General features: G+C 47.0%; 2 protein-coding genes across 2 annotated transcripts; both read left to right on the top strand.

The window, feature by feature from the left end:
- Positions 1-2,478: 2,478 nt before the first annotated feature.
- On the top strand, positions 2,479-34,011 carry LOC134757268 (serine/arginine repetitive matrix protein 2-like). Its single transcript, XM_063698734.1, has 3 exons — positions 2,479-2,901; positions 3,000-3,513; positions 33,875-34,011. The coding sequence occupies exons 1-3, from the start codon at positions 2,479-2,481 to the stop codon at positions 33,955-33,957; spliced, it is 1,020 nt and encodes a 339-aa protein (XP_063554804.1). The 3' UTR covers positions 33,958-34,011.
- Positions 34,012-50,282: 16,271 nt separating this feature from the next.
- LOC101149363 (golgin subfamily A member 8B-like) lies at positions 50,283-61,596 on the top strand. Its single transcript, XM_055363245.2, is given in 17 exon segments — positions 50,283-51,073; positions 52,751-52,870; positions 53,955-54,071; positions 54,923-54,961; positions 55,227-55,274; positions 55,363-55,447; positions 55,543-55,652; positions 56,647-56,733; positions 56,841-56,902; positions 56,904-56,946; positions 57,157-57,244; positions 57,633-57,868; positions 58,136-58,279; positions 58,414-58,514; positions 58,597-58,697; positions 58,804-58,959; positions 59,047-61,596. Coding segments are annotated over 17 exon segments (1,788 nt in total). The 5' UTR covers positions 50,283-51,025; the 3' UTR covers positions 59,250-61,596.
- Positions 61,597-69,321: the final 7,725 nt, after the last annotated feature.

Here is a 69,321-nt window from a genome sequence, read left to right as displayed (position 1 = left end):
TTGGTGTGCTGCACCTATTAACTCGTCATTTACATTAGGTATATCTCCTAATGTTATCCCTCCCCCTCCCCCCACCCCATGACAGGCCCCGGTGTGTGATGTTCCCCACCCTGTGTCCAAGTGTTCTCATTGTTCAATTCCCATCTATGAGTGAGAACATGTGGTGTTTGGTTTTCTGTCCTTGAGATAGTTTGCTCAGAATGATGGTTTCCAGCTTCATCCATGTCCCTACAAAGGACATGAACTTATCCTTTTTTATTGCTGCCTTTTTTATAGTATTCCATGGTATATATGTGCCACATTTTCTTAATCCAGTCTATCATTGATGGACATTTGGGTTGGTTCCAAGTCTTTGCTATTGTGAATAGTGTCGCAATAAACATACGTGTGCATGTGTCTTTATAGCAGCATGATTTATAATGCTTTGGGTATATACTCAGTAATGAGATCGCTGGGTCAAATGGAATTTCTAGTTCTAGATCCTTGAGGAATCACCACACTGTCTTCCACAATGGTTGAACTAGTTTACAGTCCCACCAACAGTGTACAAGCGTTCCTATTTCTCCACATCCTCTCCAGCACCTGTTGTTTCCTGACTTTTTAATGATCACCATTCTAACTGGTGTGAGATGGTATGTCATTGTGGTTTTGATTTTCATTTCTCTGATGGCCAGAGATGATGAGCATTTTTTCATGTGTCTGTTGGCTGCATAAATGTCTTCTTTTGAGAAGTGTCTGTTCACATCCTTCGCCCGCTTTTTGATGGGGTTGTATGATTTTTTTCTTGTAAATGTATTTATTTGTAGATTCTGGAATATTAGCCCTTTGTTAGATGGGTAGATTGCAAAAATTTCCTCCCATTCTGTAAGTTACCTGTTCACTCTGACGGTAGTTTCTTTTGCTGTGCAGAAGCTCTTTAGTTTAATTAGATCCCATTTGCTTATTTTGGCTTTTGTTGCCATTGCTTTTGGTGTTTTAGTCATGAAGTCCTTGCCCGTGCCTATGTCCTGAATGGTATTGCCTAGGTTTTCTTCTAGGCTTTTTATGGTTTTAGGTCTAACATTTAAGTCTTTAATCCATCTTGAATTAATTTTTGTACAAGGTATAAGGAAGGGATCCAGTTTCAGCTTTGTACATATGGCTAGCCAGTTTTCCCAGAACCATTTATTAAATAGGCGTTCTCTCCTTTCGTATCTAAAGGAGTTTTATGGACAGGCTGATGGTGGTTATGTGCATGTGGGGAGAGCTTAGAGTGGGAGCCAGTCATTACACTGGTGGACCTTTAAATGCCACGGTAGGGAGGCTTCCTCCAGAGGACCGACAACTACACTAGCAGCACCCACTCTCACCAGGCAGTGTACACAACTCTCTTTGGAGAGAATCTCTGATTTTTTTCTTTGGGGTAAGTGACTGGCTGCATCCATGATTTGGGGGGGAGGGGCATTAATTGTCCATGCTGGATCTTCATTTATTCTACCTGTTCCAGTCCCATTTCTACTTTGCCCTCTGTGATACCTGCACTGCACTGGAGCCTGGAGGCTCCCTGAGGTTCTCACAGGCGGACGGGTCAGCCACCCCCCGCCCCCCGGCTCCAGACCCTCTTCGTATGTTCTGGGCTTGTGCCCTCGAATCTATCCCATAGATCTCTAAATCCTCTTCATCTTCCAGATGAAATCATTCATCTGCTAACGACTTCCTTCTGCCCTCTTTGTTATGTGGCTTAGACTTTTAAAAACACTGATCCATTAGTTGAATGGAAGAAGAGGATATAAATGTGATTTATCAGACCCCATCTTGAATCCCATTCATTTCACAGCTGCTGTCCTAACTCAGGCTCAGGGTGTGCAGAGGCCAAGTCCACACTGTATCTAACCCTAGTGCAGCTCAGGATTTGGTTTTCCCCAGCCCGTTCTCCTCAGGGTCTCAGGTCAGGCCCTCAGGGCAGCAGGAAGATGGGCTCTCCTCACCCCCCAGGCCCCCTGTCCTTCTGTGCTCCCCCCACCCCCGTCTTCAGAACTTCCCATGCCACAGCTTCGCCTAGTCCAGCCACAAGGAGAAAAGAAAACGAGGGCAAATCACCAGGATTTGGGGGAGCGAGGCAGCTGAGGTCCCGCTCTGCACAGACTAGGCACCTTGTGCCTCTCCCACGGCTTACCACATCTGCCTGGGACTCAATGAAAGGGCCAGAGGGCCGAAGGTGACACCGGAGTCTCCAGCACGACCTTCGCCGAGGGCCTCCAGGGGATTTCGATTTCTCGCGCTGTGGGGGCGGAAGACTGGCTCTCCTGGGGATGTGTGTGTGTCTGGGAGTGTGTGCTCCCCAGGGCCCCGCGGAGGTCAGGGTCCTCTCCATTCAGGACAGCAAGGAGAGAAAGGCCTGGAGTGAGGCCCTGGGGCTGGGGGCTAAAGCAGCAGAGTATCAGAAATGGGGTGCTAGGGTGGTTACTGGGGACCAGCAGGGAAGACTTGGAGTCCAGCATGCGCCTAGGGGTGCTGCGGTGGGGAGGCAGCAGGGGGCCTCCCCTGCCCGATAGGGCTTTCGGAGGCCGCGATCCCCGAGGGTTCCTAGCTCTAAGGTCCCCGCTTACAGCTGCGCGGGGCAGAGCGAGCAGGGCGCAGCGCCGCGGCCGGGGCAGGATGCGGAGCCTCGCGTTCACCGGCTTTACCCGCGAGACCAGACCCCTGCAACTCCCCAGCCAGCAAGGCCGGGACGTGCTTCGGGCATCTGTGTGCTCCCCAGGGCCCGGGACGTTCGGGGCGCTGAGCCGTCCAACGTCTGGGTTCCAGCCCCGGTCCCGTAGATCCTCCCGGCTGGACCCGGGTCCTGGGTGCACCCGCCCGCCCTGCCGATGTCCCAGTGCCGGGGCCAGGGGTCGCAGGGCCTCGCGAACGCCCGGCACGGTCGCATCTTTTTCTTCCCTGTCTTCCCCGCGCGCGGTGTCGCCGGGAACCGTTTCCTGGCCCCAGTGATCCAAGAGCCGGTGAGGTAAATAAAGCAGCACGGACCGGGGCGCGGGCTCGGCAGCCGCAGCTCAGTGCGCGTGCGCCAGGTAGCGGCAGCCCTGCGTGCTTTCCGTACTCCGCTTGCGGTATGTACCCGCCGCTATTCAGCTTCCGCGCTAATTAGCAGTCGCGGTGTGCCGCTACGTGCGGACTCTCAAGGAGCTCAGCCTCCCGGACGGAGCCGGCGGCAGCGGGGCGAGGACGGCGGCGCGGCGAGGACGGCGGCGCGGCGAGGACGGCGGCGCGGCGAGGACGGCGGCGCGGCGAGGACGGCGGCGCGGCGAGGACGGCGGCGCGGCGAGGACGGCGGCGCGGCGAGGACGGCGGCGCGGCGAGGACGGCGGCGCGGCGAGGACGGCGGCGCGGCGAGGACGGCGGCGCGGCGAGGACGGCGGCGCGGCGAGGACGGCGGCGCGGCGAGGACGGCGGCGCGGCGAGGACGGCGGCGCGGCGAGGACGGCGGCGCGGCGAGGACGGCGGCGGACCGGGGCAGCCCCGCGCCCTGGCCAGGTACGCTGGGGAACCTTGGCTGCCTGACTCCCTGGCGGCGGCAACCTGGGGCCGCCCGCGGCGCCGCGGGGACCCGGACGCGTGGGGGGCGGCGCGGAAGCTGCAGGCCAAGAGCTCCCGAGCGCTGCCCCCCGGACTCGGCGGGGCTGCGGGGAGGCCGCCGCTGGGATCTAGGGGTGCAGCCCGGCGGCCCTACGCGTCTCGGACCGGACCATCCTCCTCCCACGACGGGCGGGCGGGTGCGGCGGGGACCAGGCAATGCTCTCGCATCCCGGGAGGGGCTCACTGCGGCGAGGGGCCACTCTCGGCGCGGGCAAGTGGCGCTGTCTGCCGGGGCCGCCCGCTCGTATCTCGCTGGGCTGGCCAGGCCGCTGGTGCGTTCCGCTGCCCCGCTTGACTTCGGCATCAAGTCCCCGTGCTGGGCGGCAACTACTGAGTTTGGGGTCGCCTCTGGGTTCGCTTCCCCGGGAGAACCCGAGCCCGGATATTCGCCCCTTCCCTTTCCCTGTATAATAAGGCCCAGAGGGAAAAACTTCTCAATTAAAAACCCCACACCTTGTTGCCCCAGGGCTGCAGGCGCCGGGTTGGAGGCACGCCGCGGACCTGCCCCTCGGCAGGACCCCTTCTCCACGCCAGGCACTGCCTGGCAAGGCTGCTGGAGGGAGATCTGGCCGCAGATGGTGAAGGAGAACATCGAGGCCCCCAGTCCCCAAGCAGGGCTCCATGGGTCGGGCGGCGGGCCTTGGTAAGCCTAAGCGAGGGGTGAACTTCCTTTCCCCGGGGCCGACGCGGAGGGAGGGTGCGGGGAACGCCCGCTGAGGGGCCTGTCCTGCGGTACCCCAGTGGAGAGCAGAGCCTTAGAGGGGCCTGCTAGTCTTAGTATTTATTGGCAGAAGAAAGGCTTATTTTTTCAGATCTCTTGAGATACGACCTGGCAGGCACCAGACGTAAATCTGTGGTTGAGTGCAGTCAGCTCTTAAACGGGCATGCGGTGGATGAAGCGCCCCAAACTTGGCATCTTGTGTCTGGCACTTTGTTTTTGGGCTAAACTGCCTCTGGCCTCTTCAACCTCCTGTGCCTCTTTCTGTTTTTGTTTGTTTGTTTCTATTTTCTTCCTCGTTGAGAAAGGACAGTGGTTTTAGAAATAATGATCTGAGAGCTTTGCAGGTTGAAGTGGGACAAGTTTTCCTAAGGTTCAGGTTGGCAGTTGCCAGGAGCCTGCAGGTGGCTTTTTCTCAGGCCTCTGGGTCAGGGTCCCTCCAGTGAGGTGAGGCAGGGGTTTCTCCCCTCCCAGAGGTGTGGCCACTACGCAGGGGGACAGGAACTGGGTTTCCCAGTCCGGGGAGTCCAGGATGCCCTGCACTCTGCGCTGATTCTTGGGTGACCGTGGGGGCTGCCTTCCCCTGCAGCCTGGGCTAGAGAGGGTCTCCTGAGCTTAGGAACTGCGGGGCAGGAGGGCTGGGGTGATAAGGACACGTGGAACTTGCTGGGGCTCCGGGCAGTGTCCAGGGCGTGAGTAGATAAAGCTGGACCTTGCAACTGTGTGCCGGCAACCCTCGGTGGGCTCTAGCAGTACTGTCGGGGGGCCCTTGGAGTGGGCTCCCTGGCTGGGCTGGGACTGGGTGATGGCAGTAGCAATGGGGCACCAAGTCTTCCCTCTCATTTGTTAGGAAGTGCGGTCTGTGCCCGTCCCCACTGTCTGGCTCTTGGGCTGGGAGAAGCTGCAGGCTGAGTCCCACGGGGTGTGAGTGTGTGTGAGCAGGAGTGGGTGCTGGAAGGAGGTAAAGCTGGTGACCATCAGCTCCTCATTCTCTTCCACCTTGCATGTTTTCTCTGACACCCCAGACCCAAGTTGTGGCCTGCTAGTTAACTTGTTTACATAACCTTCTTAAGTAGCTCTAACCTTTAAAAAAAAAAAAAATCAAAATGTTAGTTTCACAGGAATAATTGGTGGGGATGGATTGTGAAATGGAGCTGCATAAATATCCAGTTTGCCAACTGAGCTAAGAAATTCTGGATAAAAGTAAAAGGTAATTGTAAAAGACACTGATCACACCCCTGGAAGCTTAGAGATGGGATAAGACACCTTGATTTTTCCCAGAGAAAACTGAGGAAGTCAGAGGAAAAACAGTTGATGGTGAGGTTGGCATCAGCCTGGGCTTTGTTTGGATTGGGCGGCGGTGGCTGTGGTGAGGGCTGTTGGAGTGGGGAGAGTGGGGGTTGAGACTGGCTGAAGAGGCCCCCTCCAGGCCTCAGCTCCTCTCTGGCACTCCTCGCTGTCCTCTGCCACGCATACCTGCCCCGGTGACTTAACAGGTGTGGGCCTCAGGTGACACCATGGTCTGAAGCCTTGGAGAAACCTTTACTGTCCAGGGGTGGAGAGGACTGGCGGTTGGTGGGGATCGAGACCCTGCACACATCGCTGGGTGGCTTGAATGTCTTCGGCAGAGATTACATGCCCTGCCTTGCAGCCTGGTCCTTAGAGAAACGGAGAGAGCTCTGGGCCTGGGCGGCGGCCCTGGCTGTACCACTGACAGGCTGTGTGCCCTCCGCGCAGTCTCAGTTCCTCACCCTTGCCAGGTGGCCATGAGGACTGGGAACATGGAGGCACAGGTAGGGTGTAAGGTAGCCACTGATGACCAGGCAGGCCTCCACAGTGTAGGTCAAGTTTGAGATGGTTGCTCACCAGGAGGCAGCCTGTGTGCCTGGCAGGGGCTGGGGATGCTCATTGTTCCCTTGGATGGTGGTTGGCCTGAGCGCCTACAGAGAGGCTTCTCTGGCTCCTTCCTTTCCCAGAGTTCCTCCCCACCCCTCTGCCGCCCACCGCCTGGGTTGGGTCCAGCTCGTGTCTCAGAGCAGCCTGCTGGCACAGGCTGAGTCAGCTGTCATGGGCACTGTCTTTTCTCATCTCTCCTGAAGCCAATCCTCCCCTCTATCTCCCTGTCCAGACACACAAGGGAGGCCCGGGAGTTAGGTGACCTCAAGGTCATGCAGCCAGGCTCTCTCTGTGGAACCCTGCGTACTGGTGGGGTGCCATTGCTGTGTGCATTATGATTTCTGTGCCGGCTGTGAGGTTTCCCAGGTTGGGCTGTGCAAGTTGGCCCAGGTCAGGTGTGTCACCATTGCCCAGGCCTTCAGTGGCTTTCCAGTGCTCCCTCCACATCCATGTTTCTCGGCCTGATTTTTCTCAAGTTCCCCCGCTCGCTCCCAAGAATGGTCCCTTCAGGCTCTCCTGGCTCCAGGCAGACAGGCTCATTGCCCAGATCTGCCCTGGGTTGTCCCCACCCCATCCCCACCTGTCATCTTGGCCCACGTCCATCCCGGAGATCCTAACTGAATGTAGGCTCTTTCGTCTTATTCCTTGGTCCTCAGATTTGCCAGGCCACTCTTGCCTCCAGGCCTTTGCACATGCTATTCCCACCCCCTTGCCATCAGCCACCCCCAGATGCCCACCTGGCCGGCCCCTCACCTATTGCCGGCTCCCTGACAGCCCTACATAAATTAGCATTACTTCCCCTTCTCTTGTTAACCTTGCTTTGTGTTTCTCCTTAACCTTGCTTTGTGTTTCTCCTTAGTACTCAACATTCAGTGTGTTATTTATGTACTTGTTTGTTTATTGTCAGTCTCTTATCACTCAAATGTAAAAGACTTTGTTCACCTCTGGATCCCCAGTAGCTAGAAAAGTGCCTGGCACACAGCAGAGCCTTAGTGCTGTTGTTGGATGAGTGAGTGAATGAAACACGGGAGCAGTAGTCTCCTTGCAGCACATGTCCTGCTCCCTGTGCCTCCTTTTCCCGAGTCCCAGAGCTGGAACCCAGCTGTGTTCACCTTTGGATCCTCCTAGAATGTAGCACAGACCCTTACTCAGTGGGCAGTCAGGAAAGAGCTGCAGAGTTGTACTGTGCAACGTCAGTTTCACATAGGCCAGAGGAGAACGTGTTTGGGAAGGTAACCAGCCCAAAGAATGAGCTTTCTTATTGTGCACTGAGATTCCTTTTTGGATTTTCAGTTGTTTGGGTTCTCTGCACCCAGGTGGTCCCTGCTGCCAAAGTCAGCGCTGCGTCTCCCTGCAGTCACCTCGGATGCGGATGCACTTTGGAAGGAGGCACCCCCACGCCCAGATTCACTTCCCACTCCATCTGGATCTTTCCAAACTTGTCTTGTACCTAATGTCAGACTCTGTCCCAGGGCTCTCAGCCACTCTGCTTTCCCTTCCAGAAGCCTCCTCCTGCTTGACTCTCTCCTGCGTGTGTCCTGGCCTGGTTGGAGAAGATGCTTTGGTTTTATCAGAAAGGGACTGGGAGGTCGGAAAAGAGAATGGGATTTGGAGTAACAGGAGCTCAGTTCCAGCCTGGCCCTGCCACTAATCCCTGGGGCCCAGGGCCAGTCTTCTGGCTTGAGAGTCTTTCTCAGCATCTGCAATGCGCGCATGAGGCCTCTTGCCTGTGGTTGTTTTGAGGCACAGACGAGATGCGATATTGAACTGATGCGAGATATTTTATGACAGCAAGGACTCCATGGTGTGGCTTCTCTTATTGTCCTGGGAGTTTTAAGGGTCAGGTTTGTGAGTTACAGCTACGGCCTAGTGAGAGAATGCAGAGGAGGCCTGTCATAAACTCTAAAGGGCTGTTTTAATGTAAGGTGGTGCATCTGTTGGTTTGTGTTTCAAGGATCAAAATTAAGAGAAAAAATATGTGGTTGAGATACCTGCGTTGAGTGACTGTGGAAATATTTTCATCTCCAGTTTTCTGGAAACGGAAACACTCCAACATTTAAAGATGGTTTTGATGGCGAAACCACTGGAATGAAACACACATCATCGGGCAATTCTGTGTGTTGAGTTCCATCCCTCTTTGTTTGTCATTTTAAATAATTTCCCGACAAATCCAGAAGGCAGGTCTTGTCTTAACTTCGCGACAAGGAGGCTGGGGACAGGTAGCTGAGCTATGGGTTGCCTAAGAGCACTCTGCTGTGACGGGGCAGTGCTGGCCTTTGAGCCTGAGCTGGAGAGAGTGTGAGGCCCATGTTTTCTCTCTGTCTCCTGCTGGGGCCCATTTTGTGTCAGATTTGTTTTTAACGGGGTGGGCATGACTAGGACTTATGACCACTGGTGGGCAAGTACATGGGCTAATTTTCAACACGTGCTGAGAGACTGATGGCTGGCATCGGAGAGTTATGGAAATGCCACAGATGACGTGAGCCCTTCACAGCGATGGGGAAAGGGCGTGGGAGCTTGCCCTCCAGGAAGGTGGCTGACATGGTTGCTGGGACACTAAGGTGTTTTCCATTTTGCACTTGAAGACAACATGGATTCTTAGCACTTCTTGTCCCTAGAATCAACTGTGCAGAGAGATGCTTGGTTCTGAAACTCTCAGGCAAAGACAGTTATGAGGAAACTCTTATTAGTAAATAGTGAGTCAGAGAACACTACTGACATTTAGGATTTTCAGTTGAGATACATATGTACTGTCATGCGTCACATGACATTGTTTTGGTGAATGATAGCATATATGACAGAGGTCCCATAAGAATATCATGGGGCTCAAAAATTCCTATTGCCTAGTGACATTGTCGTAAAGTTGTCGTGCAGTTACTTTATTTTTTTAAAAAATGTAGCCTAACTGTACAATGTTTATAAAGTCTGCACTAGTGTACAGACTGACTCACCGGAGCAACTTCCATTCATGGAAGGTCCATTCATGGAAAGTGCCCTAGACAGGGGCACCATGTTTTATCTTTTATAGCATATTTTTACTTTGTGCCTTTTCTATGTTTAGATACACACCTTCAGCACAGTAACATGCTGCCTAGGTTTGCAGCCTAGGAGCAGTAGGCTGTACCCTATAACCTAGTGTGTTGTAGTAGGTCTGTATAATGTATGCTCTATGATGTTCTCATAATGATGAAATTGCCTGATGATAAATTTCTCAGAATACATCCCTGTCATTAAGTGACGCATCAGAGTGTGTGTGTGTGTGTGTGTGTGTGTGTGTGTACGATATATAATTTTTTTCATTTGGTCGGTTTGGCATTCCTGGAATTGATTCTCCAGCAAGGCAGCTCTAAATATGAATTCCTCTGAACTGTTGTATGTGTTGTTAATTTAATAAACAAGTATCGTTTATGGTTTCCCGCAGTTGGTTTGATTATCAACTGTCTTGGAAAAACCCATTGTTTCAAAAATAGTAAAGCCACTAGTTGAGTAACCGCATGCATTTAGGGATGATGGATTTCTCAGGTCTCTCTGGAAGCAAGTGTGTGCATTGTGCAATTAAAACATAGTTTCTGTTTCTCAGTCTTGGTGTAATAAGTGAGCCATGTGCTCAAGCATCTGTCTGAATTATCCGGAGCTGGTGGCAGCTGCCACGGGTGTGGTGCAGTGGGGCCAGGCGTGTGTTAGGAACTGGAAGCTCTGGGAAGCCAGGCTCTGCCTCCACGTGTGAGCCAGCTGTAGAGCGTCACTGCTCAGAGTTTGTCTTGACTCATCCCGAGAAGGGCACGTGGAGGTCTGTGTCCCATTCCTCACCAGCCACTGAGTTACTATGGATGGAGGAGATGAGATGTGTGCAACTGTTCTGCTACAGTAAAGCACTCAGTCAGTGTAGTCACCAGGGTTAGGATGTGTGAGTGTTTTACCAACCTGCCTGCTGGGTGTCAGACACCTGGCACTACCTCCAGCTTCTAACTGATTCTGGCTAGTACGTGTGAAAGCTGTCAGCTGAGTGATGAATGGACCGATTTTGGCCACAGGTCCCTGCACTTCCCACCTGGCCTGACTGCTAGATTCTGAGCCCCTGAGGCAGGACTGAATGGGTCATATTGATGGCTGATTCTCTCAGGAATGGCATTGGGTGAAATCGAGGTTTTCCTGACCCACAGCTCCTACTAGAAGTGCCTTTCTTTTGTGCATGTATTGTGAAGATTCTGCCTGTGAACTTTCTCTACCCTTTGAGTCCTAAGGTTCAGGTACCTGGAGAGGAGCGGGTCATCGTTTTGGAGGTTGGATGTGTGGTTGTTGGGGAAGACGTCTTTGTGCTGTGTTGGGTTGGAAGCTTTGAGAGCAGAAGCCCCTCCAGACCAAGAACTCCTGATTGTGTCTTTCCCTTGGGCTTTCGCAGTTTTCAGCTTCTAAATTAACTGCATTTTATTAAGTAATGGTTTTCTTCTTGATCACAGGCGTGCCTGTGCTTAATCAGCACTGAGGACTGGTGCTACTTCAGTTGATTTGATACACCTAGAGGCAGCCTCATCTCCAACTTGTCTTGACTTCATTTGGGGAGCTGCCGTGGGGGACCCCTGGACTGGCAGCATTCCCACCCCTCACTTTGGCAACGCTGGCCTAACTCCTTGTATGTGTTGCTCCTTTTATCCGTCACATAGGGTGGCTTAATCTAATAGTGGAAACAAAGGGGTGCGGGACACTAACATGGTAGGTCTCACCTTGCCCGTCATTCACCTCTCAGTCCTTTGACACTCAGGGACTCTGCAGTGGTACAACCGGGAGCAGGTACCCTTCAGTTTTCTTACCCCCGAGTCCCTTTGCCTGGAGCACTGTCCATCTATCCACCCATGCACTCAGTAGGTATTTTCCAAGCAGCTACTATATTCCAGCTTTCTTGTTCCCAGTTTAGAGCTGGGTGGGATCAGGAGGGAGGGCATGGAAGGGGTTGCTGGAGAATGTGCAATGGCATCAGAGCCCCATTCTGGCTCTGGGTCCAAGGCCCTCCTAGAGAGGCACAGTCTGGAAGATATGAGAGCCCCACGGTAGGTTGGGGTGGATCATGGACCCTATCCTAGAAGAGTGGGTGGGTTTGCCCCTTCAGAGCCCAGGCCAGAAGAGCCCTCTAGGCAGAAGGGCCAGCCTGGAGTGTGGCACCCTGGGCATAGGGAGGGCCAGGTTTTTGGCAGCAGGATTATGTAGTTTGTGTAGGTCAGAGCTGGAGATGGGGGTTGGGGGGCAGTTCCTGACCATTAGGGGCTTGGTAGCCCTGGAGAGCCTTTGCTGTGGGTTGGGAGCAAAGTAGATGGGCCAATAACAACACATATTTTAGCAAGCGAATTCTAGGAGAGTGATTTCTGCAGCTGGCTTCCCTAGTGGACAGTTCAGAGCATGGGAGGAAGACGCGGTCAGGGGCGTGTTGAGGGGTGCATCCAGAGGCGAGGGGAGGGTGTGGGGAGGTATGAGCAGAAGATGTGACATGGGGTGGGGAGGGGTGCAGTGAGGACGCAGGAGGGTGGCGGGGGCAGGTGTCTGGCCGAGGCACCGCCAGCGTCATGTGGAGGCTCTGGAGCCCACTCCCCACTGGCTTCTATAGGAGGTGGCAGCTGATGCCAAGTCCCAGCCTTGCTAGTGCGGACGTTTTATTTTACCCTTCTTTTTTTTTTTTTTTTTTTTTTACAAGGATTTATAGGATTTCTAGATTAAATTGCCCCTATTCTCCAAGAAGGAGCAGGAACAGCAGCGATGCAGGGTGATGGGCTGCAGAGGCCTCTGCAGCAGGATGGGGTCTGGGGAGACATTTGGGTGCCTCCTGTCCACGGCCTCGATAGGCCAGGGCGCCTGCAGCTTGGGCCCTCTTCCCCTTTCAGGTGGAGGGAGCTGTTCATCCTCTGGGGGCTGCTGGGCAAGAAACATTTCTTACTGATAATGTGAAGCGTCAGAGGTCCCTGTTTTATGGGTAAGTTGCTGTATGTTTTGGAGCTGCAGTCAGTCTGTTTTTCTCACTAGTATGGTGTGGAGGTGGGGGACAGTATTCCCTCCCGTGAGGCCCATGCCCGCTTCATTATCCCTGTCTGCTGGGACTGCGCTGGTTGCTGGCTGAGGCTACCTTTGTTACTTCCATGCGCTGTAACTGGAAAGACCTGCTGCTTGTTAGGCTCCTTAGAAATCTGATTTGAAGGCTGGGCACAGTGGTTCATGCTGTAATCCCAGCACTTTGTGAGGCTGAGGAGGGAGGATCACTTACGCCCAGGAGTTTGACATCAGCCTGGGCAACACAGGGAGACCTCACCTCTACAGAAAAATAGAAAAATTAGCCAGATGTGGTGGCTCACGGGTGTGGTCCTAGCTACTTGGGAGGCTGAGGTGGGAGGATCGCTTAAGCCCAGGAGGTTGAGGCTGCAGTGAGTTGTGAGGGTGCCACTGCCCTCCCCTGGGTGACAGAGCGAGAACTTCTCTCTCTCAAAAAAAAAAAAGTCTGATTTGAAGGAGAGAAAGCTCTATTTGATGTGGGGGTTGGGGGTGGAGAGCACCTCTGCGGTTAGACCTTTGTATCATCTTGATGATTTTAATCAGACATCTAATATTATGCTGTAGTTCATGTCAACTGATTTCCCAAACCTGAATTTCAGAGACTTCCCATGACACACCGGGCAGTGGGTGTGGGGATGGTGAGAGACTGTTAGTTATTCCAGGAACAGAGGCCTTTTCTGATTGTCCTGCTCACCAGCACACTGATGGGCTGGGGAGTAGAGCCCTGGCTTATTTATGTGCAGTTGTTCCTTTTGAACATGTCTTGTTTTGCTGGTGATTTGGCAAATAGGTTGAAACCAAGCCCTCCCCCAGTTCCTCAACCACCTAGGACTCCACAGGTGCCTGGGAGTCCGATGGCTGGCAGGCTGCCTTTTGAAGCTTGGCCTAGTGTCCCGCAGCTGTTGGTTGTCCTAGGAATCCAAGGAAAAGCTGCTGAATTCTGTGGCCCCAGGAGGATCTTTGTCCTCCTTTTGCAGAGCAGTAGGTGGATTTGCTCTGTTGAGCTGGAAGGAAGAATTTTTAGATTTCCTCTGGCTGAAGAAGTTAAAATGGAACCATCTACATCAATTCCCCACAATTGGACTTTAAAGCAAGTTTTCAGAAAAACGGACTCGATTATTTTCTATGTGTGGAAGCAAATTCCTTGGGAACTTCTGGTGAAATTTTTTTTTTTTGAAACGGAGTCTCACTCTGTCACCCAGGCTGGAGTGCAGTGGCACAATCTCGGCTTACTGTAAGCTCCACCTCCTGGGTTCACGCCATTCACCTTCCTCAGCCTCCCGAGTAGCTGGGACTACAGGCACCCGCCACCACTCGCAGCTAACCTTTGTATTTTTAGTACAGACGGGATTTCACCGTGTTAGCCAGGATGGTCTTGATCTCCTGATCTCATGATCTGCCTGCTTCAGCCTCCCAAAGTGCTGCGATTACAGGCGTGAGCCACCGTGCCCGGCCTAACTTCTGGTGAATTTTAAAGTGCTTGTCTATTTTGTTTTATTCTCCAATACTGAGAAGTCTTTAACAACTAGAGGCTGCTTGGGTAGGTCAAGGTTTGGGGGGCAGTGCTCCCCACCAGAGCTAATCATTAAATAGATCTGCCATCTGTAGTTTTTGTTTTGCATTTTGAGTTGGAGGTGTTGCTATGTTGTCTCTAGGCTGGACTTGAACTCCTGGGCTCAGGCAATCCTCCCGCCTCAGTCTCCTGAGTAGCTGGGACTACAGGTACATGCCACTGTACCTGGCTTGATGTCTCTGTTTTAAAAAATTTTGCCTTCTCGCAATTATCTTGTATCTCTGGAGAAGAAAGGTGCCATTTTTCTGGCAGTGGAATTTGGAGTTGAGAAGGACCCTGGCTCCATCAATGGGGCTGGCGCCTAACATATGATAGATCTATAACATAGATCTTGAGATCCTTTAAATATCTGTTTCTGGTTATGAAATTCAAATGTACTAATTATAAAGATTAGAACTTTACAGAAATGCATCATGTAGCATAGAAAATGAAAGCTTCCCCCTAACTTCACCACTGCCCCATTCAGTGCCCACAAAGATAATCATTGTTCACAGTTTGGTGGCGATTCCTCCCATTTTCTTTTCTGTCTGTGAACATATTTTACTTGTCTTTTAAATACATACATATTTTAAAAGTATTTTTCAACAAAGTGGGATCCTATTGTAAATAAGATTTGCAGTTCGATCCCCTCACCAGCTGTGTGTCTTAGAGATGGTCCCTTGTCCTTTGCACAAGCAGCGTTATTCTGACACTTGCATAATATGTGACTGTTTACTTATTGAACTTTTGGGTTCCGTTTTTCACACTCACGGAGAATGCTGACAGGTGGAGTCTCGTACATTAAACCCTTGCATCTGCGTGGGGTTGTTTTCGTAGCATAGATTCCTAGAAGTGGACTTGGGGGGCTGAATGGTTTGGGCATTCAGAGTGTCAACAGATATTGCCAAATTGCTCTCTTGACAGGTGGTGATCATTCTAAATGATGCTAGTGTGTGGGGCAGCGGTGTCCCCACTGACACTCTCTGGACATGATCAGTCTTTGTGTTTCATTCAGTCATGTGGGTGTAAAGTGATAGCTTATTTCATTTTGTATTTGTAAAAATTGTGAATGACAACAAACTGCTCCTCTTGTGCTTACTACTAATTTGAATTTCTCTTTCTAATTCTCTTTTTCATCCTTGCCTGTTTTTCTCTTGATTTGTGTAGCTTTTCCTTGTTGATTTATAGGTGTTCTTGGTACACAGGGTTATTCCTCATTTTCTATATATATTGCGGATATTTTCTCTCAGATGCCACTTGTCCTTTGAATTTGTTTAAAGACATCTCTGGCAATGTAAAAATTTGGAATTTTTACATTGTTAAAACTATCAAGCTTGCTTTAATTACTCCTTAATTTTGTATCTTACTTAGAGAATGGGTTTATGTACCCTAATGTGTATAATCACCCTCCTGCATATTCTGCTAATACTTGATAGTCTCAATTTTTTTACATTTACATCTCTTCTTTGATTTAAAATGTATTTTAGATACAGTGTGATTTGGGGATGTAGTTTTTTTTTTATATAGGATTCCAACCTAATTTCCTAGTCAGCCACTTTGACCTCTCTGTTTTGGCAGGTTTGTCATGGGTTAAGTAGCTGCTGTGTTCTGAGTGTTTCTCCTGTGTTTCTGGATTCTCCATTCTAATTTACTGCTTTATTCTTGTGCCACTACCTACCGTGTAAGTTATGGTGGCTTTTGGTAAGACTTAGTTATCTTAAAGGGCCATTACCTCTTCATTCCTCTTCTTTTTTCATTTTCCGCCAACCTTTCTCCTATATTCCTTTGAATAGATAAGCTTTATTTTATTTAATTAATTAATTTTTTGAGACTGTCTTACTTTGTCACCCAGGCTGGATTGCAGCAGTGCAAACACGGCTCATTGCAGCCTTGACTTCCTGGTCTCAAGTGATCCTCCCACCTCAGCCTCCCAAGTAGCAGGGTCCACCACGCCTGGCTAATTTTTGTGTTTTTTGTAGAGGTGGGGTTTTTCCAAGTTTCCCAGGCTGGTCTTGAACTGCTGAGCTTAAGTGATCCTCTTGCCTTGGCCTCCCAAAGTTCTGGGATTACAGGCATGAGCCACCCTACCCGGCCGCTAGATAAACTTTAGAATAAACTGAATTCATCCCATATTCTGATTGGGATTTTGATTAAGGTTGCTCTGTGGGTTTTATGGTGGGGGTTGGGGTTGGGGAGAGGAGAGAGCTTTTGTATTTTCTTCTCATCCAGATTTTGATTTATGTAAAAAGTCGTTTGCCTCCATCACTGGAGCTTCATTGCTTTATTCATGCATGTTTGTGCGTCTCTCACTTCTGCTGTTGTCACTGGGATCATCCCCTCCTCTTGCCTTGTTTTCTAGCTGATCATGGCTGGTCTGTAGAAAAGTTGTTGCCTTTTAAATTTGTGGACTGCCTGCCCACCTTGCTTCAGTCTCTCTGTTGATGTAAATGGTTTGTCATTCTTCCTCTTGTATTTTTTTACTGGAGAATCATTTGCCATTGTCGACCTTTCTTTTTTGTTATTTATGCCTTTTGTTATGGGGTCCATTGTGGAGGGGTGTTTGATACTAGTCCACTCTGCGATCCCTGGGGCCCTCCTCAGGAGGGCCTTTCTGCTTCATGGTCAGTGGGTTGGCTCTTTGACTGGGGGTCCCTGTAGCTCAGCAGTCCCCAGGGCAGCCGCTGTGTCACAGAGTGGAAGCAGGCCGGTGGATGGTTTAAGTGAGTTTTTTTCCCTGTGTGGCTGGGCAAGCTGGAGGAGAGGGGTCTTAGGGAGTGGTTTCTCCAGGCAAGGGCAGTGGTTTGGCGGGGGCTGTCACATGGGTGCTCACCCATGGGGGCCTTAGAGGATGTGGCTTTCTCTGCTGCTTGGCCTCAGGCAGGGGGCTCAGAGGGTCTCCTCAGGTGCTATCAGTGGCTGTGGTGGTGGCAACGTCTGGGACCCATACCAGCAAGCTGGCAGCCACTGGTAGCCTCTGCTGCTTCCTCCAAACGTGAGGACCCCCAGGCAGTGGTGGTGGCCCCCTGGGTGCACAGGCAGATGAGGGGGTAGGGAGAAGAGGGTAGGGTACAGCCCTGGTTCTCAAAGCAGGTGGTGGGGCCAGCATGTGTGACTCAGTGGCCAAAGGGTCCATGGAGGTGGACCAAACTGGTTGAGGGGAGCCCCCACCCTGACTGTGCCAGGAGATGCTGCCCGTACCACCAAATTTCCACTGGGACCCATGGCCCTAGGGGAGGCTCTGGAATCTGTGAAGCTCAGGGTCATCGTCAGTTGTTCCCTGTCATTTATGTTCTAGCCTTGACCTTGGAGTGTCCACCCTGCAGGAGCTGCCAGTTGTTGTGAGTTCCTCGTGCTTCCTTGTGACAAGTGGTAGGGAGTGGCTACTGCTAGGTTAGATTTTGTTATTTTGCACATCATAGACTTTTTACACTAGTTTCCATCATTTTCATTTAGTCTTTGTTCAGGGTGTTAACAGCTATCAATACCAGCTAACGATGTGTTTGTGGGCATCATTTTCTCATCTTATGAGATAAACCAGCCAACCTAGTGCCTTTTGCATGAAGGTACTGATGCTCGGGGACTTGGGACTGATGGGTGGTGGGTGTTGCCAGGAATTCAGCCTCTTCCAACAGGAGCTGCAGGGTGGCGTGATGTGGCCCCATGTTGCCCTGTGGTGGTAGGGCAGGGGAGTGGCGCCCAGAGGCATGGGGGTGGTCAGCTTTCCAGGAAGGTGATCCAGGCCCAGGAAGGTCTGAAGTGTGATGGAGGGGAGAGGGAGAGGAGAGGGAGCCTACCGGGAGGTGTGGGTCCAAGGCCTGGGTGTGTGTTAGTTTGTCGTCATCCCATCTGCTAGGCATCCATTCTCTGTTGCGGTCCCCAAATGCCCCATTTCTGGCTTCATTCAGACGCAGTTCCTCTGCTCAGTGGAAGTGGAAGAGGTGGAACAGTTGTCTGTGCTGTCTTCAGAGCAGGTGGAGGCGGAGCTCGGCCAGCGTGTCACAGCCTAGTGGAAGAGCAACTAGCAAGAGAACCCGCTCTTCCCTGTGGCTCCTAGACACCTTGGTTGGAGGGTTGGCCAGGAGCAGGAGCAGGAAGAGCACTGTGGACAGAGCTGGCTCCTGGGACATGGGAGGCCTGTAGAATGCCTGCAGAATCAGCATGAGAGAGAGAGAGAGCGAGAGTGAGAGAGAGAGAGAGCACACAAGCGCACGAGCGTGAGCGTACACAAGGCCAAGTAGCAGGCAGGGCAGAGGGGAGATTCCAACCCCCTTCTGACTCTGGGGCCTATGAACTTAACCATCCAGTGGCAGGGCCTCTCAGCTGGAAATCAGTCACATGCTTCCCAGAAGGTATTTTTATGAGTCAATATACTTGACTTTGGGAATTGGCTATAAAGAGAAAATTTACTACGGGATTAAAGAAGTGTGTACTGGATTAATCTGGCAACCTCTTTTCTTTTTGAGACAGGATCTCACTATGTTTCTCAGACTGGAGTGCAGTGGTGTGATCTTGGCTCACTGCAGCCTTGACCACTTGAGCTCAAGTGATCCTCTCACCTCAGCCTCCAGAGTAGCTGGGATCACAGGCACGTGCCTCCATATCCAGCTGACTTATAAATTTCTCCTAGAGATGGGGTTTCACCATGTTGCCCAGGCTGATCTCGAACTCCTCTGCCTCCCGAAGTTGGCAACCTCTGAATGTGCTGCTCAGAGCTGCCTGTTTGCAAATGAACCAGGAATATTTTTTATACGTGAGGTTAATTTCATGTAGATAGAACACTGCTACAGGAGGCGGGGTGGGGTGATGTCACAGAGCACTGGACAGATAATCAAGACGTCCCCTCGTCGCAGTCAAGCTGACCTCTTTTGGGGCTGTCGCCAGCTCAGTGGTGTCCACCTGCTGTCTGCAGTCTGAGAATCGGGGTGTCCTCAGCTCTCTCCAGCTCTGAAATCTTTAACTGTCTACTGGGTGTATTTGTCTGGAACCTTGCCTCCTGTCCCTGTGGTTCTGCATGTTGCCGGGTGTTTCTCAGGGACACCTGACTTTCCTGAGGGTCCCCAGCCCTGGTGGGAGAAGAGGTTGTGTGACGTCTGACACCCGGGAATTGGTGGGTCTCCATTATCTGAGGAGGGTGTACTTCCCAGGTTAGCTGGGCATGAGTTCAGTTTCAGTCGTATCCTTCCTTCCAGTTTGGGATGGGTTCTGAAATTTGTATTGCAAGTGATGAAAAAGGGGTAAGTGGCTTTTCATCTCAGTGGGGTTAGCTTTGTCGTGGACCCCTGAGCTGAGAGATGGCATGATTAGAAGTCCAGTGCCTCAACCCATGCAGTCTTCTTGAGGACTTGTATCATTGTGTATTGCTTGAAAACGAGCAATCTGTACGGTAACTTTTAGGATTCTTGGTGTGGGAGGGTTTAATATCTGCCCGTGTGCCTCATTTCCTGGGTATCACTGAGGAATGGCTCTCTGATTTTCAATTTTAAACCCTTATCTTGCCACAGTCAGTCTTTTATACAGAGCAGAGTGCTGGAGATGGGCTGCAATGACAATGTTCCTAATGGGATGGGTTTTATTTCGAGCGAGTGGACTGTGACAACTTTTAGGTACCTTCATGTGACTCTTCTCACAATAGCCGATTTTCTTCTCGTTTAATGGAAAATTAGTAGCTGAAGCCTGTTTCACGTCTCTGCCCCCGTGGTGGCCTGGGCAGACCCTGGCTCATCTCCCAGAGCAAATGTCAGACAGGCCAGCCACAGCCCAAGGAAGTGGGGGCAAAGGGGGCGCCCCAGTGTGATCTCGAGGGCCCATGTGGTTTTGTATGGAGGGCAGAGTTGTTGTGCTGTTGGCTTTTCAGCAGGAGCCAGGCAGAGCAGCTGTCCGTGGGCTGCCCTGTTGGCCAGGGATGTTGACCAGGATGTGGAAGGAATCAGGCGGGAGCCCCCGGCGGGATGGTCATTGCAGTGTCTCTGCACCTAAGTGATTTGTTTTCACAGACATCAGTGCTCAGGATTGATCAACCTCAGGATCATCAATGCTTGGAAAGGGTAGAGCTTGTGTCCCATCAGAGATGTGACTCCGAATCTGTGGGTACTCTCCCAAGGCTGACTCATAAAATGAATGGGCACCTGAGCCACTCCATGTGATGCTGAAAACCAGGAGCACTCGGGTGACGCTTTCAGCCATGAAGTCTGCCTTTCCTCAGGGGAGTGGCCGCCGATGGTGTGTTTTCTATTTGAAGCAACTCTAAAGGGTCCCACCCAAGTTTCAGAAAGAAACTCAGGTTCTTGACATATGCAGGGGGAACCCTTTCATTTCTAAAATCTGTTAAAAATTTTACTATTGCTGAAAATATCCTCTTACGCATTTGCAGTGACACCTCCATCCTCACTGCAGTGATCCGTGAGTGCAGGCCTGTGCCCGTGACCTGGCTGGACCCTGGGGTTTTCCTGCGCCGCTGGCCCTGAGCTGCTTGTGCTGTCAACAGGGCAGCCCTCCGGGTCTGGATAAGAGGTTCTGCGTGCTCCTTACAGTTCAAAGCAGGCTTGGGCCATCTTCCCTGCCTGCTGCCTTGTCCTCCAGTAGTAAATCACGCCCCTGTCACTCCCTGATGAAGCCACTCCACTGAGATTGTTGATTTTACACTGAGGCTTCTCTTTGGGATACCCCAGGCTCGTGGTTACCCGATGGAGGAAAAATTCTGGGAGAATCGGCTGGTGAGATGCCTGACACCGCTCTCCTGGCATCTGACATCAAGGATATCTTAATTTTCTTAGTTTTTAAAAATTGTGGTAAATACACAAAAGATGAAATTTACCATCTGAAATACTTCTAAGTGTATGATTCTGTGGCATTAAATACACTCACAGTGTTGTGCAACCATCACCACCATCCATCTCCAGAACTTTCTTCATCTTGCAATCTGAAACTCTGTGTCCACTAACTCCCCTTTCCGCCTCCCCCAGCCCCTGGCAGCCACCATTCTACTTTCTGTCTCTGAATTTGACGACTCCAGTTGCCACATGTGAGTGAAATCATACAATCATTTGTCTTTTTCCAACTGGCTTCTTTCACTTCGCGTGACGTCCTCAAGGCCCACCTGTGTTGTAGCGTGCGTCAGAACTTCCTTCCTTCTTAGGGCTAACTACTGTCCCCATTGTATGGGTAGGCCACACTTTGTTTGCCGTTCATCCCTCAGACATCGAGAATATCTCACATAGTAGAGAGAGTCAAAGAATCCAATGAGGGCTTCATCTTGGCCACTCATGCTCTCTGTAGCTCCACCCTCTGCAAGGGTTGGGTGGACAGCCCGAAGCTACCTGCTTATCCTGCATTGAGCAGACGGGCCTGGTGCTGGGCGCAGAGGATGCAAACTGGAGCAGGAGCCAGTTCCTGCCCTCAAAGTGCAGCAGCAACATGCACTCCAGCCTGGGCAACAAGAGAGAAACTCCGTCTCAGAAAAAAAAAAGAAAGAAAGAAAGAAACGGGAGCTGGGGAGAGGGGGCCTGGAGACGGGAGTCCCACGTGGCCCTGCCCTCCGTACCTGGCTGAGCAACGCTTTCCAGTTCTTTTCCAGGGTTGTGGATGAGGCCCCACTGCCTGCGAAGAGAGGCCCTGATAAACCATCTCTTGCTTTGCTAAAGAGGGGACACCTTATCAATGATTCACATTTCCTTCATTTTAAGCATGAAGAAATTAATCCAAGGGCCGGGCGCGGTGGCTCAAGCCTGTATTCCCAGCACTTTGGGAGGCCGAGGCGGGTGGATCACCTGAGGTCAGGAGTTCGAGACCAGCCTGGCCAACATGGGGAAACTCTGTCTCTACAAAAATACAAAAATTAGCCAGGCGTGGTGGCGGACGCCTGTAATCCCAGCTACTAGGGAGGCTGAGGCAACAGAATTGCTTGAACCTGGGAGGCGGAAGTTGCAGTGAGCCAAGATCACACCATTGCACTCCAGCCTGGGCGACAAGAGTGAGACTGCGTCTCAAAAAAAAAAAAAAAAAAAGAAATTGATCTAAGAGGCTGACCTGGCAGCTGGAAATTCTTCCTCCCCACAGCACCTTTTGGGGACTGGAGCTAAACTCAGCCACCTTCTCCGTAGCCCCTGCCACCCACCCGGCTCTCACCTGAACCGTGGGCACAGGCCATCCTGCTCCCACTTTTCCAGCCCCTTAATTCATCCCTCAAGGCCACAAGGAAGCAAGGAAGACGTTTCTTAACCACAAATGTGCCATATGTTTGCGCCAAGCCCTGTCTTGGCTCATGTCACCTACAGGGTGGAGTCCAGACTCCATGGCATGACACAGGAAGTCCTCCCACATCTGGTCTCTGCCCACCTCTCTGCCTTCTTCCTATAATTTAGCCTTGCCAGCTCAAAGCTGGCCCCAAAGACCTCACACCCTTTTCCTTGGAACTTCTCATCTCTCCCTACACGCTTGCAAAAGTCCTCGCAGAAAAAATCTTGTAAAACAATCAAGACCATAACATTCACATACCTTCTATTTGGTCAATGCAGAGACACAGATCTTTGTTCCAAAATTTGCATTTAAATGCAAAGCTTCAGAGCCTGAAAACATCTAAAATTATACCCAGGACTGACAGCTGGCCTAGGCTCAATGTCTTTGGAATTTGCTGTACTAAATTTGCTACCGTTTGAATGTGTTCCCTCCAAAACTCAGCTGTTTCTAATGTGAATATGATGCAAAAAGTGAAAACTTTATACATCTTTACAGCAGCCTAGAAGTACAGATGAAGCAATCCTTTTTTTTTTTTTTTTTTTTTAAGAATCTACAGTTACTACAACTAACTGAAAAAGTGGGAAATCTGGAGACCAACACATAGAAGAAGAAAAATGGCAGTCAAAGACTCACTGTCCAAATTGGACATTTATTTAAACCAGGGTTTCTCAGCCTCAGCGATGTGTATATACTGGGCCAGACAATTTGTGGAGGGTTCTCCTGTGTGTTGTAGGACGTTTAGTAACACCCCCTCTACCCAAGAAATGCCAGTAGCACCTCCCATCATGACCAGTTGTGACAACCAAAAATGTCTCCAGATTATTTCCAAACACCCCATGGGGGGCAAAAATCTCCTTCAGTTGAAAATTACTGTGTAAACTAGAGCTACATCCTAGATCTTAGAAAAAGATGTAAGCTTCCCAAGTCAGCCCTGCATACCATTGGTACGGAAATGAAATAAGAGCCTAGAAGGAAACAAACAAAACTATAATCTTATTTAATATAAAAGTAAAAATGCAAAAATAAAACACTACCATATGCATTCTAACAGTGTTTATTATAGGAATACAAGGATGATTCAAAATTAGGAAAATTTCATCAGGTAATTCACAGATTATATTTCTACATAGAATTGAAGGCACAATCATGAAAAACAAAGTAGCTCTATATGCATTAAGTCCACGATCTATTCTGTGAGAAACACAGGTTGCGGGTGTCTTACAGAAGGAAAACCGAACACTGAACACATATTTCTTCCATCTGCTCTTTTTCCTGAGGCTCCATGGGAATTACAGTGAAGAATAAACATTGTATAAACACACACAATTACAAAAAAAAAGGAATGGGGTTACTAAGAGAAGAGAATTCACCTCCAATAGACAGTGACAGTAAATGGGAAATGGTTAATTAATGAAGCAAAGCAAACAAAGGTGGAGGTTAGGGGGATACCGATAACAAGGAGGCTAATTTGTCCCACAGTACCCTGCAGAGGCACTAGACTCAGACACCAGGTACCCCGGAGAGTGGGACTGATAGGCAAGACTGAAAACAGATTAACCAAAAGCCTACATACAGAACACATTTTCCAGGCCCTGAAACACATTGTTCTCCCACATTTCCTTAAGCAGAACCCCAGCAAACATGTATCTACCTCAGGCAAGAGAACGTAGATTTCACCTCCAGAGGAATGGAGTAGTTCCTGCCATCATTTATGATTGCGCAAAGAGATAAGATAGAGGGGTGGGGATAACAATTGGGAATCAGCATAAATTCCCCCTAAAAACCCTTTCCCCTAAAAGCTATCAGTTGACAAGTCTTGGCCAGAAAGAACTCCCAAACTTCTTTTTTTATTTATTTATTTTTTTTTTTTTTTTTGAGACAATGTCTCTTTCGCCCAGACTGGACTGCAGTGGCATGATCATAGCTCACTGCAGCCTCAACCTCCTGGGCTCAAGCAATCCTCCCACCTCAGCCTCCTGAGTAGCTGGGACTACAGGCGGGCACCACCACATCTGGCTAATTTTTATTGTTTCTAGAGATGGGGGTCTCACTGTGTTGCCCAGGCTAGTCTTGAGCTCCTGGGCTCAAGTGATCCTCCCACCTCGGCCTCCCAAAGCACTGAGATTATAGATGTGAGCTACCACACCCAGCCTCCCAATCAGTCTTTTGGTCCTTCTCTCAAATATGAACAAAAGGGGGCATTTTAAAAAAGATGACAAATGATGAGCAACATAGAATAGATATTTTGGGAAAGGCTTTTGAAAGAAAAATAAGACCAAAATAAACTAAGAAAAAAATTATTAAAGAAAAAAGACATGCTAGGGAGAGGACAAAAGAGTATCAAAATAGCTCCTTAAAGACACTTGTGAATATATTACATCTATAAAACAAAACATAAAATATGAATAAGGAGTAATCAGAGAAGAAAAAGTTCTCAGAACTCAGGCTTCATCTTTGGAGTTGGTCCCCAATGAGCCACAACTCCTGTCATTCACGTCCTCAGAAGGGCCCATTCCACAGTGAATCTAGGTTGCCTCCGAGACTTACTTTAACCTATAGAATGTGGTAGAAATGAAACTGGACCTGTTCTAGGTCTAAGCCTTAAGAACATCTGACAGCTTGCACTTTTGTGCTTCTGGAAGCCAAAAAGAAGAACTGACTATCCTCTTGGAGAAAGAGAAGCTACATGAAGAGGGCCAAGAGTATGAGATGCTATGTAGAAAGGCCACATGAAGAAACACCAAGGCAGCAGACCTGTGGGTGAAGAAGCCGTCTCAGACATTCCACTGCAGCTGAGCATCCAGACGACCAGTCGCTGACACTGTCTAACTGCACAGTGAGAGCTGCCAAATGAGACCAGCAGAAAAACTGTCCAGCTAGCCCATTAACCCATACAATAGTGAGAGAGAGACAAATTTGCTGTTTTATGCCATTAAGTTTTGGGATAATTGGTTAAGCAACAATAAATAGCCAAAACAAAACTTAAAGTTATGACTAGCCAAATAAAATTTCCCAAAAGCTTGTATACACATGGTCACAGCAGCAGAATTCACATTAATCAAAAGGTAGAAACAACTCAAATGTCCCTCAGTGGATGAATGGATAAATAAAACTTAATATAGCCCTTCAGCTGCAGTGAGCCGAGATCACACCACTGCACTCCAGCCTGGGCGACGAGTGAAACTCCATCTCAAAAAGTAAAAATGAAAATAAAAATATAGCCATTCAGTGGAATATCATTCAGCCACAAAAATGAACGAAGTACTGACACATGCTACAACAGGGATGAACCCTGAAAACATTATGTTGGTGAAATAAGCCAGACACTAAAGGGCACATATTGTCTGATCCCGTCTTTATGGAATATCCGGAATAGGCAAATCCAAAGTGAGAAAAAAAAACAGATTTTTCATTGTGGGGGCTGGGGGCAGAGGGAAGAATGGGGAGTGACTGCTTAATAAGTACAGGGTCTCCTCTGGGGGCAGCGAAAACGTTCTGGAACTAAATATCAGAGGTGGTTGCACAACATTGTACTAAATGCCACTGAATTGTACACTTTAAAATGGTAAACTTTATGTTACATGTGTATTACTACAATTTAAAAATAATGGGAGAAGCAAGAGTAAGGAGAGCCCTCTAAGGGTCTCATACTGCCCTGTGAGAGCCCCTTCACCTAAGCTCTACGGAGGTCACCCGCCAGTTTGTACTGCGCTAACCCTCCAGTGACTGACACCCAGGCAAAGTGGGAGATGACCCAGGAAGGGGCTGGGTCAACCAGGCAGCAGAGGCAGCTGCCCATCAACCACTGACACCCCCTTCTCCTGGTCACCTGCCTCACATACCAGGTGCCACTCTGGGTCCGTTTGTGGGGAAGGTGGAAGCTCCGCTGCTTACAGCCCCCAGAGCTGCAGAACTAGGGAGAATTCCATTTGGTTTTGTTCAGTTCTCAAATGAGAAAATCTTCACCAACCCTTTCTAATACCATTGCTTAGGGGCCAGCATGGCTGGTTCTTCATGTTTGCTGCAAACACCTGCAATTTTTCCATCCTGCTAACTTAAAAGCAAGAAGCCCTGTGTGCATAGTTTAATGACAGCAACCTACTGGGGCTAAGAATCATTCACGTGGCTCTATCGAAGGCTCAAGCCTGCAGTTCTCTCAGGAGGCTTGACCTGTGACCTCTCCTGTATTCACCCAGTGGCCTCCACACTCGGCCTCGAGCCCTGCACACATTCTGAGAAAACTAGCTTGACATCTGAAAAATGAATGTAACGATGGTGCCCAAGCCAGAAGGAAATTAAATGACCAATAGTAAGTCAGCATTAGATTTCAGTTTCCAGAGGGCATTTTCTACAGTATTTAACTTCCACTCATTTACACAGGCCAGATCTCTGTTCTCCTAATATGGGGAGTCCACAGTTCCGGTCAATAAGATTAGTCCTAATAAGAAAAAAACTGAGTTTAGTCTCGATGGAACTGCCTAAGGCTACAGACATTAAAACAAAGGCCTACAACTCATAATTTGAAAAACAAGTTTCACCAGATGATCTATAAAGAAGGTACCAATGATCCAGTTAACTTCACTAAATCTACCTGTCTGCTTTTAGGAATATACACAGTAGAATATCTGGGATATTTAAACTTGTGGAAAAGGTGAAAGAATAGCAGAAATCGCTGTTATTTGATGGTGGATTTAACGATATCTGTTTATTTTAATGACACTCATAAGACATGCCCACAGTCACTTTACTATAAGCCACAGCCTGTAGGATCTGTGTTCCTTCCACTCCTGCCAAGGTGGGATCATGACCCATACAAGACCTAGGAGAGAAGGGGAGGCTCCCCCACTCCCACTCAGGATGTGGTTGTATTATTTACTCATGGCTCATTTTGGTCTTGAATGTCCTCCTGAAACCTCCCAGGGATGTGCCCACCCACCGCCCCATGACCACACACGCCAGGTCCGCAGGTCCACAGGCCTGAATGGGTGTAATCACAGCTCATCCCTACTGTGGCTACATCAAAATAGTTTTGATTTGGCCCAAAATGTTTTTGCTTCTTTGTGGGTGATACAGTTTGGATATTTGTCCCCACCTCAATCTCATATTGAAATGCAATCCCCAATGCTGGTGGTGGGGCCTGGTGGGAGGTAAGTGTCTGGATCATGGGGCAAATCTCTCATGAATGACTTGGGCCATCCTCTTGGTGATAGGTGAACTCTTGCTCTGAGTTCACAAGAGATCTGGCTGTTTACAAGTGTGTAGCACGCCACCTGCACAGCCCCCTGATCAATCAATCTCTCTCTCTCTCTCTCCCCCATTCTCACCACGTGAAGTGCTAGAACAGCCTAATCCAGTGTGATTCTGGCTACATGGGTTCAGACTGGCTCAACTTAGCCTTAGAGGGTCCATTGGCTCGAGCCCGTTCATCATCCAAAAACCTTTTATTTCTTATTCCTTTTATTGTGGTAGGTATACATAATGTAAAATTTACCATCTACACCTACATTTTTAGGTGTAGAGTTCAGTGGCATTAAGTACATTCACACTGTTGTGCCATCTTCACCACCATGCATCTCCAGAACTTTTCCATCTTCACAACTGAACCTCTGCACCCATTAAACACCAGCTCCCCACTCCCTGCTCTCTCCAGCCCCTGGCCACCCCCATTCTACTTCCTGTCTCTGTGACTCTACTGTGGGTGCCTCAGAGAAGTGGAATCACACAGTACTTGTCCTTTTGTGACTGGCTCTAGCAGGATGTCCTCAAGGTTTATCCATATTGTAGCCTGTGTCAGAATTTCCTTCCCTTTTCAGGGTGAATGAAATTCTATTGCATGTGAAATCCTTTTCTTTTGTACTGTGTTCGCTATGCCAGCGGCTCAGAAGAGCAAGAGGAGCCCTGACCCGCCACCGCTTTGTCTGTGGAGTGGGTTTTGAGGGCTGGAGAATGGCTGGATGACGCCCCTCTCTTGAAGATGAACACAAATATTTCTAAAAGTGGCTAGCATGCTATTGTTCACATACTTGGAACCCAATGAATGAATCAAGAGGGGGCAGACAGGCTCCAGAGGCAGAATCAGAGGCCACCTGCAAGCAGGTGAGCCGAAGGACAGAGGCTGATGAGACGAGGGTAAATGAGTGATGCCGCCACACACAGCAACAGCCTCCACCCTGACGTCGCACCCGAGCAGCTCTTGGGGAGCGATGTCTCCCCACTTTAAGTCCAGCTCAGGCTCCCTGACCTGCACAGCCTGGCTGCACCCAGAGCACACCCGGCGGGCCACCCATGGGGCAGACCCAGAAGTGAGTCAGCACCCAGTGTCTCTTAAAAGGCCCAGTGTCTCTTCAAGGCTGAGTGCGGTGGCTAACACCTGTAACCCCAGCACTTTGGGAGGCTGAGGTGGGTGGATCACCTGAGGTCAGGAGTTCTAGACCAGCCTGGCCAACATGGTGAGACCCTGTCTCTACAAAAATACGAAAATTAGCCGGGCATGATTGCGGGTACCTGTAATCCCAGCTACTCGGGAGGTTGAGACAGGAGAACTGCTTGAGCCCGGGAGGCAGAGATTGCAGTGAGCTGAGACCATGCCATTGCACTCCAGCCTGGGCAACAGAGCAAGACTCCATCTCAAAAAAAAAAAAAAAAAGGACCAGGACCAGACAGAAGCCTGGACCACAGGCAGCTGTTGACACTGCAGGAGTAGAACAGCTTCTATGAGCCTAGCCCAAACATCCTTCAGCTACAACAGTTTGGGCCTTGGCTTGGTCTCAGCTGGAGAGAGATCAGCTTCTCTTCTGTGAAGGTTGACTGGGGAGTTGGGGGCAGACGTGGGTGTGGCAGGTCCTGGAGGCCTCTATCAGCCCAGGGGGCTCCATTTCATTCCACATCTCCTTTCTGCACATGTCTGAGTTGTGTGTAGTTTTCCTGAGCTGCTCATGGTATTATCTGACATAGGATTAGGAGTTATTCTTGGTCAGCCCCCTATTACCATAGTCCCTTGGGGTAAAATTCCCATGACTGCCATCACCATGGGACTTCCTATGCATCCCACAGCCCCCTGTAAACACGGAATTGCTGTGCATGACAGGAACAGCCCCAAAGTGAAGTCAGCTGACACTTAATGTTCTTTAGAGAGAAGACAAGACATTAAAATACAAGTGCTGAAAATCCAGGAGTCAATATGATTTCCATTCCAAACCCAAGCTCTCAGTACACAGACACACACACACACACACACACACACACACACACACATTCATGAATTCTTCTCAGAAAAAAATAGTAGTTAAGGCTTTAAAAAATATGAAAGCAGTCCACATAATTGGCCAAATAGAAGTTCCTTCACCCGAGTCCAGTAATCACATCTTCTTTATATATTCACAGTGAGGCTTTTTTTTTGGAAGGCGGCTTTTCAAATGTGTTTATTAGAATGCACGCTGACTTTGCTATAATTAAAATACAGTTATGCTGACATCCACTGCCCTCATTAGCATGCGTTTCTTCCCCGAGGTTTTGTCAAACCTTCAGAAAATCCTTTTCCAAATAGGTATTCACAGCTGATTGCCCGTCAGGCCAAGGCCCCCCAGCTTTCAGACACCCGTCCATTGTGAAATGCACTCTGGCCCCGACCCCAGCCACCAGGCCGCCCAACACTGGCCGCAGCAGTGGGTGAGCACCAGCACCCCCACGTCTTTGCCACTGCCCTGCTGGTCTGAGTACACCCCTGAGGATTGAGGGGCTCTCCCACACATACTGCCCCACCATGAGCAGACCCAGGGCAGTGGCCAAGAAATTGAACCTGTCTTCTAGGGTGGGAGGAGGGGTGTCTTCTGCGAGACACCAGTTGCCCCTCAGCCCTCAACCGGCTTTAGTCCTGAGTCTGAGCGGTGAGCTTAAGAGTGGCTGGAGCATCCACGCAACATGTCTCCCAACTGGACCAATGAAGAGCTCAGCCACCATTAGAACTGTAAGGCACCCAGCACCCCCCACCGCCTCACTTCAGCATCTGCGAGGCCTGTACCCTGAGGTCCCTTGCTCTAGGGCCCCTCTGCTCCCTTCCCCGGGACAGCTAGAGTCCTACCTGCTCGTGGGGCCACTTCGGCCTCTCTTCTGGGGTCCTGGTCTTGGGCTTGAAGCCTCTCTGGGGGTCTCCAGGGTGCTTGGCTTCGGGAAGGAGGTTCAGCGACTTGGGCCTCGCCTCTTGCCTGCTGGGGCTGCAGCTGGCCTTGATGGGTGGGCAGGCCTCTGCAGAGTCCCCAGGTCCTAGCTCAGGCCCATGCTCGGGGCTGGCCTCGCTGGTGCTGGTGATGCTGGTCATGCTCAGGCTTACCTTGATCTCTGCCACGATCTGGTCAATGTCCTCCTCCTGGTCCTCCAGGTCCCCGTCCCCGCACCTCAGGGGGTAGGCAGAAGCGCTGGTGTTCCCGTTAGCCTCCACAGGGTAGTAGTCCTGGTAGCCCTCTTTGCTGGGACAGTAGTGACCGTCTTCTTCCTGGTCATGGGCCTCCAGGACGGAGGACACATCCTCCGTGATGGGCAGTTGGCCATCAGGGTAGTCCTGGCTGCCTTTAGCCCCGTGACCATGGGGGTGCAGGCCCGCCCAGCCCGTCCACTCCACTGCATCCTGGCACCCATCAGTGTCCATAGGATGCGCGCCGTGGGCCAGGTACACCTCCCCGTTGCAGTCCATGCCCTCCAGGTAGCTGTCATCCTCAGGGCAGTAGCGGATGTAGTAGGGGATGCCCTCCTCCTCCTCAGGGAGGCCCTCGTCATAGTCGTCCTCCTCAGAGGTGTTGTTCACGTAGTCGGAACTGGAGTCCCCATCGGGGCTGTGGTTGTGGCACTCCTGCTCCTTGGGCGTGGGGCTCTCTGGCCGCAGGGCGACCAGCTCCAGGCCCTCGGGCACATAGCCCTCCAAGGGCAGCTCCACGTCCTCGCTCTCGGGCTCCTGGTGGTGGGGGACAGGACCCGGCCTTGCCCTGTGGTCCAACATGCTGCTCCCTGCGCTCTCAAGCTTCTGGTGGGCCATGGTAGACGCTTCCGGTGGACCATGGTAGACTCTTGTGGTGGGGCATGGAGGGCGCTCACACAGCCATCATTCCCCAGAGGCAGCCACTGTGGGGAGGAACATTGGCAAGGACAGAGTCAGAACCCCACAAAGCCTGGCCACGTGTGGGGCCACTCCACCGCCACAGCACCTCCAACCACGTTCTCCCACAGCAATGTGAAAAATGATAGCTGAAGATTTTCATTGCTGCAGTCTTTTAAAAAACTGGAAACAACCTAAGTACCCATAAATAAGAGAATGTTTAAAAAAAGTGATGGCAGAGTTCACGTGCTAGAAGAGTTGGTGGCATTTTTAAAGAGGCAGGGCAACACGCACTACAGTGAGGGATTTTACAGGCCTATTTTTGAGGGAAAATGGCAAGTGAGTTACAGCAAGCACACGTGTGTAGATCCCAGTTACAGGTCCGTCAAGATGTCTAGAGAATACACACACCGCCCAGCCCATACATACACGCAAAGGCACACAGAAAGGGGAAACCCCTCAAAGGCTTGTCAGCCACGTCCTCTGGGGAGGGGAGTGGGGAGAGAGGTGGGAGGGGGGAGAGAGGTGGGAAGGGGGAGAGAGGTGGGAGGGGAGAGAGAGGTGGGAGCAGAGGGGGCCTGGACATTTTACTTTATTAAAGATGTATGTACTGGTTGAGTGTTTCACCAAAACGCATTTAATATTCACCAGCATTATAATCAAATCTACCTGTGCACCTTTGAGGGTCTCCTCTTCTAGCTGGGGAGATGTCAGCACTGAGACAAAACAACCTGTGGGGAAGGGCAGACAGCAAAGGGAGGAAGCAGGACTTCCCGCATGGGCTGCTGCTCTGGGCATCAGGAGAGGTAACAAACAAGCTGGTCTCCTCTAGGAAGGCAGCCACTGGAGCAGAGGAGCCAGCCTCCCACAAGATCAGGACATGAGCACGCCACAGGGCACAGCCAGAGACACCTGAGACACAGGAGGCGGTGCTGACCCAAGGGAGGGCAGGACCAGGGGATGTGCCGGCCAGGACAGCCAGGGGTGCACAGGCAGGCAGTATTAATTTGGGGAAAACTAAATCATTCAGTTTCATTCAATGAGTAGTTTGCATGCAAATGTGTGTGGCGGGGGTGTGTGGTGTGTTCATGAGATACAGTGTGTGTGGTGTGTATGTGGTAAATGTGTAGTATGGTGTGGGTGTGCGGTGGTTGTGTGTGTATGGTGGCGGGGCGTCCTGGAGGGTGTGGTGTGTGGAGTGTACTGTGTATGGTGTGTGGTATGTGGTGTGGTGTGATGTGAATGTGATATGTGCATGTGTTGTGTGGAGTGTGATGTGTGGTGTGTGTGGAGTGTAATGTAGTGTGGAAGGCTTGAGCGTGTATGTATGTTTTGTGTGCATGGTGTAGTGTTTGTGGTGTGTGATATGTATGCAGTGTGTGTAATGTGTGTGGTCGGTGTGTGGTGTGTATGGGGTATGTGTGTGGTGTGTATGAGGTGGGCATGGTATGTGTGTGGTGCATGTACGTATGCACACACATGCACACATGTGCACTGCAGGTGACAGGCAGACCGGCAGCCTGGGACATGCAGCGGTGATCAGCTCAGCCAAGGCAGGGCTCAGGGTGGGAGTGGCCAGGCCCCTGGCAACTCAGGACCCTGGATGAGAGTCCAGGAGGAAAGAACAAGCTGTGTCCCCATCTCCACCCAAGTTCATCACTAACATGAACCTATAGTCTGCACTGAAACTGTTCCACTTCTGATTAGAATCAGAAACACTTCCAGACGGGCTCAGCACAGCCAAGTGGGGACTGTCCTACAACGACACGGTGTAGGGGTGGGCAAAGGAATCATGGCAGCAGCTACCTTTTGTTTTTTAAAATGTGAAACATTTCTGAATGGCTTAAGCAACATCTATTTAATTTAAAAGCTCTACTGAGATGAAGAAAGAAAAAGAATACATGCTCAGCTCCAGAGACACGTAAAGGGACAGAGATTGGGGGACAGAAGGAAGTGCATTAATTCCTTCCACGACCCCTGAAGAGCAGCGGTGGGTCTGAGCATCCTATCTCCAGGAAGCAGGCCAGCAGGCAAGCCAGCTGCCACCTCGTCCTGTGCAAAGCACAGGCACCGTCCCCAAAAGTAGGCAAATGACTGTCTTATTTGTTCAGGGGAAGCAAAATGGTCCAGGGTTGGTAGCCGCGTTTTTTTCCCAACAAGACCTAACTGCTGTCATCTTTCTGTGGGACCCAGACTCCGTGAATAGAGTGAAAGGCGGCCAGCAGAACCCAAACTGTTCTGCCACAGGCTCCTCCCCACAGAGCACAGCTCAGTGCAACACAGTCCCCAAATCCAAGATGCAGAATCCACAAAGAGAAAACCTTCTGCTCCAGAAGGTACTTACAGGAAGTCAAAATTAAAAACACATCTTCTTATGGTTCTTTTTTTCTAACATAATCAATTATTTCTTACTGCAAAACCTAGATGTTTGCCATTTGTAACCAGAAATAGTTTCTCATAAAACAACCATAAAATGTAAGTTATTCAGTGACCCATCTCTCTGGAAAAGAATAACACAGTATGAAATTGAGGTATTGCCCCAAAAATCAAGACGATGGGCCCTGAAACTCTAAATACTTGAATTTTTAAGTAACTTCATATCAAGCCCATTTAATAGAAACTATGTCAAGCAGACACACTGTTAGAACTGATACGAAAATAAAATTTCAAACTGACACAGCTGTATCAAAAAAAAAATAAATGAAAAGAGAAAAATTGCTTCATTGCCTTTTAGGATTTCCAAAGATGATGTTAAACCCAGCCACAGTTCTGATCTCCAGGAAAGCAATTGCTGTGGTACAAAAGGACAAGGGTTAAAAGAGAACAGTGGGAGCTCTCTTTCCCAACTAACTCACGCAGTGTGACGCAGAGGCTTTCAGCACAGCCCAGGGTGCCCGGGACTGAAAACTCCTTCACCAACCCCCTCCACAGGTGGGAAATACTCGGATCTTCATTCCTGTGACACAAGACCTTGAAAGTTGCTGAAAGATGCTAGTCCCATCTGACTGGGGCAGCATTTTCATTTATTGCACACCATTGGGTTTTTTTGTTGTTGTTTTTGTGGTTTTATTTGTTTATTTTTTTTGAGATGGAGTTTTGCTCTCTTGGCCAGCCTGGAGTGCAGTGGCACAATCTTTGCTCACTGCAACCTCTGCCTCCCAGGTTCAAGCAATTCTCCTGCCTCAGCCTCCCGAGTAGCTGGGATTACAGGCGCGTGCCACCATGCCCGGCTAATTTTTGTATTTTTTTAGTAGAGACAGAGTTTCAACATGTTGGCCAGGCTAGTCTTGAACTCCTGACCTCAAGTGACCCACCCACCTCGGCCTCCCAAAGTGCTGGGATTACAAGCTTGAGCCACTATGCCCAACCACCATTAAGATTTTGGCAGGAAACGTTGTGCTAGACACCACTATCCCACCAATCACTGAGCACTTTTCATTTCCTGCCGCTGGTGCTGTTGGATACCTTACGGCAAGCTGCCGTCCCTGCCCACCCACCTGAGGACAGAAACCTCCAACTCTGCCTTGCCAGAACTGACCAGTGTGTCTGACAGATGGTGAGTCCTTTGCTGTACATGGCCCTCAAAAAAATGAGACAATTCTTTCACTCAGACCAAAGTAAGCAAATGCTGAAAGACCTTATAATGAAACATCACATTCCCCAATCTGGACTTCCCCACTCTGCTGGCCAACTTTGTCGTTTCTGATTTTAATTCTACTGGTGATTATTTTCCACCTCTCTAAATAATTTTTGAACTCTCTTTCTGGGTATATCAACTTCGGATACTATTTATTGGCATCCCATTATGAGAGGTGAGCTTTGCAGACCACAGCCTCCCAGGCTCTGATGCAAGTGAACAGAGGATCGCACCAGCTACTGCAGTTATGCAGAGGGGCTTTCCATTCTTAGCAAGAGCACTGGGATAAAAGAGATCCTTCCAAGAGCTCCCACCTAACTCTGGGAACACAGAAGCATCCTTTGAAAGCCCTGTGGTCACACAGCCTTCAGCATGCATACAGGCTCTTTTCTTAACTTTATAAAGCCCCAGATAGGCTGGTACTAACATGGTGAAACCCTGTCTCTGCTAAAAATATAAACAAATTAGCTGGGCGTGGTGATGGATGTCTGAAATCCCAGCTACTCAGGAGACTGAGGCACGAGAATCACTTGAACCTGGGAGGCAGAGTTTGTAGTGAGCAGAGATCACCCCTGTATACGCCCACCTGGGTGACAGAGTGAGACTCTGTTTTAAAAAAGGAAATAAAAATTAAAGAAGTAAATAAATAAATGATGGCTTATTTCATAATAGTTATGACTTTGTAAAGCTTTGAAATCTGCCTTACCCAGAGTCTAGCTTTTAAATAAAATGTAGGATATAGAAGGTGGGAGCCTCTTGAATGGAATGTGGGGGCTTTTTCTCTCTCCCCGTAGGATAGATATATTCTGTTTCTTGTCCCCCATTGAGTCAAGAATAATTTAACTTTTGGCATAAGAAACTGCTGAAGAAAAATAGGTTGAATAAGCTAACATTTTTCTAATTTTTGCAGGATATAGAAGGCTTAGATCACTACGAGATGAAAGCAGAGCCCATTAGTGGGAAAAAGTTGGAGGATGAAGGAATTGAAGAAGAAAATTTGGCAATATCAGAGAAATTAGGAAGACTGAAAGGCAAGAGCATTTAACTGCGTAAGTGTGTATAAATAGCTAGAGCCTGGATTTTTGTTTAAGTAATTATAGTTAATACCAGGCAATTCATGAACATGCCAATCTCAGCTGCTCTCCTCCATTCCTGCCTTAGTGGTAGATTCAGTCACATGTTTATTGGTTTTGAGACAGGGTCTTGCTCTGTCGCCTGGGCTAGAGTGCGGTGGCACAATCATAGTTCACTGAAGCCTTGATCTCCCGGTCTCCAGTGATCCTCCTGCCTCACCCTCCCAAGTGTCTTGGACTATGGGCATGAGCCACCACACCAGGCTAATTTTTTAGATTTTTAGTAGAGATGGGGTCTCACTATGTTGATCATGCTGGTCTTGAACACCTGAGTTCACGCGATCCTCCTACCTCAGCCTGCCAAAGTGCTGGGATTACAGGCATGAGCCACCGTCCCTAGCCACGGTCATATGTTCTCTTGCCCAAGGTTATCTTTCTCATCTATGAATAGCCACTTTTTACCCTGTTCATCTGCTCTTCACATCCTGGAACCACCTGCTGATCCCTGTATATGCCCCTTTCCAGCCTGTTTATGCTGTTTTCTCTGCTTACTTTCCTTCTGTGGCATCTGTATATTCACATTCATTCTCTCCTACAAAACACAACTCAAATTATTTCTCCTTCATGAAGCTGACTTTGGTCCATCCTGCTCTAACCAAATCAAAACTAATTCTTCTCTTTTGACTTAACATCTCTTTTATGTGAAGCGGCAGGATGTGAAAGGAACACTGAGTTTGGTGACAAACACACCTTTTTTGGTTTCACTTTGCTCAACTCTAAAGTATGGATAGATAGTACATACCTTTTGGATGACTGCTATGAAAAATCAATGAGAATGATGTGTATATACATGAAATGCTCAGACAGTGGGAAACGTCAGATGATTGTCTGAACACTTACTACTTCCTGCCTTGTATTAGAGCTATTTACCAACTCCATGAAAGCCGAGGACCAGTTACTTTGTCTTGGGCACAGGTTCTCCAAAACAGGGAATGAATTGTTAGGCAAGTAGATGCCAAGTGTTGAAACCAGATAGATTACTCTCCCTCCTTCAGTCTTAGTTATATATTAATTTAATTAGTAATTTTTCCCAGAGGAAAGAAATTTAGTCAATTTCTCATATCTTATTTAAAAAACTGAGTTCGTAGCATTTGAAATAATGTTACTGTACTTTCCGTGTCTTGTGATCGATTCCAGTTTGAGTTATCTTCAAAACAAGTATAAATTATTGAACACTTTTGCCTGACTGATACTATGTTAAGTACTTTATACTTTATATATGCTCTCATTTAGTCTTCATAGCCGATGTGTGAAATAGGTGCTCTTCATATTTTAGAGATAGGAGAAACTTCTCATATTTTATAGATAGGAAATGAGGTCATGGTTACATATCTAGGAAGTAAGATCTTCGTAAACTTGATATTTTTTCTTTTTCAAAGTATAGTGCAGTCTTTAAAACCTTTAGTTTCACATGACTAAAAAGTAGTTCCATTTCTACTTAGTCTTAGGATAAGATATCGATGTGTTTCCATCTTTAGAGAAGTCCCCACACTGAAAAACTGAAACCAGTTGCATGTAGGTACACGTGTTTCTCAGTGTGTCAATGTGTGAACTAGACCATCTGTGTAATATTCTTGCTTGTAGTCTTATGAATGGAAGTCTCTTTTAGTTAGTAATATGTTACCTTGAGTGTCTTCTAGCATTTTCAAAAATTGCTGGGGTTTGGAATAGACTTATACTAAATTCTGTGCTATCATGGAGTCCATGGTGGTCTGAACATGTTGGCTAGAGTTTTTCAGATGATAAGAAATAGGAAACGAACCAGACTTGTGTCTAGTTTTATATTCTCTTGAAACTTCATAATGCTTCATTTAATTGGACTTTTTTTTTTTTTTACTTCTTGAAATGTTGAGTGTTGAAAATGTTTTTATAGGTCCATCAAAATTTTTTTGTCATTTTCTTGATAGAGTGAACTCTTGCTTGATTTTTATCTTCTAGGAAAAAGCTCAAGCTTGAATAATATTGGTTGGAAAGTAAATAAGAGTAATATATTTCATTATACAGAGAATGATTGCCAAGTTGATTTTTATGACTTTTCCCCCAGTTTTGAAAGCAATATAATTAACTCTTATTGTAGATGTAGTTATGTTATTACTTTTAAAATATGTCGGTGTAGTACACCTGTAGTACAAGCTACTATGGATGGTGGGAGGCTGAGGCAGGAAGATCTTTTGAGCTTGGAGAGGTCAAGGCTGCACATGAGCTGTGATTGCACCATTATATTCCACCCTGGGTGAGAGAGCGAGACACCTTGTCTCTTAAAACAAACAAAAAAACAAAAAAGGGGAGTGGGGGATGGGAGTCATATTAGAAATCTATATATAGGACAGTTGTGGAAAAATACCGATTTTTTAGTGATTCAACTTTTCATAGTTCCGTCCATGGCAAATTGTTCTCCTTGAACTGCTTGACTAATAATACAAGTTTAGGAAAGCATATTAAACTTCTTTTGAATTCTTGAGAAAATTATATACATGTGACTGTTTTCCTTTAGAATGACTGCAAACTCTGAACCCCCTTATTAGATTACATTTAGGCTATTATGATCTCTTTTGGACATTCATTCTAAAGGAGCTGGAAGCTATAGTGACCTCTGTTTTTCCTGAGGATATAGAGCAGCTTAAGATCTTCTCTTTCTTGAACTTACCCTAGGTGCTCTATTTTAGCTTTCAGATTGGTTCATTTTTGAGTTAGTTGAAAAAAAAAAAAATCTTTTTGTTTGAACTGTTTTTTGTTTTGTGATTCTTAGGGTTGACCCTGCTAGTCCTTTGCACAGTGATCTTCAGATCTTAAAAGAAAAAGAAGGCATAGGAGATACTTTGCTTAACTTATCTTTTAAGGTAAGAAAATTGTTACGGGACACTCTATTTTTCTAATGGGAGTGTATATTTGTACAAGTGTTTTGGAAAACAATTTGGTAAAGTGGAAGGTACTCATACACTATGGTTCAGAAATCTTGTGGATATATACTCCACAAGAAATGAGTACATAGGCACCAGGAGACACCGGAATGTTCAGAGCAGCATCATTTATCATAACCCCAAACAGAAAGTAACCCAAGTGTTCATTCCAAGAAAATGAAGAATTGTGGTATTCATAAAATGGCTTACAGCTATGTGGGAAAGATGGGCGAACCTTGAACACTATGTTAAGCGAAAGAGACCAGACCCCCAAAACCTATTTTGTACAATTTCCTCTATATAGAGTTCAACAATAGGGAAAACTAATGTTGGTTAGGGCATACACTCTTAGTGGAGGCAATATCGCCTGCAGTGGAGTGAAAATTGGTCCTTAGAGTGAAAGAAAATCTTACCTATTATAATGGTCTGCTGCCCTCCAAAGTGCCGTATAACATGAACCGACATACAGTATATCTGTGGTGTTAAAATTCCATGGGGAATGGGGATAGAATTAGGAAGAAAACTTCTAAAAAGGCTTCTTAGGGGGACAAAAATGAAAAGAAAACAGAGAAACACTTATTTCTGAATTCATACTTGGGCAGTAAAACTATTAAGAACAAAGAGGTGATCACATAGAGGTTAGGGGAAGGAGTCCATCCAGGTGGGAGGTAGGGATGTGTGACCTGAAAGGGACATCTGTGGGCTTCTTGGATACTGGCTGGAATATATTTCAGGACCAGGTTGGTGGTTACATGGGCAAATAATTCACAATAACTTGTTAAGGTATACCTTAAGGTATATTTTATGTAACTTTCTGAATGTATGTGTTATATTTAATAAAGTATTTTTAAGATACTAAAAATAAAGTTTACAAAGGAATAACAATGGAATCTAGAAGAAATGTTAGTGATCTAGAAGAAATGTTAATGGAATCTAGATAAGATGTAATGGTTTAAAATCTATGGCTATATGCGGTATTTTGATGAAAAAACAGACATAAAAGAATACTTTCTTGTACTTACTCTAAGGATGGTAGTAGTTTTCTAAAAGCTTCATAGTTAGCTTTTTGTGTGTATATTTTTGCTTGTGGATATATCTTATGATTGAACTTTCTTGATATGACCCTAATGTCACTATTTTCTCTCACTTTTGTTATCATAGAAACTGTTGTCGTTGTCAACTGGGTTGTCTTCCTGAAGTATGAATCCGGTATGTATTGCCTGAATTTGCTAATGGCTACTTCTTTATGGATTCATACGGGGTAGTGAATAAAGCACGCAGGCCTAAAACAAAAAAAACAAAACACAAAAAACCAGGAAGGTATCTTTCTTTTTTAAAACATTAAATCATACATCCATATGCCCAACACCAAACTTAAGAAATAGAACCTTTGGCTGGGCGTGGTGGCTCACGCCTATAATCCTAGCACTTTGGGAGGCCAAGGCAGGCAGATCACCTGAGGTCAGGAGTTCAAGAGCAGGCTGGCCAACGTGGTGAAACCCCTTCTCTACTAAAAATACAAAAATATTAGCCAGGCATGGTGGCGGGCGCCTGTAATGTAACCCCCGCTTCGTGGGAGGCTGAGCTGGGAGAATCACTTGAACCCAGGAGGCAGGGGTTGCAGTGGGCTGAGATTGTGCCATTGCACTCCAGCCTTGGTGACGAGAGAAACTCTGTCTCCAAAAATATATATATATAAAAGAAATAAAACCTTATCAGTACCTGTAGCACCCTGTGTGCCCCTCCCTCGTCGTGTCCTCTTTGGGAGGTATCTTGAAGGAAATATGAAATCTTGGCCAGGAAACTAGAGGATTCGTGACTGCAGGTGGTGTTTTCATTATTTTTTCCTGCTTTAGCTAGAACTTCAGGGAAGGGACGATGTGGGAGGTAAATGGCTGAAACTCTATTGGATTTGTGTTTGTGGCCAATGGCTCCTGCTACCAGAAAGAAGGGCCTTTTTCTGTGGTTGGAGTATTTCTTAAGAGTCCTGAGAAAAATGTGATTGCCTTGAGCTAACTGACCTTCTGAAGAGGACCTTAAACTGAATTTCCAAGTTATTAGTATCGGGATTCACAGACTTTGGAGAATAGCAGTTATGACTTGGAAAGATGTACAGGAAGGAGCCAGAACAATATATATTTATAGGCTCTGATGTCCACAGTGACAACTTGAGCACCATGAATACTAAGCAAAATGGAACTGGAGATAAAGTATAACACAAAGATGGGATTGAGGGCAGGAGGGAATGCGACCTGGTCAGCAACTTGGTAAATCCAACTTGCTATGCTTTTAAGGAAGTTGTTTTCTGATGTTACAGGCAACATCGGAATTACTGAATTGAATTCTGAGGTAGTGCTTTAAAGAAATGCGTTCTTCTGCCCCTGTTCTTTGGAGTACTTACTAAGTATGCTTACTATTCCTATTCTTTGGAATACTTGGCTAAGTTCTTAGTTTTTGATATCATAAAAATTCAAAGTATTCTGTTCTAAGAGCCATTGCAAATAGTTGACTAGAATTTCAGAGCAATTACATGAGAGTAATACCAACAGAGTTTTTAAGTTACCCATAGTCCTATATCCCTAATAAGTATGTTCATGCTCACATGTTCTCTTCTCATGTTTACTGTGTGCATACTTTCTTAGTAATGGCATGTAGAAATTGTTTAAGCAGGAATAATTCTCGAGATAGTTTTGTATGTTTCCTTTTTTCTTTTTAAGGTATGTATTGTGTGGAGGAGCATTACGTATTGAACTTCTCACAAAACAGGTGATTATTTTCTTATAATACTCAATTTTCACCCTCAAAGAGTGTTTCGATTACGTAAATTAGGTTGTAAGTAGAAGGTTCTCTTCAAGAAATTTTAGTGTATTTTTTTCATAGCTCCTACTTTCAACAATGAAAAAGGTAAACCAGTAAAATGAGATTGTACTTGTTGCTGAATCTATGCTAGGATAGGCATTAAGAGTGACCTTTATTTAAGGTTCTAATTTGCTCATGTAGGCCACTTGCAACATCAGTTTGTTGTTTTTGGTGAGATTCTGGAAATGGTCCAATTTTACTTTTTCCCCTTGACTCCAGACTTTTTAACACTGATGTGCTGCTGTTGAGGCATATGCCGTTTTGTTAGGCCTCCTCAAGTGGGAATCAGGAATGCTGCTGTTTTCTAGAGATGTTTTTTCCTTCCTGTAGGGCTGAAGCAGTGCCTACTCGACAGAACCGGTCATCGTACAAAGAAATGCCACCTGACTCAAAGGCAAAGCCAGAGTGCAGCTTGGAGCAAAGAAGGTATTTTATTAAGAATTTTCCATAAACCATAAGATATATTTTATATTACTTTGTGAGCCTTCTGCCTGTCTTGACTTAATTCTTTTTGAGAGAATTTGTTTCATTTTCATTTGGTTTGTTTTCTTCTTGTTACAAAGATGATCTATAGAAAATATAGAAGTATCATTTCTTTATTATTGCTTTTTTCCCGCCTCTGTGCCTATGCTTACCAAGTCTTTTTTTTACTTTTTATTAACTCTTTCAATCCTCTTAATAACTTAAAAAGAGGGTATTACTAATATCTGCATCTTGTGGATGAGTTAACTGAAGGTAGGTAACGTGTCCACGGTCACAGGTGGCAGAGCAAGGATTAAAACCAGACCGTCTGGCTGCCCAAGGCCCAAGCAAGAGGAGCTGAGAGCAAGCCATGGGGGAGAAGGATGTTGGTCAGGCTGGTTTCCTGTTCAGTTACCATGAAACGCAGGCTTAACCTTCATTCTAGGACATTACCAAGAAAGCCTTGCAAAGCCATAGGTTTTTTACCATGACCATGACTTTGAGCAAGAATTTGTGGTTTAAAGGCAACGTGGTGCTCTAAGAAGCTTCCATTCACTCTTACAGAGGGACTGCTGGTTGAGCTAAATAGTGAAATCCTGGTGGAGCACACAGCCTTTAGGGCAGCTTGTGACCTATTTCTGTGGTCAGAAAAGACACTTGTCTTTCCCTGCTGCCTACAGCCTTCAGTTACTCACCTTCAGAATTTCCTAGTCTGTGATCACATTCAGATAAGAGATCTGTTTTGTTTTTTCCAGGGTAGGAGGAAGTGAGTCATCACCTATACTAAGCAGTCTTGTCTTCTGTGTATAAATGAGCAAGGTTGGGGAGCCAAATTTGAGAACTTTGTGTAATCCTGACATTCTCCAAGAGAATCCAAGAATGTCAGGATTACGGACGGTGGTAAAGTGGTCTCCTGTTAGTTGTCTCCACAGCTGTCATCAGAAGCACACACAGATACTTTTTCTAGGAAACCATCTCTAACTTAAGCCTGTAGGATTCCCAAAGATTAAAAGCAGGCAACTATGAATTCAGTGAAATCATAGCATTCAAGTAGTGAACCCAATATATTTGAGAATTATCAGAAGCAATGAATGTTTCCCAAAGACTGTAGGTTTTGGAAATATCAGATACAGAATACAGACTTCAAATATTAGAATTGTGAGAAAATAGTTACATGTGAAATAAATCTATTATATAAGAAAAAGATGGACTCATAAAATTGAGCGAGCAGGAGCAGTAAGACCACCAGGAATGATGAGGAAGACCTGAAAGGAAAATGGATGAAATAGAACTTACAGAAATAAAATATATAGCTGGGCATGGTGTCTCACACCTGTAATCTCAGCACTTTTTGAGAGGCTGAGGCGGGAGGATGGCATAAGCCCAGGAGTTGGAGACAAGCCTGGGCAGCATGGTGAGAACTTGTTTCTCCAAAAAATACCCCACCACCACCAAAAAAAAAAGAAGAAGAAAAAAAAAACTGTGTATGGGGCACCTACCTGCCTATACTCCCAGCTAATCAGGAGGCTGAGGTGGGAGGATTACTTGAGCCCAGGAGGCCAAGGCTGCAGGTTCATGCCACTACAGTCCAGCCTGGGTGACAGAGTGAGACTCTGTCTCAGAATAAAATGAAATAAGGAAATATAAAATGGAATTGTTGAAATAAGAAACCGAGTGGATGGATTAGACACCAGAAGAAAGGATTAATTGGTTAGACCATTATCTCCAAAAAGTAAGTCCATATGTTACACAGAGAGACATGAGGATAAATGATAGGGCAGAAGTTGGTGGGGTTGGCGGGGAGAGGGAGATCAGAATGAGGTCTAAAATACGTCTTAGTGGAATCCCAGGAGGAGATATTAAAATTATATTGGAAAGTGAGAGAAATGGAAGTTCTAAAGGTGACAGAAGGAAGTCCACATAAATCAGTCACAACAGATGTAAATGGACTAAAGTTACCAGTTAGACAGATGGAACTAATAAAACGATATCCAGCTGTTCTAATCCATCTTATTGAAACTATGAGGATGTGAAAAGATTGAAAGTTTTTATAAAGGAGAGAGAGAGATAAAGATATGCCAGTATACATTAACCAAAACAACTGATGGAGCTTCAGTTTCAAACAAGATAGGATGTTGGAACACAAAGCATTAGTAACAGCTTGATGCCAAATGACTATTAATTAGGAGGATGTAGCAATTTTCATATTTTATGTACCTATCAAAATAGACTCAAAATACAGAGGAAAAACTGATAAAACCACAGGGAGAAATTGACAAATCTGCCATTGTATTTGGAGATTTCAACATACCCTGCTTACCATAAGTAAGTTACACAGAATGCCCATATATAGATTTGAATAACCCGTGAATGGACGTGATGTAATGGACAAATATAGACCTCTGTACCCAATAATCAGATATTCTGTATTCTTCTCAAGCATATGTGGACTGTGGGAGAAACATTAATTATGTATTAATCCATTAAGCAAGTCAGAAGATTGAAAAACAATTGGTACAATCCACACCATAAAATTTATAATTTAAATATGAAGCAGTTAAGGTTAGAAGTTAATAATGAAGAGATTAACCAAAAGCTACATGAACTTGGAAATTAAACACCCTTGTAATTCATAGTTAAAAGAATCCAATGAAATTTTAGAATGCTTAGAATTGAACCATAGTTAAAATAGGAAACTTGTATCTACCCCTCTCTCTCGCCCTCTCCCTCCCTCCAAGGCCCGATTCTTATATTTCTGCTTGTTAATTTGCTATACTTAATTCGGATATATACAAAGACTAAGAACAATTCCTTGAATACAGTGACAACCTGTACCTGGAATAGTACAAAGCCTAATTACCCTGACTCCTCCACCAGCAGTTCCCAAACTGGTGTACTAGAAAGTCTTCCGAATGCTCTTTGCCGAAAAAAAAAAACAAAAACAAAACAAACAAACAAAAAAACAACATCGTGGCCATATAAATTCATTGTTCTGAGAGGTCCCGTTGAATTTACCAAGCATTTCCCAAATTGATTTATTCATCAATAATCCCGAGGTGCTGGGATTACAGGCGTGAGCCACCATGCCCGGCCTTCCATAAGGCATGTAAAGGCACTTCCAAAGGTAGAATCAACAGACTTTCCAAAAGTCAGTGGCAAGGTCTCCAGACTCAGACCCGCCTTCAAGTTCCAACCCCCAGCAACCCAAAGCCAATGAATTGTCCTCCCAGAATAACATCAGATAGCAATTAGAACGTGGTCCTCAAATTCTCCAGATCAACTCCAAAAACATATATACTATTAACAGGGGAAATATTGTGAACTGAAGTCTTTAACAGATAACATTAATCAAAAACATTTCTATGGGTAAACGATTATATATAAAATAGGTTTCTCACCAACAAAAGCCTCTATAATTTCAGGCTGATGACAATTTAACTTATGTTTTAAATGCATAATTATGTCAAATAAATGCATCTACAAAGGCCTGAATACAATCTCTGAGTCAAAGGTCGCCCCATCTTCTCAATTTCACATTTGATTATACGTGTATTTGAGAGAACATCACTCATTATTTGTTTTGGGAGTATTATGGAATATTATCTAATATTTTGGATATTATGGAAACTAGTTGATTGGAAGTCAATGGCACTGTTTCTATTAAAAGAGTAGGATCCTCATCAGTAGACAGAGATGTATAAGAATAGTAATTCTACATCGACAAAGCGTCAGTATCAGGCAGTGGCTTCAAAGCCAAAGTGGTGGTTGGATGTAAAGTGGAATTTTAATTGGCGAAGGAGGCGGATAGTGAGAAATGTTGATTCAATAATAACGTGAAGTCCAGGAAAGCCTGTGGCTGTAAAGAATGTTGAGCCATAGAGCCCATGGGAAATAGGAAAGGGGGCCTCGAAATATTCAGAGACTCATAGAAGGGTAGCGTAAATACCTAAGGTAATTGTGATGGATAGTGCTTGAAGTATTTGCTTTCGACTACCTTCTATCAGGCTGTCTACAAACTTGGAACTTTCTTGAGGGCAAGAATGAAGTCTTTTACAGCTTCTGGTGTGCCTCTGTGTACCCAACAGGTCCTCAATAAATAATGCATTACCCTACTTTGTCATACAATATAGGACATACTTAGCTGTACAGCACGATGTGATTTGATCACACCTAACCTATGAGTGGACAATCACAGTGTTCTATCTGTTTAAAAACAACACTCCCTATTCCCTTTCACCTTCGTAATATATTCGTTTGGTTTCTAGGAATGTTGGTTCTACCCATATGTTTTTAGGCAATAGCACAATCTGTGATGTGCCCAAGTAAAATTATACCAAGCATTCTATGGCGGCAAAGCTAATGCACTGCTCTTTGTTTCGATTAAGATTTTAGACGTTTGAAAATATAAATTGAGATATTGGACAGTGAGGGTTTTATTTTGGAGGTTGGAGGAGATTGAAATGTTGGGGTAAAACTGCTAGGCTCCTTTGGGACTTGTCTATCAGGGTGGGGAGAATATACAAGCTAACCAAATCTTGTAAATTCTCACAGTGCTTAGTTTTGTGACTGTACAAAAACTGGCATTGTTTTTCCTGGGTCTCAGTGGAGAAATGTGAGCTGTGAGATTAACATCCTCTTTACTGTGTTTTGGCCAGGATTTTGCAAGCTTTTGTGGAGAAAATTATATTGCTTTTTTTTTATCCTGTTGTAACATATATGTATATCAGTATGCTTCCTTGTGTTTTACTGTGGTAAAATTGTATCTTGCATATAGAGAAATAAGTCTATTAGAGTGAACTTTAAAAAATCTTTACTCTGAGGTGCCAGCCTTGTGTAATGAACCATATGTTTAAGCCTCGTAAATACATCACACTAGAGCCCAGCATGGTGGCGTGCGCCTGTAATCTCAGCCACTAGAGAGGCTGAGGCAGGAGTATCGCTTGAACCTAGGAGTTTCAGACCAGCCTGGGCTACATAATGAGATCCCATCTCAGTCAGTCAACCAATCAGTCAGTTACACAAAAAAGATCAAGGTCTTTCTTGCTCTTTTAGAATGTCTTTCCCAAACATTCTAACAAGTGTCTCGGTGTCTCAAATAATGAAAAGGGTTTATGACAGAGTTACGGCAGTCATCAGAGAAAAATCCTGGACAGATTGCAAATGTATACCAGTTGTGAATTTCTATGACTGCAATTGAAATCCAACATTATTTTTGTACGGTCTTCTTGGGTGTATCTGTGTTTAATAACTTGTTTTCAAATTTAGAGGACTGTAGCTATGGTTTCTTCTTAGAGACCTTGACCTTGAGGGGCTCACAGTTTAATGGAAGAGAGAATTAGAAACCAAGAATTAAATGCAGAGAGTGAGGTTCTGCAGTACAGGGTGTATACAGGGTGCAGAGAAGCACTGTGGCGCCGTGTTCTGGCCTCATCTTCTACTGCTCTAGACTTCCTGAAATGCCATTTCCTGACCCTACCTGGACCTCTCTCTGTAGGTGCTGTTCTATCTCCTTGCAAGCCTTTTCTACAGCTTAAGTACCTGCTGAAGTTCTGTTTCTTCAGAAGCTTCTTGAAGACTGCCTGTAGCTCATCCAAATAATTGTTTTGTCTACATCTCTGTTATTTATTTAATTACAGCCAATTCTTATTATTTGCAGTAGTAATATTCTACAAAGTTGCCTGGAACACTGAATTAATCAAATAGCAAACCCTTGTTTCCAGGGTAAATATGTACATAAATACATATGTCATATAGGTTATCATCTTAATTCCTAAAAACAACTCATCCTGGTAGATTGAATTTTCTTTCTTTCCAAAAGAATAAAGGAAGTACAGAATTGTAAGTGATTTGTCTGAGGCCACTCCACTAACAGGTGCCAGTGTTATGATTCAGACCCCGTCCAACTGGCCCCAGAGCCACAGCTTCTTGCACTACCCTGCAGTGTCCTCTACTGTCTCTGTCCTCAGGTCATCTTTGTATGAGAGTTGAAACAAGCAGACCAAGGTCACTGTTTGACCTTAGCTTGGGACGTGTGCAAAGAGTGACAGAGTTTTCACTACTGCGTGTCTATCCAGGAGCCACCTTGAAAGTGCCACAAGTATTAATTTGGGGCTTAGAAAGACATTTTAGCAAGTAAGCTAATTTGAAAATATGGGATACTCCAATGATGAGGGTCAACTGTATTTGTAAGTGACTGCTAGGGTCTGTTTCATGGTAATCCCTTCCCGCAAGAATGTGGAATGTTTCTTTAGCTTCTTTGATAGTTTATTTATTCATTCATGTATTTATTAAGTCCTTATTATAAGCCAGACTCTGCTTTAATCTGTGTGAACAAGCTAGAGATTAAGGTCCTGCCCTGTGGATTTTATATTAGAGTAAGAAAGACAGATAGCTAAGTCTGGAGCTCGGGGGGGGTGGCGAGGCCCAGGTTGGAATTATAGATTTCACTTGACCAAGGTGAAACCTGGTGTGCCCCCTCCTGCTTCACATCCACAGATATACTTCCAGAACATTTCTATTCTATTCTTGTGTATAAAATCCTCCTTTTGAGCCTCTCTCCATTGATGCATGTCAACCTCTACTTGTCTTTTGTTGATTTTGAGGCCACTTGCCCATGTGGCTGGCAGGATATTGAAGAAGAATCATACTGACCTGGCTCTGCTACTTACCAGCTGAGTTACTTTGGTCAAGCTCTTGGACTTCTGAGCCTGTTTCCTGATTTCAAAAGTGGTGATATGATGTGTTAGGCACTGGTGGGTTGCAAGGAAGATGCACGCATGTATTCCCTTTGTGATGAGGGCCGAATGATAACTTGGATGGAAAGTCATCCAAGCAGCCATATTGTCTCTGGCCCTAGTACTTTCAAAACCTCACAGAACATTAATTTCGCAGTATTTAGGATAGGACTTGAGCTCTGAAGACGTATAGTGTGGTTATTTGTTCATATGGCTGTTTTCCATACTAGACCATGAGCTCCGTAAGGGCAGGATCTACAGTTTCATCTTTCTATCCTGGGCACTCAGTTCACTGCCTGATACACAGTAATAGAGGCACAAATGTTTCAAAAGTTGAGGAATTTTCAACACTTCCTGAAAGAATAGGAAGATATAAAGGCTTCTCAGAGAAGGTATTATTTAAGCTTTTCTTTTTCTTTTTTTTTTTTCAGATGATGTCTCACGCTGTCACCTAAGATGGAGTGCAATGGCACGATCTCAGCTCACTGCAACCTCTGCCTCCCAGGTTCAAGCAATTATCCTGCCTCAGCCACCTGAGTAGCTGAGATTACAGGCCTCTGCCACCATGCTCAGCTATTTTTTGTATTTTTAGTAGAGATGGGGTTTCACCATGTTGGGCAGGCTAGTCTTGGAACTACTGACCTCAGGTGATCCGCCCACTTTGGCCTCCCGAAAGTGCTGGGATTACAGTCATGAGCCACCATGCCCAGCTTATTTATGCTGATTCTTTAAGGGTGAGTAGAAATTTTTTCCAGGTGACTAAAACCTTGAGACATTATTCCAAGCAGAGACCAGCAGGGGCAAAGACACGGGGATATAGAGATGTTAAAGTTTACCAAACACTGCTAGATTTAAAAAACAGAAAAGAAACAATCAAAATCAAACATTAAAATTAAAAATCACCTAAAAAAAAAGAAACTGTTAATGGGCTTGTCCAAAGGTGACGTCACAATTGAGTTAACTATGACCATAGACACACAATAATGGATGGAAGTTTTGGGGAAAAAACATAACATTCTCAGGTTGTTGGCAGAGTATCTAGAACAATTTAGAAATACAGATATTGAATTCTGGGAATAATTACACTGTAGTGAAATCATTTCTTTCTCTGCGTATGAAGCATGTATGTGTCGCACACTGTTCAAGGTGCTGAAAATCAGACTCAAGGAGCTCATGAGCAACCAAGGGAGATGGATGGGTGAGCCACTGATTATCATGTGACAAGTGGGGTAATAGAGATACGACTAAAATGCTATCCAAAGAAGAAGAAAGGAATTATTCATAGTATATGGAGTGCTGGGGAAAGAGTTCTGAAATGAAGCCAGCCGGGTGTGATGGCTCACACTTCCACTGCCTGACCTCAGGTGATCCACCAGACTCGGGCTCCCAAAGTGCTGGGATTACAGGTGTGAGCCACCGCACCCAGCCCAAAAGCTTTGTGTTTTTACAGATATTAACCATGTTTCCTGTTTAAAAAGAAAAAACAGCAACAATGTAGGAGAATAAGAGAAACATTCTTCCAAAAAAGACATCATTTTGATTATTTTATCTCATTGGAATGTTGGATAATATAGTCTGCTTCATTAATCATCAAGCATGCTATGGATTTCCCACTTTTATAGGATCTGTATCTCAGTTCAGGTAATACTGGTAATTTTTGTACAGTATTTGAAGATGAAAAATATAGGCCAAAATCACAGACCTTGCATAGAAGCTGGTTAATGAAGACAGCTCTGGAGGAACACATAGATACACACAGAGAGACACACACATATATATAAAGTATACACACATATGTTTTTTAAAGTTTTAAAGGTTTTAAAGCCAAAGCCAGCGCTTCCCATCTCCCAGAGCGGGCGGCCCCTCCCCTGTCTCAGAGTGGGTGGGGACAGCGGTTGCATGGGCAGCTTTCCTGATGAGCCACAGGTCCCTCTGGACACACTGCTGCCTGGCCACGCCCCCTTTCCTTTTCATCTTTCTCATTGACCAATGGGCTTGGAGCATTAAGGCCACGCCCCTATTCTGCATTCTACTGTGGCCCTGGTTACGCCTCCTCTGGGTCAGTTAGGCAGCTGCCTGTTAGGTGACTGGACGTTTTGATCAGCGCTTGCTGGGAGTTTGCTGACGTGGCCCCAACTCCGCCTCCCTCCCCACCCCACAATGGCAGAAGAAACTCGACAGAGTAAATTAGCTGCAGCCAAGAAAAAGGTAAAGAGGTACCGGGTCATGGCCCCCCAACCCAGCCACAGATCCCCTCCGACGACAAGACTGCTGCCACAGTCCATACTACTCCTCAGGCACACCGGCCTTTGCCCCCCAACCCCGGCGCTTCTGGGCTCCCCCTACAAAAGTCTTGTCAGTCAGCCCTGCCCCTTCAGCAAACAGCTCAGTCCCTGCCCTCGCCAATCACCCCAGGGTGACGTTGGGCGGGTGACTCCTGGGGCACCCCACTCCATTACTGGTCCCTCACCTCTTGCCGCCCCAAGTTGGACCTCCCTGGGCTCTTTGGGCTCGTGTCTCCAAGGACGTGGGCCCCCCAGCCCCAGGCCCCACCCTCGCCAGTTGTCCCTGGGTGACTTTGGGCTGATGACTCCTGGGACTCCCTGCTGCAGACTCTGCCCTCCCCTCCTGCTGCCTCAAGGTCGACCTCCCTGGGCTCTTTGCGCTGGCGTCTCCAAGGACCTGGGTCACAACCCTGTGTTTCCCTCCCGCGTCGTGGAGTGGAGACTCAGATATCGCGCTGATGTGGTCCCTCCCCCCGCACTAGGAGGAGTGGAATGTAGTGATGTCGCAGTCTGCCTACTAACTGTCATTACTGGAAGACTGGCCCTGGTCTTATGACCCAGTCCCCTAAACGTTGTCACCCCATTTCTGGTTCTTCTGGTCACAGCAGAAATTTCCAGCTGGAAGGGGAATGGAGACTATGGGACCTAGGAGCAAGAGGTTTCAGGCTGCCTTACTCCCTTACCATAGACATTGACAGTGGGAAAAGCCTACACTTCCCCCGTGAGCTCAAAAGGTTGACAGTGTCTCTGGGTGGCGATGGGAGAATGGGTTTGGTTTGGTTTTCTCCCAAGCTTCTACTTTCCAAAGAGATTTTAACATTTTTTTCCGAGTTCTCCACCTCATATTCTAATTCTCCATGGTTCTGGGACCAGACTGCCCTTCAGTCAGTGGTCTCTGAAGTGAGATTTGCTCATCTTCTGTGGAATAGATCTTGGGAGACTGAACTTGACAGTTTGAATCTTCCTCATGTTATCTCAAGCTGGGGTGCTTTGAGTACCACAGGATAAATGTGGGACATCTTTCTGAAGCATCAGTTTCCTTTGATTCTCTTGAGATCAAGAGAAAAAACATGAATGTCCTTAGGGATGGCAGTCCCATAGGTTTCTAAGAGTATACCAGACCTCTCTCTGAAATGAGGCTTGGGTTGTCCTCTTTCTGATAAATTCCCAGATTTCACAGAAAGGCTGCCTTCTGCCATGAGGACACATTGATAGAAAAGTTTGAGAGGTACTGGTGCACTTCTTCACACTAACAGACGTGTGAGGATGCACGACTAAACCACAGGGCATACAGTTCCTGCCTACTTAATGTTTACTTTTCTACCTCTGCCTCTGGATTTGGTGCCTGGCAAAACCCCAGAGCTTAGAGTCGGAAGACTGAGTTTCCAAGTTCCAGTATCGCCTTTTTCTTTTTCTTTTTTCTTTTTTTCTAGCCATGATGTCGATCCCTCTCAGTCCCTAAATGATTGTGACACCTTATAGAGTTGTTGGTGTCATTAAATCAGATGGCATATAAGAGTATTTTATAAAAACTATAAAGGAGGATGTGGCTGTAGGGGTTGATAGTTCTCATGAGTATTACTGCTCTTCTTTCCCACAGTTCAAAGAATATTGGCAGAGAAACCGCCCTGGTGTTCCAGCAGCAGCGAAGAGGAACAGGAAAGCAAATGGCAGTAGCCCTGAGACAGCCGCTTCTGGTGGTTGCCACTCATCTGAGGCTGTGAGTCTTGCCTGGACAGGCTTTTGGGGACAGGGGGCCCAAGGAGCAGTAGAGGACAATCGTTAAGATTGTGGATGGACTGTTGGGTACTGGTGAAGGATTCTGGATTTGGCCGGGCACGGTGGCTCACGCCTGTAATCCCAACACTTCGGGAAACCGAGGCAGGTGGATCACAAGGTCAGGAGATCGAGACCATCCAGGCAAACACGGTGAAATACTAAAAAATACAAAAAAAAAAGCCGGGCGTGGTGGCGGGCACCTGTAGTCCCAGCTGCTCCAGAGTCTGAGGGAGGAGAATGGCGTGAACCTAGGAGGCGGAGCTTGCAGTGAGCCAAGATCACGCCACTGCACTCCAGCCTGGAAGGCAGAGAGAGACTCCGTTTCAAAAAAGAAGAATTCTGGGTTTGAATCCTGCCTCTCCGTCTGCTAGGGATATGATTTAGGGCAAGTTGCTTGAGCTCTTTGGGCCTCTGTTTTCACGTCTGTATGATAGAGGTGGTATTGTTTGACTTGTATTTGTGAAGTTTAAATGAGATTTATAATTGTCGATTTTATGTTAATCCCTAGTACATGGCCTGCTGTCAACACCCAGGACACCCAGGATATGGTCTTTGCTGTTTGATTTTCCTCATCCCCAGTCTCAAGGGGAAGCCAGGACAATGAGAACAGCCACTTGCCATCAGGAGTCACTGAAGGGGCCCCAGGATGGGATGGTGGGGAGATAAGAACCATGAGAGAAGTTGGCACAAAGGAGTTACGGGACAAAGGGTCCAAGATAGGCAGAAAAGAAAATGTTGCCAGTTGATGGGGAAGAAAGGAAGTCGGAGGGCTCAGACACTGAGGGGGACAGAACATCTCCATGTGCACTCTCTTATAGTCAGCAACAGGTATCCACGGGGAGGGCCCTACATCATCTGCTACCCTGAAGGATCTGGAGGTAAGAGGCTCTGGGCAGAGGTGCAGTGACCCCGCAGGCCAGCCCTCCAACCTCCTCCCGCAGCGGGGACTGGGTGCCCCTCTGCCAGCTGAGACAGCCCACACACAACCCAGCCCTAATGATCGTTCTCTCTACCTCTCCCCCAAGTCCTCCTCCGCCTCCTCCTCTCTGCATGCACCTCAGAGCCCGTGCCAAGAACAAGCAGCAGTCCTGGACTCGAGGTCCATAAAAATCAGTCGACTGAATGACACCATCAAATCTTTGGTAAGAGTCCAGTGGGGTCCCCTGATCCCACGCTGCCATTCCTGGGCTCCAGTTTCCCCTTGGGGCCCTGAAGAAGGGGGCTGGGGGCCCCTGGTGCTAAGGGCAGATAGGGAGCTGGGGCGCCCAGGCCCTGGAGGGACCCCAGAGCATGCAGCATGGCTCTTCTTTTGCTGCCCTCTTTGCCGACTCTCTCCTCTCCAGACACCCCTGCTCGAGTCCTTGCTACACACGCCCTGGGGTTGTTGCCTCTTGGGGAAGTGCTGGCCTGACTGGTTGTCAAGGGCCCCGTATTTCTGCCATGACTCAGTCCCTAATTTGCTCTTTGATTCTGGACAAGCCACCTCTCCTTTTTGGGCTCGTGTTTCCAGAGGAGGTAGTGAGTATCAAAGGTCTCTGTTAGCTCTGAGAGTCTGAGATTTAAAGGCCCCCTAGAATGGAAAGCTCAGGGCCAAGGGCTCTTGTCTGTCCTTTTCCATCCTATATCTGCTGTGAAGAACCGTCCCTGGCCCGTACGTGCTCAGTAAACGTCTATTGAATGAACGCACTTTTCTAAATCACAAGCTGGCAGAAGGGGGAGCCTTTCTCAAACTCCATCTCTAGAGGTTTATGTTACTGTCCTCTCAAGAGATTCCTGATTCAGACTTTGAGTTCTGAGGCTGTGGCTGAAAACCAACAAAGACCCAAATCCTCTGTCCTTGGGAGCTTGAGGAGAGTTTACCAGTTCGTGTTCCCATTAGGTCTGAGAACTTTGCCTTTAAAATCCATTCCTGGCCCCTGCCTACCGCTTCCTGGTCTGGGGAATAGAGTTGAGGGGGCCACCCTCCATCACCTTAATTTGACTCTCCCCACAGAAACAACAGAAGAAACAAGTGGAACATTAGCTGGAAGAAGTAACGTGATTTCTTTGTTTGCTGGCGACATGACTGCTGGGTTTGGGGGACACTCAGATGCAGAGGCCCCAGTCTCGTCTCACCCACTCCCAGCCTGGGGAAGGAGGCTCACCCCTCAGATTCCACCCCATCCCCACAGGGTCCCTGATAACCTGGTCCCATGGGTGGGCCTGTCCTGGGGCATTGGTGGCATTCTGGGGGCATGTTTCTTGCTGTGCCATCTCTGCCTCCCCCTGGTATGAGCTCTGTCTTCCTCTTCCTACAGGAAAAGAAAGCAAACAACGAGAGACAGAAAGCCGAAAGGGAGCTAGAGGTGAGTGGAGGGTGTGCAGTTTCCTCCTGTCCTCCGGAGAAGGTTTCTTTCCTTCTCTTTCAGCACTTGCTTGGCTTTTCTCCCAAAGGGTCAAATCCAGAGATTGAACATAGAGAAAAAGAAACTAAATATGGACCTGTACCACATGGAACGTTCTCTCAGATACTTTGAAGGTGGGAATCTGGGCACCCTGTCATCCTTCAACCTGGCACTTTGACAGGTCTGTAGGGGGAGTCCTTTGAGCCCCATCTCAACTCTCTCATTACAGAAGAGTCCAAGGACCTGGCCGTCCGCCTGCAACGTTCATCGCAGCGTATAGGAGAGTTAGAGTGGTCTCTCTGTGCTGTCGCCGCCACACCGAAGAAGAAGCCGGATGGGGTGAGTCCAACCACCTGCCCTGTCCCCTGGGAGCCCGGCTTCGCAGATGGAGGAGTGAGCCTAAAGGTCCCTTCTGCAGGATGGAGTGTCCTGCCCAGAAGGCAGCATGGACATTTCTCACTGCTTTTGTGTATGGTTGTTAGAGGCAGCCTGAGGCCGAGTCAGCTGCTGTGGGTGATTTGGGGGGCACGGTGGGGAGCGAGCACTGGATGCAGAGCTTGGAGGCCAAGTGCCTGCCCTGCCCTTACCTGGCTGTGGTCTTGGCCAAGTCCTAGGTGGGGTGTGGGGTATTGGGTACTTGTACTGTGAAGGTACAGAAGGGTACCTTTAGTATGTTACCATTTCTGTAGAGAGAGGAAACGTGTGTGTGTGTGTGTGTACATAGTATGATAATATACATAAAACATGTCTGCACGTGTTCATAAACAACTCAGGAGAGAGCAACAGGGTGGCTGGGAGATACTTCCCTTTGATACCTTCCGAGTTTTGGACTATGTGAATGTATCATCTTTTCAAAAAGTGAACAAAAGATTAATTTTCCCCTTCCTAACTGTGCCCCCACCCCCAGCAGAAAAATGGGCTTAGAGAATCTGATAGACCTGGGTGTTCAAATCCTAGCTCTGCCTAAGTGATCTTAGGCAAGCACTTAACCTCAAATACTCCATGTTTTTTCATCTCCACAATAGAGGGAATCATGGTAACTGTCTCCTCTGGTGGTTGCGAGGATTAAATGGGATTGCTAGCAAGGTACCTGCTGAAGCACTCCATAAAGGTTCAAACAGTGGTAGTAATAACAATAGCAATATTATCTGATCTCGCTCCTTGTCCCTTCCAACTTCACTGAGTTTTTTTCAAAACCATACCATGGGCTTGGAAATGCCTTCATCTTTACTGGCCAAGTTGTATATTGAGCCTAGCCCTAGCCCTTTTAAGGGGCACTGTGTGGAATGGCCCAGGCTCCCCAAATCAAAACTTCTCACTCTTTACCATCCAGTTCTCGAGCCGCAGTAAAGCACTTCTCAAGTGGCAGTTAGAGCAGTCCATACGGGAGCAGATACTGCTGAAAGGACACGTGACACAGGTGAGGTTTTGCAGAGGGAGGGATGTGGAAGGAAGATGACCCCAGGTGGCCAGGAGCAGGTGAGGACCAGTGACAGCCCTTCCTAACTTCTGTGCCCATTCTTGCAGTTGAAGGAGTCGCTTAAAGAAGTCCAGCTGGAGAGAGATCAATATGCTGAACAAATAAAAGGAGAGGGCCCAGTGGCAGCAGAGGATGAGGAAAATGTCGCAGGAGGTGAGATCTGACCCTTCAGCCTCCCGCCCCCCGCCCCCAACAACTTAGATAGGTCACTGGATCTTTCTGGGCCTCTTTAAAATGAGAGTAGTGCAGCCAGAGGTGGTCCTGGGTCTGGGCTTTGTGGAGGTGGGGGCAGAGAGGGAGATGGGAGCCTGTCCAGCCACCAGCCCCTCTCTCCAGGGCCCTTTCCCCCTGTGCTTTGGGCAGGTTTGCACACTGAAGACAGAGAAGGAGCATTATACGCATCGGGTAGAGGAGCTGGAGAGGAGCTTGTCCAAACTCAAAAACCAGACGGGTAAGATGGGACTGGCATGACCTGGGAGCAGGACTGGCATCAGAGGGCTGTGGGGGTGGCTTAGAATGCCCCAGGGAGGTGGGTGGATGGCAGGGCTTTGAGGCAGAGGGAAAGGGATCTGTGCCAGGAGACAAGTCTTGTCATCTCCCTGAGCCTCAGTGTCCCCATGAGCAAAGAGGGCCCGTTGTCAGCCACCCACAGTGCTCTCTATCTGAAAGTGGTTTGGAAGATTGGCTACCATCCGGGTGCGAGGAATCATTAGCAGTGAGGCCAAGTTTGGGAATCCTGAGAGGAGCTGTGCACCAAGAGGAGGGTGTTTTGTTGTTTTTTCTGTTTTGATTTTTGTTTTGAGAATCCAGAGGCCCTTATTATCTGCTTCCTTTCTCAGCTGAGCCACTGCCCCCGGATCCCGCAGCAGTGTCCTCTGAGGTGGAGCTGCAAGACCTGAGGAAGGAGCTGGGGAGAGTGGCAGGAGAGCTCCAGGCTCAGGTGGAAAACAATCAGCGCATCAGTCTCCTGAACCGTGGGCAAAAGGAGAGCCTTCACGAGCAGGAGGAGAGGCTTCGGGAACAGGAGAAGAGGCTTCAGCAGCTGGCCGAGCCACAGAGCGACTTGGAGGAGCTGGTGGGTTGCCCCACCTGGGGAGCCTGCCCTCCTCCCTAGCCCTCCAGGCCTTTGTTTCCCCACCTGTAAAATGGGGCAGTGTAGCCCTCACATGAAATATTACTTCCAAAGGCACCTGTGAGCCAGAGCTTTACTCTGGTGGCTGTGGGAGAGAGGAGAGTATTTTTCTAACTTGGCTCCACCCTTCCCGGTGCCATGGGAGGCAGACACCAAGTTCTGGGGTCTCCAGCTGCAGTGGGTGGCTGCTGATTGCTTCTCTCTGTCCAGAAGAACGAGAACAAGAGCGCACTGCAGTTGGAGCAGCAAGTAAAGGAGCTGCAGGAGAAGCTGGGCCAGGTGACGGAGATGCTCACCTCGGCCGAGAAGGAGCCAGAGGCAGCAGTCCCAGCCTCAGGGACTGGGGGCGAGTCTGTGAGTGGGGAGACCCTCCGGGCCCTGCAGGAAGTCATGGAGAAGCTGGAGGGGAGTGAGTCCTAGCATGGGCCAAGAAGGGCAGGGCTGGGGCAGGTCGCTGCTGAGATGTGACCCCATTATTTTGGCTCCAGAGCGGCCTTATGGACCTCCTGGAGGAGAAGGCGGACCTGAGGGAGCATGTGGACAAACTGGAACTTGGATTCATCCAGTACCGGAGAGAGAGATGCCATCAGTGAGTGGGAGGCCAGGGCACGGCAGGGGGAGCTGCAGGGCTGTGGGAGGGGCCCCAGCGTCTGAGCCCTGTCCTCCTGCAGGAAAGTACATCGCCTTCTAACAGAGCCAGGGGACAGTGCCAAAGATGCGGCACTGGGAGGAGGCCATCATCAGGCTGGCCCAGGACAAGGAGGAGAGGAAGGTAGGGTGTGCAACATCCCTGTGGGGGTAGGGGTGGGGGTGTGGGTGGGGTGGGCATGAGGGTGGGCGCCAGCAGCGGCCTGACAGCTGAGCACCCATCCCTTCAGGTGAAGCTGCTGGAGCTGCAGGAGATGGTGTTGCGGCTTATGGCAACTACAGCGAGGGGCACGGCAAATTCCTGGCCGCTGCCCGGAACCCTGCTGCTGAACCCAGTCCAGGAGCCCCAGCCCCCCAGGAGCTCGGGGCTGCCGACAAGCATGGTGGTGAGTAGAGCCCCCAGGCGGGGTGAGCAGGCAGGAGCGGGGGTGGGCTAGCACTCCACTCAGATCCCCGCCTCCCTCTCTCCAAAGATCTTTGTGAGGTGAGCCTCACCAACAGCGTGGAGCCTGCACAAGGAGAAGCCAGGGAGGGTTCTTCCCAGGACAACCCTACTGCACAGCCAATCGTGCAGCTCCTTGGTGAGATGCAGGACCACCAGGAGCACCCAGGCTTGGGCAGCAACTGCTGTGTGCCATGCTTTTGCTGGGCTTGGCTGCCGAGAAGAAGGAGATAAACACCACCATCATCAAAGAGCTGCTCAAGAAATTTTTAAAAACGAAACAAAGTTATGGGGTTAATCTCCTACACAATTCATTTACTTCATTTGAATGTTAGAGCTACTCATGATTATTTGTGTTTCTAATTTGTAGTTTAAGTTTATTTGTAAAAAGTTAAAAGAGAGTGGGTCTCTGTGGCTCTCACTGATGTTCACTCTGGCATCCTTTAGCATTTTTCTTTTTCCATTTCATAATTGTAGGTCATTAGCATGCATATCGAGTTTGCCCTTACGTGGTGGGAGTTCAAACACACAAAGACCCACTCTTTGCACAAAACTGTTCTCGCTGGTTTGGAATAGGCTCCCGTGCTTTTTTAATGTTATTGCAGCATGTATGTTCATTACAGAATTCAGATAAAATTTGCTAATGTTCTGCTATGATGTTTGATCTCATCTTAATCACAGTGAGCTCTTCAATAGCTCAATATGCGGTTTGCCCCCAAGTGTGCACTGTTTATTACTTTGTAATATGCCACTATGAGTACTGACATTTAGAGCTGTTTAAAGGCCGAGAACTGGAAACAGCCTTTCCTCCATTTTCTGTGTATTGGTGATGGGAGTGATAACCTTTTGGGGGAGCTTTCTAAATCTCACAGAAGAGGAAAGTGGCCTGCTCTGGCAGATATGTGCAGGATACAGTGTGTTTCATCTGTTCCGGTGCCAAGAATGAGCACTGTACTGTGGCAGTTCCCTTTGGATTTGTATGTGCTCTGGGCTCATGAAGATACTGCATCATGAGCTGCAGCAGTTGTACTCTTTTTCAATGACCTAAAAAGGGCTTATTTCCGAGGAATGAAAGGCTGCCATCATTGGCTGTGGATGTGGAAAACCTTTCCTAGCTTAGAGCATTTGTATCTACAATACATTTTAAAGTCAGAGTTCATGTTACCTGTCTTAATCACATGACTACGTGTCCCAGTACACAAAAGGGCGCTGGTTGGCATTCTTCTTAATGTGTTTAGTAAAGATCATAAGAAATCCTTTAAGAGTTTAAATGTCTCTGAAACAGGCATACAGGCTCTAGTCAAGAATGAATTAGAGTGAAGGAAAGCTGTGTGACACCTGGCATTCCTCTCTGTTCACGGAGATTCTTTGAGGCTTGAAGATTGATTTTACCATCTAGACCTCTCTGGCTAATACCTATTCTTCAACCACCTCCGTTACTCTGACATAGGAATTTACTTCTTTTCCTTGAGTGGAAAACACTTTAGAAAATAATAACAAACATTATTCTAAACTAATATATGTGAGATACTTAGTTGAAACAAAAAGGAATTTTAGTAGACAGCATTATATTATCTTTGAAAATCAAGGAGAAGTTTATGCAACTTAAAATGTTTACACACTGTGGTGCAATCTGTTTGTGAATGTCAGTGTATTATCAGGAAACATGTCTATACGATCGCAGAGTTGTATTTCCTCACAAACTTCTTTACGAAGAGTGAAATACGTTTTTGTACCTCTCAGTTTCAGTCAGGGACATATTTTGTGCAATATTTCTGTGATTGTGCCTATGCGTGATGAATGAATGCATTTCAGTCATACATTGCCTAAATCATAACTTGATGATGCTTGGGAAAGAATCAACAGTTAAAACTTCATGAAGTTCTAATGTCTGTGTTCCAAAACACATCACATTATTAGGTTGTAGGGACATATGTATGTGTGCTCCCTGGGGTGGGGAGTTTTCTAGTTACTAGACCATCTCCATTTTTAGCACTTGGCGTCCTCATGATCCTTTTATAAATGTGAGATTAACAGGAGAGCAGCAATACGATTTTGCCAATGGAATAACAGATTTGCTGGCATTCACTGAAAGAGGGCAGATATTGGGTCCTTGTAACTTCAACTGACTCTTCCAAATTGTATGAATTTATCAATGTATTACATAAATCCAGTTTCAGAATGATAAAAAATGTTAGACCAAATAATGCGGCTAATTAACAGTCGTATGATTTCTAGTCCGTGGGTTTAAAACTGTATCTTAAAGAGTCATTTTAAAATAATATAAATATTAAAAAATGTAACTGATATCTTAATGTTCTGAAATAAAACATTTTAAAATATGAATCCTGTAGTTTAAAAGGAAGAAATGGTGGGAAGGAAAAGTAGAGAAAGAAATGCCAATTCCAGGCCAAAGCTTTATTTGCCAAGTTTTCTTAGAATGAATTTTACCAGTGTATGAGTTCTTGTTAACAGAATGTGTAATGGAAATACTGAAAGACTTTTGCCTAAAGTGGCATTATTGACTGCTGGTGTGATGCTACTGTAATGTAATAAATTTTTAAATTGTTGCAAAGTGCTATTTTTGCCTTAAAATTTTATTTTGCGTGTCTTGAAAACTATAGTATTAAAGGTATTGATACTGTGCAAATACTGTGCATGCTTGGCATGAGATAATCTGTTTCATTGTTACAAAAATGTAGTATAACTATGCAAGTGTTTATTGAAAGAACACAAAATAAAAAAGGCATGGGATTAAAAAAGTTATGTGGTGAAAAAGTTATCGGATAAAAATGTAAAAAAGTTGTGGTAAAAAGTAGAAAAAAGTTTTCTGAAAAGTTACCATGGAGCATGGTGGCTCAAGCCTGTAATCCCAGCACTTTGGGAGGCCGAGGTGGGCAGATCACCTGTCAGGAGTTCGAGACCAGCCTGGCCAACATAGTGAAACTCCATCTCTACTAAAAATACAAAAATTAGCTGGGTGTGGTGGTGGGTGCCTGTAATTCCAGCTACTCAGGAGGCCTAGGCAGGAGAATTGCTTGAACCTGGGAGGTGGAGGTTGCAGTGAGTCAAGAGTGCCACTGCACTCCAGCCTGGGTGACAAAAGGAAAAACTCCGTCTCAGAAAAAACAAAAGAAAATAAAGGAGTAAAGAATGGCTACTCCAAAGACAAAGCAGCGGCATCAGCTGCTCAACTGATTATACTTAGTTACTTCTTGATTATATGCTTAAAAAAAAAAAAGTGGGGTACAATGATCTTCCAACCAGGAGTTTCAATATGTGGTCTCTGGGCAAGATGAAACAGCAGACAGTTGCTCTGAGTAACAGAAAAGATAGAAAAGAGAAAGGAGAAAAGGGGAGAAAAGCATTGTCTGTGGCAGGGCACATAGCTCCGGGAGGCCAGAGAAAGACCCACCCATTGCAGCGATGCTGAATCAAAAGTTCAGGCACCTGCTTTTCAGTAACGAAGGGAGCTCTTCCAACAGTCCCATCACCTCTCATCTTTCCCACTTTAGGGAGAAAAATGTTCCCACATCCGGTGATCCTGTACATGCCTGATCCTGTCACCCACAGCCATCAGCAAACAGTGCAAGGCAGATTAATCCAAAGAGAATAGCAGTTAACATCCCATAATTCCAAATCCATTTTTAACCAAGAGGGACTTTACTGAGAGAGACCTCTAACCTGTAACCCCCTAAATCTTAGGAAGGGCTCTAACCTTCCTAAGTTGGGCCTTGAACCCAAGTTTGGTCAAGTGTCCTTGCCTTTTATTAAGGAGGCCTTTAACTCTATCTTAGTAGGGACTCTAACCCTCCTAAGTTGGGCCTCTAACCCAATTCCATCCTTTACCCACGTTAAATGTACCCCTCCTCTTACTCAAAGTCGGCCAATTGGTATTGCTGTTTTCTTTGGGTCAGAGGTTTCCTCAATATTGTCCCTTCGTGGTTCAACCAGAAGACATTACCAGAAAGGGATCCTGATCCAGACCCCAAGAGAGGGTTTTTGGATCTCACCCAAGCAAGAATTCAGAGTGAGTCCATAGACTAAAGTGAAAGCAAGTTTATTAAGAAAGTAAAGGAATGAAGAATGGCTACTCCATAGACAGAGCAGCAGCATGGGCTGCTCAACTGATTATACTTATAGCTACTTCTTGATTATATGTTAAACAAGGGGTGGATTATAAGTTTTCTGGGGAAGGGGTGGGCAATTTGTGGAACTGAAGGTTCCTCCCGTTTTTAGACCATATAGGATAACTTCCTGACATTGCCATGGCATCTGTAAACTGTCATGTGCTGGTGGGTGTCTCTTTTAGCATGCTAATCCATTGTAATTAGTGTATAATGAGCAGTGAGGACAACCAGAGGTCACTTTTGTTGCCACCTTGGTTTTGGTGGGTTTTGTCCATCTTCTTTACCATACCCTTTTGTCAACAAGGTCTTTGTGACATGTACCTTATGCTGACCTTCTATCTCATCCTGTGACCAAGAATACCTATCCACCTGGGAATGCAGCCCAGTAGTTGTCAGCCTTATTTTACCCAGCCCCTATTCAAGATGGAGTCACTCTGGTTCAAACTCCTCTGATAATACAATGAAGTAACAACCAGGCAAGGAGTGGCAAGAAGCAAGGACATTGCAGGACACACAAAAGATGAGGAAAACAAATGATAAAAGAATAGAAATTGTTGATGAAAAGGTCAAACTCTATAAAATATTTGAAGAGATTTATTCTGAGCCAGATATGAGTGACCAATGGCCCATGAGACAGCCGCAGGAGATCTAGAGAACATGTGCCCAGGATAGTTGGGCTACAGCTGGCTTTTATACATTTCAGGGAAACATAAGACATCAATCAATACATGTAAGATGTACATTGGTTCGGTCAGGAAAGGTGGGACAACTAGAGGGGGGGAGGGGTGGTTCCTTCCAGGTCATAGGTGGATTCAAAGATTTTCTAACTGACAATTGGTTGAAAGAAGTTTTTTGGAGTGTGTGTTTTTTAAGCTATCTTCTACCAAAAAGAGAAAGAGTTTATTATCTAAAGACCTGGAATCAATACAAAGGAAGGTCTGGGTTAAGATAAGGGGTTGTGGAGATCAAGGCTTTATCATGCATATGAAACCTTCAGGTAGCAGGCCTCAGAGCTCTTACTGTCTCTCGTGTCCATATGAAGAGACCACCAAACAGGCTTTGTGTGAGCAACAAGGCTGTTTATTTCACCTGGGTGCAGGCGGGCTGAGTCCAAAAAAGGAGTCGGCAAAGGGTGGTGGATTATCATTAGTTCTTATAGGTTTTGGGATAAGTGGTGGAGTTAGGAGCAATGTTTTGCGGGCAGGGAGTGGATCTCACAAAGTACATTCTCAAGGGTGGGGAGAATTACAAAGAACTTTCTCAAGGGTGGGGGAGATTACAAAGTACATTGATCAGTTAGGGTGGGGCAGGAACAAATCACAATGATGGAATGTCATCAGTTAAGGTATTTTCACTTATTTCGTGGATCTTCAGTTGCTTCAGGCCATCTGGATGTATACATGCAGGTCACTGGGGATATGATGGCTTAGCTTGGGCTCACAGGCCTGACATTCCTGTCTTCTTATATTAATAAGAAAAATAAAACGGAAGAGTGGTAAAGCGTTGGGGCGGCGAAAATTTTTGGGGGTGGTATGGAGAGATAATGGGCGATGTTTCTCAGGGCTGCTTCAAGCAGGATTAGGGGCGGCGTGGGAACCTAGAGTGGGAGAGATTAAGCTGAAGGAAGATGTTGGGGTAAGGGGTGATATTGTGGGGTTGTTAGAAGGAGCATTTGCCGTATAGAATTATTGATGATGGCCTGGATGCAGTTTTGTATGAATTGAGAAACTAAAAGACACAAGGTCTGAATAAGAGAAGGAGAAAAACAGGTATTAAAGGACTAAGAATTAGGAGTACCCAGGATGTCCAATTAGAGTGTCCAAGGAGGTTCAACGTTATTGTTTGCTTGGTTGGCGAGTTTAGACCCTACGGGAAAGGCCTCTACCCATCCAGTGAAAGTGTCTACCCAGACCAAAAGGTATTTTAGTTTCCTGACTCAGGGCATGTGAGTAAAGTCAATTTGCCAGTCCTGGGCAGGTGCAAATCCTGGAGCTTGATGTGTAGGGAAGGGAGGGGGCATGAATAATCCCTGAGGGGTAGTAGAATAGCAGATGGAACACTGAGAAGTGATTTCCTTTAGGATAGATTTCCACGATGGAAAGGAAATGAGAAGTTCTAAGAGGTGGGCTAGCGGCTTATAACCTACATGAAAGAGGTTATGAAATGACCATAGAATAGAATGGGCCTGTGAGGCTGGAAAGAGATATTTTCCTTGGTCCAAGAACCATTTGCCTTGTGTGGGAAGAGACTGATAGGTGGAAGTTTCAGTGGGGGGAGTAGGTGGGAGTGACTGATGAGGAGAAAAGCTGCCATGAGGGATAGAAGTTGGAATGCTAGCTGTTTTTTTTACCTACCTTATCAGCATAAGTGTTGTTCTGAGCGATGGGATCTGATGCCTTTTGATGGCCCTTGCAGTATATGACTCCAGCTTCCTTTGGAAGTAAAGCGGCCTTGAGAAGAGTTTTTATTAAGGAGGCATTAATGATGGAGGACCCTTGCATAGTGAGGAAACCTTTCAGCCCATAAAACAGCAAGGTGGTGCAGGATATGGGGTCAGTATAAATATTGACATGTAGTCCCTTTGCAAGAGTGAGGGCTTGAGTTAAGTCAATGAGTTCGGCTTGCTGAGAGGTAGTGGAGGGGGACAGAGCAGTAGCCTCAATGATAGATGTGGAAGATACTATAGCATAGCCTGCCTTTGCTGGTGTGTGGCAATTAGGCCTGGCGGAACTGCTATCAATAAACCAAGTGTGATCAGGGTGAGGAACAGGAAAGAAGGAAATATGGGGAAATGGAGTGAATGCCAAGTGTATCAGAGAAATACAGTCATGGGGGTCAGGTGTGGTATCAGGAATAATGTGGGAGGCTGGATTGATGTCTGGGCCAGTAATAATGGTAACTGTGGGAAACTCAAGAAAGAGTGAGTACAGCTGAAGGAGCCGGGGAGCAGAAAGTATATGTGTCAGGTGTGAGGAAGAAAATAGATTTTGGAAGTTACGAGAACTGTAGAGAGTGAGTTGAGCATAGTTTGTGAGTTTGAGGGCCTCTAAAAGTATTAGGACGGCGGTGGCCACCGCACGGAGACATGATGGCCAGCCTAAAACAGTAAGGTCAAGTTGTTTGCACAAAAAAGCTACAGGGTGCGGTCCTGGTGCTTGTGTAAAAATTCCAACTGCACAGCCCTGCACTTCAGCTGTGTGTAATGAAAATGGTTGGGATGAATCAGGGAGAGCTAGTGTTGGGGCAGTCTCTAAAGCTGTCTTCAAGGAACGGAAAGAGGAGTGGGGAAAAGATGTAGGATCTGTGGGGTCAGCTAGGTTTGCTTTTGTGAGTTTATATAATGGTTTAGTCAGGATGGCAAAACTAGGTATCCAAAGGTGGAAGTACCTAACCATGCCTAGGAAGGAAAGGAGTTGTTTTGTAGAAGGGGTTGTGGTTTGGGAGATTAGTCGGACATGATCAGCAGGGAGAGCACATGTGTTTTTGTGAGAATTATGCCGAGATAGGTAACAGATGAAGAAGAAATTTGGGCTTGATTGAAGTAATGGGGGCTATCTGTGAAGCCTTGTGGCAGTACAGCCTAGGTAATTTGCTGAGCTTGATGGGTGTCAGGGTCAGTCCAAGTGAAAGCGAAGAGAGGCTGGGATGAAGGGTGCAAAGGAATAGTAAAGAAAGCATGTTTGAGATCCAGAACAGAATAATGGGTTGTGGAAGGAGGTATTGAGGATAGGAGAGTATATGGGTTTGGCACCACGGGGTGGATAGGCAAAACAATTTGGTTGATAAGGTGCAGATCCTGAACTAACCTGTAAGGCTTGTCTGGTTTTAGGACAGGTAAAATGGGGGAACTGTAAGGAGAGTTTATAAGCTTTAAAACGCCATGCTGTAACAGGCGAGTGATAACAGGCTTTAATCTTTTTAAAGGGTGCTGTGGGATGGGATATTGGCGTTGAGCAGGGTAAGGGTGATTAGGTTTTAATGGGATGGTAAGGGGAGTGTGATCGGTTGCCAGGGAGGGAGTAGAGGTATCCCATATTTGTGGATTAAGGTGGGGAGATAACAAGGGGAGGACATGAAGGAGGCTTTGAACTGGGGAAAAGGGCAGCAATGAGGTGTGGCTATAGCCTAGGAATAGTCAGGGAAGCAGATAATTTAGTTAAAATGTCTCGACCTAATAAGGGAGCTGGGCAGGTGGGGATAACTAAAATGAGTGCATAAAAGAATATTGTCCAAGTTGACACCAGAGTTGGGGAGTTTTAAGAGGTTTAGAAGCCTGGCTGTCAATACCCACAACTGTTACGGAGGCAAAGGAAACAGGCCTTTGAAAAGAAGGTAATATGGAGTTGGTAGCCTCCGTATTGATTAAGAAGGGGACGGACTTACCCTCCACTGTAAGAGTTACCCAAAGCATCTGTGATGGTCCAGGGGGCTTCCAAGGCAATTGGGCAGCGTCAGTCTTCAGCTGCTAAGCCAAGAAGATCTGGGAAGGAGTCAGTCAGAGAGCCTTATGCCAGAGTTCCAGGGGCTCTGGGAGTGGCTGCCAGGTGAGTTGGACAGTCCAATTTCCAGTGGGGTTCTGCACAGATGGGACAGAGCTTAGGAGGAATCCTGGGCTGTGGGCATTCCTTGGCCCAGTGGCCAGATTTCCAGCACTTGAAGCAAGATCCTGGGGGAGGCGGTCCTGGAGGAACACCTGGCCACTGCAGTTCAGGCGTTTTGAAGTTCTTGTGTGCTGGACATGTGGCTGGGGTTTCTCTCACATTGGAGGCAAGTAATTGCAACTCAGAAATATGTTGCCTCTACTCTATTATTGTACACCTTGAAGGCAAGGTTAATTGAGTGCTGTTGTGGGGTTTGAGGGCTGGAATCCAATTTTTGGAGCTTTTTTTTAATGCCGGGAGGGGATTGGGTAATAAAATGCAGAGAGAATAAGACGGCCTTCTGGCCCCTCTGGGTCTAGGGTGGTAAAGCGTCTAAGGGTTGTTGCCAAACGGGACATGAACTGGGCTGGGTTTTTATATTTGATGAAAAAGAGCCCAAATGCTAGCTGATTTGGGAGAGGTCAGATAAAGAAAAAAGGAGCATTAACCTTGACTATGCCTTTAGCTCCAGCCACCTCTTTAAGAGGAAATTGTTGGGCAGGTGCGGGAGGGCTAGTTGCGGAACAAAACTGTAAGCCAGACCGGGTGTGAGGAGGGCAGGTGATAGAAGGATTATAGGGTGGGGGAATAGAGGCTGAGGAAAAATTGGGACCTGGCTTGGCCTGGCGAGGAGCAGCCTCGGGAGAAGGGGAGAGGTCAGATGAGTCTGTAGAAAAGAAGCATTCAAAGGACTCAGAACTTGGGGTGGAGACTGAAAGAACAGACAGGAGAGAAAGAAGAGAGATTTGGGATGAGTTGCATTGGGAGCAGAGACTAGGGAGTGACCGATGTGTAAAAGAATGCCCGGACGTCAGGCCCCTCAGACCATTTGCCCATGTTTCGAGAAAAATTATCTAGATCTAGTAGGATGGAGAAATCAAAAGTGCCATTTTCTGGCCATTTAGAACCATTGTCGAGTTTGTACTGGGGCCAAGTGATGTTGCAGAAGAAAATAAGATGCTTAGATTTTAGGTCAGGTGAGAGTTGAAGAGGTTTTAAGTTCTTGAGAACACAGGCTAAGGGAGAAGAAATAGGAATGGAGGGTGGAAGTTTGCCCACAGTGAAGGAGGCAAGTTTAAAGAGAAGGGTAGAGACATGGAGAACAGGGTTGGGGAGCAGCCCTGGGCTGCAATGTGGGTGAGCAGCCAAAGCAGGCATCCCGGCAATTGACTTGCCACCAAGGGAATGTGGGTGAATGACGAAGGCAGGCATCCCCACGGAGATCAGACACCAATGGAACATGGGTGAATAATCAGAGAGGCATCCCTGCAATGATTAAACACCAAGAGAAGGCTGCCTTCCCAAGTCTGTGACCACTGCCGGAGTTTTGGGTCCACGGATAAAATGTGTCTCCTTTATCTCTACCAGAAAATGAAAGGAATTGAAATTAAGAGCAGGGAGAGATTGAAGTGTGGTGCCAAGATTGAAAGGAGAAAGAGGTTGAGGGATAGTGAGAGAGGTTAGAGGTTGAGGGATAGTGAGAGAGGTTAGATAAGAGAGTAAAAAGAGGCTGCTTATCCAATTTAAAATCGGTGA

The sequence above is a fragment of the Gorilla gorilla genome, chromosome 16 (genome assembly GCF_029281585.2).
Source record: "Gorilla gorilla gorilla isolate KB3781 chromosome 16, NHGRI_mGorGor1-v2.1_pri, whole genome shotgun sequence".
NCBI lineage: Eukaryota > Metazoa > Chordata > Mammalia > Primates > Hominidae > Gorilla > Gorilla gorilla.
The sequence above is the reverse complement of the archived record's forward strand: the minus strand, read 5'-3'. Positions and strand labels throughout refer to the sequence as shown.

What these genes read in the sequence shown, in the direction of transcription:
- LOC134757268 (XM_063698734.1), top strand. Translation starts at nt 2,479, where the DNA reads ATGCGCCTAGGGGTGCTGCGGTGGGGAGGCAGCAGGGGGCCTCCCCTG. An exon ending in CCTCGCGAACGCCCGGCACG is followed by an intron (nt 2,902 to 2,999) that starts GTCGCATCTTTT and finishes TAAATAAAGCAG; the next exon opens with CACGGACCGGGGCGCGGGCT. An exon ending in CAGCCCCGCGCCCTGGCCAG is followed by an intron (nt 3,514 to 33,874) that starts GTACGCTGGGGA and finishes ATTGCCTTTTAG; the next exon opens with GATTTCCAAAGATGATGTTA.